This window comes from Rosa rugosa, chromosome 2 (assembly GCF_958449725.1).
Source record: "Rosa rugosa chromosome 2, drRosRugo1.1, whole genome shotgun sequence".
Classification (NCBI taxonomy): Eukaryota; Viridiplantae; Streptophyta; class Magnoliopsida; order Rosales; family Rosaceae; genus Rosa; species Rosa rugosa.
The window spans coordinates 46,874,603-46,934,221 of record NC_084821.1 but is presented as its reverse complement, the minus strand read 5'-3'; the positions used below and the strand labels follow the sequence as shown (position 1 = coordinate 46,934,221).

Below are 59,619 nucleotides of genomic sequence, written 5' to 3'. Positions count from 1 at the left end.
GTCCCATTACACAAATTCAATCAAACAAGACTTCCTCAAGCAATGTTTGATGCCATTCTAACGCCCTACGGCGAATCCCAAACCACGCTCATTCCCTCCCCACTAGGAGCCTTTGTCATCAACATGACATCAAAGGTAAAACAATGAATCACCTTTCTATCCTCACACAGAGCACAATCATCACCACTATGGTCTTCAAGATAATTCAAGCCAACAATCAATCAAATCAAGAAGAAAACAAGGCAATCACAATTCAAAACAAGCAAAACAATTCACAGTAACCCATGCATATAATTTAGTTCAGGAGGTCACATTAAGTCAAGCAATTCAAGTCAAAGTAGTCATCGTAATCCCACACTCTGACGTCTGTAGGTAGCCCCGACCATCACAGCAGTCTTCTCGATTATTGTTAACTTAATAACAATTCAGCTCCGCTACCGAGCTGTCATCCCACTGATCATCACACAGATTTCACCGATCATCACACAGATAGCCATCATCCTACTGATCATCACACTGATAGCGATCATCCAACTACTCATCACACAGATATCGCCAGTCATCACACAGATAGCGATCCTCACACATATTCATCACACAGATATCGCCGGTCATCACATAGATAGCGATCATCACATAGATTCATTGCTAGTCATCACACAGATAGCAATCATCACACAAATATTCCTACACAAGCTACACAGATATTTCTACACAAGCTTTACATGACAATCATCACAAAGATTCATCATATTGATGTCATCGATTCATCACACAGATATTCCTACACAAGCTACCATATCTTAAGTCTCATTTAAGACGGTCATACTAGACCCATGGTATCTCAACACATGATATCCTACAATCACAACTCAATACACAATTTCATCAGTCATCACCCAGGTAGCAATCATCCAACTCATCACACAGATACTCCTACACAAGCCTTACATGACAATCATCACAAAGATTCACCACAAAGCCACTAATACATGAATACATATGTATATATATATACCCCATAATATATACACACACACATAGTCATCCATTCAGAAATGCCACTAATACCATCTATAGTCACAGTTAATCCCATAACTCCAAGACAATATGGTAACTAGCTAGGCTCATAACACATATCGCGAGATTTACTCACCTTGAAACTCCCGCTGCGTCTTCAATACAGAACAAGAGGCAGCCAAACCACCCAAATTAGCTGTCCAAAGAATACCTCGTCACGTACCTAAGGAATTACAGCTCTGATTTAGTTAATGAATCACAAAAGATAACGTTCGAAACTCTAAATCGAACCAAAATTCCCAAAGTGACGCCAATTAAGGCGAAACCACATCCGAGACCACCCAATGTCTCCGGAATACTTCCACGATCGATATGTCCAAACCACAAGTCGATCGAACGCCCAGATCCTCACGGATCGAATAAATTCACCGATATGAAACGGTAAAAATCACAACAATTCCATTCGAACTCCAAAATTTGCATATTATATATCGAAACGCTCGTATCAACGAGTAGAACATATATAATACCAGAAACAGTCCCTTACATGGCAGGAACACCGCCGGAACACCGCCACAGGCGGTGGCTCACCGCCGCCGGCCAAAAACTCAATATTTCACAAAACTTCCAACATCAAAAAGGCTTCATCTAAGCATGCTTGTGAATTCTCATAACTAGCTCGAAGTCAGAAAACAAGCATAAGGGATCGAAAACTACCTCACAAGCCGTGGATTACTGTTCAATCCGAGTTGAACCAAGTTTCACGTGAATCGATCCAAACAACCACCAAGGATCGATCAAGGAGGCTGCTCTGAGCTCCCCAAGCTCGGCTTGAAGCCTCGCCGACGTCGGAACAAGGATTTCCGACCGGGTCCGAAATCCTCAACTGCACCGCCTTGCTGCACTTCCTCCACCGAAAATCGCCGCAAGAGGACACCACAGGGACGACCAGACGGAGGAGACGAACCAGCTGACCAAATTTCATGGCCAGAGATCGCCGGAGCTATCCGGAAAAGCCGGGTCGGGTCGGCCGGGTTCGGGTCGGGTCAGTCGAAAAACTTTGATACCGAGGGTATCAGTCGAGAGAGAAGAGAGAGAGAGGGGAGATGGCTTCCGGAAAAGGAATTAATGAAAATAGTAAGTTTCCAACTTGGGAAACTTCTATTTATACCAAAATGGAAATTCCTTCCAATGGCCATAACTTTCTCATACGAACTCCAATTCTCGCGTTCCACATGTCCACGAACTCGTATCGACGCGCTCTACAACTTTTTTGAAGGAAGTTTTCGGATAATCCCAACATATAAAAAGTCAACCCTTGCAACCCCCCTAAAACCATATTCTTTACTTAATTATTCGCCCGAAACACTTCCGCTCCATCCACGAGCCACGAAACCGTCCAATAACCACAATTTAAATTCCGGAAAATCCTCGGAAAATAAATACGAATTTCCGGGGCATCACACCCATACCTGGCAAAGGTTGTCAAAATACTGTGACGCCGTATATGAGGAAAGGAAAGGGAGTACTTAGAATTTACCCCAAATGGTACCTCAAGTATTACATTCTTACTATTTTTTTTTATCATAATATGAAATTCATTAATTAGAAGAAGTGTTACAAGTAGATTAAAACAATACAAACCGGAGCCATTATATGCTACTTATAATACAATTCAGGCCATCAGGCCTAAATATATCTTCCATTCATCTAACAAGAAGTTGCACCATCTCCAGTACACCACGAGGCTAGGAAAGATGGTTGTGTGACCATGGAGACCCCAAATACATATTGATAACAAATTTAAGATGAAAACTCCAAACATATGATACATACTAATTCAGTACATATTGATTGTAAACTAAACTACAGAACATATGATACATATTGATCATAGACACTTAAAACTCAAAACATATTTAGTAGGCCATTTTAACGAGAAAGCTAATGAAATACTATATTTAGTAACAATGTAATACTTGAGGTACCATTTGGAGTAAAAAAAAAAATTATAGGTACCAAAAAATACATTTTGCAATAGCTCGGGTACCATTTGATGTTTTTATGCAAAAAATACGTGCCACATAGGCGACTTTAACGGAAAAGTTAATGGAAATATTATATTTAGTAACGGCGCAATACTTCAGGTACCATTTAGGTTAAAAAAAAAGAAGAAGAAAAAAAAGGTACCAAAAAATACATTTTGCAATAATTTAGGTACCATTTGGAGTTTTTACCCTATACTATAAAAACCTAGCATTAATTTGAGTCAAAAAAACAGTAAATAAAAATTATAGCATCTTTTTCTCGCATTATGTATCTTCATTACATCCATATCTCATACATATCACATTACATCTTCTATTCCCTACACATTCCATCTCCCAAAATCCAAACTCAAACTGCTCCATCTCCTCCATCACCGCCACCACAACTAGCATCTTCTACCACCATAAACTCCATCACCACCACCACTACTGCCTCATCTACCACTCAACATTATTAAAAAAAGCATAGTCTTCAACTCTTCATCACTATTTTATTCATCATCATCAAGAAGTTCATCATCCATCCATTCAACCATGAAGGGTGTACATACCTCCAACAATATGGAGTATTTACTACATCACCAAGCATAAGTAACACCTTCTTTGGGACACCCACAAGCCATGGTGAGGCCCAACCGCTACTTGCATCTTGTAGCCCTATGTTCAAGCTACGCTACGGTATCCGGAAGTCGCAAATCCGTCGCCGGGAAGCCACCTTTCCGGCCTTGCCAAGTTGCCTCCACAATATGCATTTCTATACTAGAATAGTTGTTTGCTTGTCCCACATCGAAAACCATGTAAAGGAGATGGCTTCCTTCACCTATAAAAGGAATGCCTCCTCCCACTTAAACGAGATCCCATTACACACTTTGTAATCTTGTTAGGCCGCAAGGCTCGACACACACTAGTACACATTCAAGTGGACGTAGTCTCCCGCTAAGGCGGGAGGTGAACCACTATACTTCGCTTGTGTCGCTCTCTCTCTCTCTCTCTCTCTCTAAAGCTAACTAGAGATCCCACGGATCACTAACGTTAACAAAGGGGGATTCAATAGTATTGAAGAAGGAAAACCATGGAGGGCGTAATCATCAATTTTTCAAGATTCAACTAGTTCATTCTTTCCTTAACTCTTTAATCTACATTGATATATGTTATAGATTTTATGAAAATTTGTATGATTATGAGTGAGTAGTCACTTTTTGGGATTATGGTTGAAAGCCTAGCTAATCTTATATGGATTGATGCTATAATATGAAGTGATGCAATTTTTATTAACATGCCTACATTTTAGTTTAAGAATTAAATTCATATGCTTAGACTTTACCACTTTGAGTATGTGTTTGTCATTCATGGTATAGTGTTAAGAGATTGATAACCTTTAAATGTTAAATCCTGAAAGCACACCATGTGTGCATGTAGGGTTGTGAATTACAATAACAGAGAGATAAGCTTGGTTGGTTTGCATAATTTCTTCATCTACAATCTTTATGCACTTAGGGTAATGCATTAGATACATAACCAAATTTGAATGTATTACTTAAGTAGTTAGATACTACACACGAGAGAGATTGCTTGATATCACAAAAAAAGCATGTATGATTAGAAAGTGAAATGAACGCAAGGTGATTCAAACCTGGAGAGTAATTATTCAGTACCCCCGGACTATCACGTGGCAATTTTAGGTGGTGGTCTGAGACAATAAGATTACTCGATTTTCGTTGGACCCAATCTAGGGGTGAAAAAAAATATATCAAGAGACCAATAAAAAAACAAGCACTTTTCCTATAAATCAATCTCATTAGCCCAGACCACAATACATGTGGTGGACCAGAACTATAATAGTTTTCGAACCTAGAAAATTTCCAAAAACTACTCATAGCATTAACAACTAGACAACAACAAACAACTTGTATGAGTTTTTTAGAGCGATGCTCTCAAGAGATGTGTCTCCGCGGCGGTCGGGTTCGTCTGGTGGCACCTCTGCTTCTGCGACAGGGAAGGGGCTCTTTGCTCCTCTCTCTCGTCTACTCTGCGGTGGTGATGGTGGGTTTGCTCACCATTATTCCCTGAACATAGGCTTTTGCCTTTTTCTCCTTGCTATTGCTGTCGGTGATGGTAGGGTTAGATATGAGGCAGATCGGAATATGGATCGGAGGTTACTTGAGACGAGAGTGAGGGTTGCTATGCCTGGTAGCGGTGGCTGGACTGATGGAAACAATGGTCGGGCTAAGATCAGACTGTTCGACGGCTGTGATGGAGGTCGAGAGACTGGTTTCGGGCTGGTTTGGCCTCAGATCGAAGCTTCTCATGTGGGGAGGATGGGAGCGATCTCCCTTTCGTCTGGTATCATTGGGTTTGGTTGCAGTGGGTCACTGGTTCTGTGCACCGGCTCTGGAGGTGGTGACGGTGGTTTGGTTACCGATGGTTTTTGTGACGATGGAGGCAGTGCCGGTGTTGGCTGCGGCAGGTCGTTGGCGGCGTCAGAGATGGAGCTATTACGGCTTGCCCTAGGAGCCCTTGGTGGATCTGGGCTCAGTTGGATTTGGGTCGGGTCTGTTTCGGTTTCTCATTCCTGGGCTTGGTAGGCCTACTGGGCTTGTTTAATTTTAGAAGGGATGGAAGGTGACTTATCATCTTCCATTCCTAGCTTTTAGTTTTTTAATAGGTCGCAAAGTTCACATTCTCTGAGGGTTCATTTTACTTCTTGCTTCGGAGGATGTTGATCTTTGTTTGAAATAAAGGTGCGTTAATTTCCTTAAAAGGTGGGTGTACTCGGGGTGGCCTGGGGCTTGTTCTTGTCATAGAATAGGTGTTTAGGGTTCTCTAAGGAACGATTCTTTCTGTCGACCCCATAGGGGTGTTTCGTTTTTGTACTGCTTGCTGAATATATATAATGGGCTGACCTCTTTTCATCAAAAAAAAGACAACAACAACGAAATGTTATTTTGTTGGCAAAATTAAGATATAGAAAATGTTTTAAAAATTTCCCTGAGCAACCGCCTAGGCCCCACTTAAGCACTAGGAGGCGGCCAACTGCCTCGATTAGTATGTGCAACACCCAGGCATGTCGGGTTTCTTAAAAAAGATGTTCATAATTTTTTTTTTTTTTTTTGATACTTAAAAATAATTTTTTATCTTTACATATACTCATTATATGCTTAACTTTTTTCTCATGTTTTCAATCAATTACTAAGTATAGTTTTTAGTTTTAATTGAATGTTTATTTATATGTTTTATAATAAAATAAAATCCGCCTAGGCGCTTGCCTAATTCCCGCCTAAGCAATTAGGCGCTAAACTATTTCCCGTCGCCCGTCTACCACCTAAAGATTTTTAAAACATTGGATATAAGCTATCTAAGATTATAAATTTTATGAAAATCAAACTATCTTAAGCTCACTTGAGATTGGTGGCTAGAAACGGAAGTCTCAGGTTACACCCCTCAAGACCAACTTTGATTCTCTCAAGAAATGAAGTATTAATAAAAGAGTGTTCTTAATTTTGGGATTTATTTAATCCTTTCTTCCATTTTTTTTTCTTTTTCAAATAGGCATGTAGACATTGGTGTAAGGAGATTGAGAAGAGAAGAGGAGATTCGGATTTATGAGAAGAAAATAGATATTAGGGATGAGCATAGCCAAGTTACTATCTCTCTCACTGCCCCAATTCTATATTTCATATTTATCGCTTTGACGTGTTCAATCATACTCGTACGCTGTTAGGTATCCGTTTAGCTCTCGAAAAATATATTTTTTCCATTGTTCAAACTTGCAAAGCCACTTTCCTTTTGTCTCGTAAATATCTCTCAGAGATTGATCTTCCATATCTATCCTCAATGATAACATTAATCTCATTGATCTCTACGTTTTGAAAGTACATTGACTGACCAAACTAAACTTGGTTATTTGGACTTGGCCCAAGATGGTTAAGTAACTAAATGATGAAATGACACCCTAAACCAATCAATTTAGGGCTAGTTTGGGATTGCTGTGACTTTAAAAAAAAACTGCTGCTGCTGTGTTGTGATAATAATCAGCTGTGAATTAAAACAGTTTCGTGTTTGGTAAATAATATTTTTAAAAGTGCTGCCAGTACATAAAACAACTGCAGAGTGTGTTTTGATCCACAACAGCTTCTAAAAGCAACCTCTAGGCTGCTTCTAAAATCTGCTACCACCTATAACTTTCAACTAAAGCTGCTTTTTATTTATTTACTAAACACAATAAAATCTAAAATTTTGAACAAAAGCTGATTTTTTTAAAAGCGAAGCAATCCCAAACAGGGTCTTAGTTGGTGGCTCCGGATTTAAACTAAAACCGATCAAATTCAAACCATGCACACCTAAAGGGGATCAATACTCAAAAACATTGTACAATTCCGAAGAGTCAATTCCCTGCAAATTAAAAGATCATAGCAGCTGCTTGGCAATTGAGAGTGCAAAGTATGCAAATGATGAAAATTAAGACTTGCAATAGTAAGCGAAATGAATGATGGTCTGCTTCTCACTCTTTTTGTGATATCCTTCCTCATTAGAGCAAGTCCGCTGGGGGACTTGTTGCCATGGCACCACGTCATTTTGTTACTCAGGTCACCCAAAAATTCAAAGTCCAGCTTTCAGTTTTCCACCTGGCTTTTCTTACCCCAACAATGATTGTCCCAGGCCACTATCCAGGTCAGTAGTTTAACCTAGATCATGACCCAAAGAGACCAAGCTCTAGCGTAGCCAAAGATAAATTCATAGTGACGTCGAGGCCGTGTCCCACCAAAACACCAAATCTTTGATACTTAACCAAAATCAAAAACTAAGTATAGCAAGACGTAGAGCACGACGAGAGGATCATTTTTCATACTTCATTCACTATCGAATTCGGCCTAAGTCGCCGAAATTTGCAAGAAAAGCTGCCTAAAAAGTGAGAGTTTTCAGGCTCCATTTCATCACCTCTCGTCGCCGGATGAAGAAACCAAGACCACGACTTGCCCCACACCTCCAAACGGTTTAGAGGCCACCAGTCTGTCGACCTAAGAACAAGTTCACCCGTTGGGTCACCAGGTCACCCACTATTCACTACTTTTTAGTGTTAATTTCCACTCTCTGGGTCACGGGTACAATTTTCATGGTGACCTGGGTCACCAGGTCACTTTGCAGGTCACGATGGTGACCCAGAAAGTGACTCCGGGTGACCCAGGGCACGAAATACACTGTGCCCGTGACCCAGAGGGTGAAATTAACACTAAAAAGTAGTGAATAGTGGGTGACCTGGTGACCCAACGGGTGAACTTGCTAAGGTGGCTGAAGTCGGAAGCAAGGGTCGGGTCGGATCATGGCGTCGCCGGGTTGTGAAATCGAATCAGAGGTTTTGAATTGTATTGGAGATTATGTTCTAATCTTGGGTGTATATACCTTTTTTTTTTTTTTAATTTAACAATTGAGATCAAGCTATGAAGAAATGAAAGACCCAGATCACACAGCGTCATTTTTTTTTTTATAATAACTTTCTCTAATTCTGAAACTTCCAAAAATCGTAATGAATAGCTTGGGTGTCCGAAAAATTTCCCGAAAATTCTCACGGACTCGTCGCATGGCAAAGTTTATTATCGAGTCCTAAATTTGACAGAGGCCATGTGCACCCAAAACACCAATTTCACGAAATGTTCATCATTACTGTTTATTTACATCATATATTTCTCATTTACAATAAATAAATTAATAGAATATTGAATGAACAGTGTCATGGCCGAGTGACGCTGATCCGACAAGTGAAAACAAACATAAAAAGGCAGTGAACAGTGTTTTGACCTAGTGATCTCACGGGTGAATTTTCTCTTATCTTTGTTACCTACTTGTTTTTTCTATTCACAAATAATTAATAGGTGGGTGTAATATTAAAAAAAATAACTATTTAGTGCTGTTTGAAAAGGGTTTTCTTGAAGATCTACTTCTTTATCTCGTAGAAATGTAATAAAATTAATTTTTTAGCTTTTGAGCTTTTGACAAAATGGTGTTAGCTCAGTGGTTAGAGCACCCACTACTTAGGATCCATGTCCTGCATTCGAATCACCATGGGAGTATGAGTGAAATCCTTTGATCCTCTTAAAATTAGTATAGGTAAAAGATAAATAAATAAATAAATTAAAAAAAGAGGTTATCTCAAATAAAAAGTCACTAATAACATAACAAACCTTTTTTTTTGTTTTTGTTTTTGAGAATACCTCACTTCCTCATCCTGAAGATGACAAAATTGTAGAAACAAAGCGCAGGGATTCGAAACCTATAAAATCCGAGAAATTTCGTTAAGGTTAGACGCTACTTTCAGTGCCTTAGCCGGAAACTTATTGGGCCGCGTGTGTCAAGTCAGTTTAGCTGTAGGCCATCTGCTCTCTACTCAGGTCCCCTCCAGGAAACCTAATCATTAGTCTGAAGACCAGTACTGTCCTGCGTGAGATTTCCAATGGCGAAAGAGACGAGATGAAATCTCCAAGTACTTCTCTGTCGAAAATGATTTCAAAGAACTTTACAATATCCTCTGGACATTTAAGCTCATAATGGGCATCCTATGGTTACAGTATTGATCCTGTGAGCTAATAGTAATTCTTTTTTGGAAAGGATGATATATGCTTTGGAGTTTTGGTTGCTTATAGATTGAATGAGTAATTACTAAATAATAAATTGTACTTAATTTACTTGTGAATTTCTATGACAGATTGTGACTATATATATGTGTGAGTTGCAGGAATGGATGTCCATTTGGCTGAGCTGTTTGGACCACCTTTTAGTTGTACGTTTCTTGTAGTGATGTATTCCAATGATTCTTAGCAAATTTAATTAAACCATTTATATTTTACGTACATGATTAAGGCCGTCAGGCTAGACTAAACAAGCCACTAATTGAGGAAACTTGTCGTTGCCTTTGGCCCTTTTAGTTGGGCTCTCTGTCACAAAACTAACCAATTCATAAGAAACTGTTCAAAATTATTTGTTTTTCTCATTGTTTCTTTTTCAAATTATTCTTGTATTGTGGAAATGAATAATATACTCAACGACCGATTTTGACCTCATGATTAGAGTTTACCCAAAAAAGCCTAAACCAAGCTAGACAACCAAACTCTGGTGAGTAGCCCACTAAAACCACCACTAATTCTCATCGTATGCATGTTGGCCCAACTAGGCTCATTATACATGTACAGAGAAAAATAATTGAAAAATCCGTATAAGAGCGAGCATGCGTTGAGAAATAAGTAACTCATAACATCATCACAACATTTCTAAACAGAAGTACGGCCAAAAAAATATTTGTGACACGATACACAACCAAACAATAACACCAAAAGACCCTAGCACACCATCGGAAACCCTCATCGCTGGCGTTAACACCATAAAAACACCCTCAACTACCACCCCCGTCACAACCATGCATACGCCTATCGTGGATGCCTCCCTCAGTAAAGCCTCCACCATGAATCAATAACACCCTACTCTAGAATAACACCAACCACTATTATAAACCTAGTCCACATTCAAGGATCTATCACATGTTGGATCGACGAAAAGCGACCCAAGTCAACTCAACAGAACGTCCTTAAAGTTAACATCGACACTGAAATTGTTAATGCAAACTCATTGATCACTTCTTCAAACAATCTGTCCTAAATATACTCATCTTGATTCAAATCATATAAGTGATAAAGTAATCTAAGCTTCATAACCAAAATCAATTGACAACGATTTGAGTTGACTCAAATCCTTAGAAACCCATAAACAATGTTTTATTTTTTCAACGTGCGAGTTTTGTTTTTCTTTTCACATTCTCAACAATAATAAGGTCCGAAACATTGAAAGAAATCAACACATGATTGACATTACCTCCTATCGCAGAACCAACATATCTAAGCCATTAATTGAGCAAAACTACAAGTAAAAACCGACTAATCAGACGAGATCAACAACTAATGAAGCCACGTTATGCGTTAAACACATGTCACCTCCAAATAGACCACCACCCACTGTGATGATCAAACGACCCGTATACAAACAAGGAAATAATTGGAGAATTTCTCCAAATTATCTAACGAATGCACACGGAGGATGACAAGAACCCGGCCTAGTGGCCGTTTTCGTAGGAGGAAAGATGCTGACATAGCTCTAAAAATATCCAAGGACTGCACACATAATGGTTTTTGGTTACAGCTATTTTTGAGGTTGATTGTCCTAGGTGTATATTAATATATTGTAGGACTTGATAACAAAAAAAAGGAGATATTAAGAAGCTATATACAACAGCACAAAAAAAGGAGATATTAAGAAGCAATATACAACAGCAAGTAAACACCGAATGATTAGCAATAAACAATCCCCAGATCTGGTTAAGGTGCATTAGGTGCTACAGTACAAACTAATCAAATCTCTTTTTGCCCTTCCACCTAGTCACCAACCTAGGGCAACGTAGTAATTTCCCTGCACAATTCTCCTTAAGAAACAGTCTCTCAACTTTCCAACTCTCCCTTAAAAAAAGAGAGATAAAGATCACCACCATCATCGTCATCCCCCCCTTGAAAAACACAGACTCTCCAAATGCTCTCTCTCTAACTCACAGCCCACAACCATGTCCTTCTTCACACTACTCCTCTCATGGGCTCTCCTCACCATCCTTCTCTCTCTACCCCTTTCTCTCTCCTCTTCCTCCATCCACGACCTCCTCCGCTCGCAGGGCCTGCCAGCTGGTCTTCTCCCGAAGGAGGTCAAGTCCTACTCACTCTCCGACGACGGCTTCCTCCAAGTCTTCCTCGACGCTCCGTGCCTCACAAAATTCGAGAACCGGGTTTTCTTTGACAGCGTCGTTAGGGCCAACCTCAGCTACGGAAGTCTCATCGGAGTTGAGGGTTTGACTCAGGAAGAGCTCTTTCTGTGGCTGCCGGTGAAGGACATCATCGTTGATGATCCGGGATCAGGTCTCATACTTTTCGACATTGGAGTCGCTCATAAACAGCTTTCTCTGTCGCTCTTTGAAGATCCTCCTTCCTGTAAACCCTCAGGTTATTCTATCATGATATATCAGATCATCATTAGCTTAGTTGTTTAGTTTTCATTTTAGTATTGTTTTTCCCTTTTCTTTCTGGGCGTTTTGTTTTTGTAATATATGTTGCGGTTTGTATGGATGGTCATGTGGGTTTCTGTTATACTTTTGTGTGAGCTCAACAGTTTCTTTGGACTTTAATGTCTGCCATGTCTCTGATCATAACTTCAGAAAACTACTAACGCATTGGCTGGTGTTTCAATAACTGTTCTTAATTTGCTTGGTTTTATTCATAAAAGAAATTACGTATATATTTTTTATTTCCTTCCTACCCATTTTACCTGTTTTTCCCACATGATACATCAAAATTTCCAATAAAAAAAATTAAAAAATACAATACAGGAGAACTTTCCTATATAACAACAAATAAACCAAAAACATAGAGAAGCTCTGGATTGCTTGGCGACTCTTTTATCAAGTACTTGTTTGCACTTTGGCATCCTACAATCTACATTTCTTGGCTAATTTTTTTTGTTTTTTTTTGGTTACAAGAATTATGGAATTCGCTATTGCATATGCATGAATAGTATGTATGAGTACATATTATTCAATTACCACTAAAGATAATCCACTTCATTAGGTTCTATGTGAGTGTTTAAAAATGGTGAAAACCAAATTGTGGGTACATGAAGACATATTGGAAATGAAAATAACATCTGTTTAATTATACAATATTAATTTCTACATGAAGAAAACTAGGTAGCCAAAATTAGTGTGTGAATAGCGACATTTCTACTGTGTTGTGCATCTTCTTTTTGGTCCACAAAGCTTGCATGTAAAATGGGGTGTGGGTTTGGTTCTTGAGCCTAATTCATGTGACTATTGCAGGTGTATTGAAGAATCATGTGAAGATGCTGAAAAAACGGTTTGAAGCTCTGAGATAGGGAGATGCCTACTTGTTACAACTTTGTCCTTTTCTATAATGAAGCAAATTTAGTATAGATTAGTCTTCTAATTAATTAATGGTATAAGTAATATGTAATTAGGTGGAGGCTAGTTTGATGAGATTAATTAGGAGAGTATATTAAGAGGACAAGGAGGAGTATGCAAAGATGTTAACTCCAGGGAAGAATCTGATGCCCTCATCATATTAGCGGTTCTAATCTTCTAACCTTTGTTAATGCCTTTGATTCTCACCTGTTCCCTAATCTGTCTTATGTTTAAGCAAAGCAAGGGATCAAACTTCTTTTTATTATTCTCTACTATTAAATTTTCAAGTATGAATTGGCAAGGCAAGTATTTCAGAGTAGGTTTAGATAGTTCCAAATTTCATTTAAATATTTTGACTTTTCTTTATTAATAATTTCATTTTTAGCTCATAATCAACTTTAGATGGTCTTTCAGTTTAAAGAAATTATCTCTACACCGACTATTATTAGTATTGAAGTAAAGCCACTTCGAATTAAACGCAGAGTCTACATCCTAAATCTATATTTATATATGCGTGCCAGGTTCAAAGTTTTGGAGGGTATCAGGTTAATTAATAAAATATCATTTGCTAATGGTAATTGAGAAGAAATCTTATGGTCTATCGGATGATGATTAAGTTGATCGCAGAGCTCATTCCATCTTGCTGCTCTAGAAATAAAACAAAGGATTGGAATGTCGTAAGTTAAGGGAGAAAAAAGCACATGATTTCAGCTGAAGTCCTCGGGTTCATAAGTTAATGTCGTGGATGGAGGGGACTACTACTCCTCCCTACCAACCTATTTGATCATGATTAGAAGAGAATGTCTATTGTTTGCTAACTGATGATGCATGCTTCTTAATTATAATGTTGGTCATTGGTCATCATCAATATATAGGATTGGCACATGTTATTGAGCTTTGTAATTAGACGGATTAGTGTACTACTAGAGTACTAATAGAATAATATCCAACCTATTTAAAATTATTGAACTTGAAAATACTTAATAAGTCTTTATTATAAAGTAATCTTATAATACTTTTTTGTTTCGTAATGATCTTGATTTGATATTAGCTTGTACACTTTGTAGTCAGATTTTTTTTCATTTCGTTAGATTTATATTTCCAACTTCCTAGTCATTTACAAATAAAGTATTACATGCACGAAGGTTTGTATTGTTTTTCTGGATGCGTGCATGATCATTCGAATGATCTTTAATTAGCCACTAAGTTTGTTGATCTTCATGGTGTTTAAAGGGTTAGTCGTGTTTAGGGTTTATGGTCGATGATCAAGGAAAAAGCTCACGGACCAACTGGATTGTACCTCTTTGTTTTGTTATTTTGTCGTGTTTTAAACTAGACTTTTGTTTTTTTCCGGGTACAATTTTTCACTCTGACTCGTAATTCGTCTTCATATAGTTGAATGATGTTGAACCCGGACGTGAGATGTGGGCTCCAGGTTGTTATAGGGCCCAGACGCACTACCTTCTTGATGGAATGGGACACGCCATTCAACTAGTCGAGCCTTTAGGATATATATATAGGCCTTTTGGTCTTATTATCAACAAATGTCATGATGATCCAACGTTATATTTTTTATTTTATTTTATTTATTTATTTATTTTTATAATGATGTTGATCTAATGTGATGGGTACGATTATTTATGTAATTTTTCAACCACAGTTAATTGTTAGTAGATTCAAGCGATCATTTAAGATTATCAAAAGAAAAATTATAACAGAGCTGCTCTTGCTTAGTTGGGATGGAAGATCTTAACCCAGCCAGATAATTGATGGGTTCAACTAGTCACTAACAAATATCTTAAGCATGGTCATTTTCTTACTGTTCATAAGAAATCTTCTAATTCTTTGGCTTAGAAAGGTATTTTAGATGCTAGCTAGGGATATTCTTACAATGAATGAAATGGATAATTGGTGATGGACATTCTATTTTATTCTGGTCTTTTAATTAGATTATGCCTTTTCCTTTGCTTTCAATCATTCCAGAAGATCAAAGAAGCAATTTAGATTGGACTCTTACAGTTGATCATTTCATACATAATATGACTTAATATAAGGATGCCCTTTTATTCATTCTTCCACATGATATTGTTAATGAAATAATAGCAATTCCGCTACCTATTCATCCTACTCCAGATACTTTTGTTTGGGGTCCTTCAGGCTCGGGTAAGTTTTCTATTAAGAGTGCTTCTTGGCTGCAGATCCAGCAAGTTCCTGAACATTCTAGAACTTCACTCTTAACTAAGTTATGGAAGTTAAATATACCTCCTAAAGTTAAAATCTTCGCTTGGACTTCAATTAGGAATGGTCTTAAACCAAAAAATAGAGTTTCTTGGTACAATCATCATATATCTCTAGTTTGCTCCTTTTATTCATATGAAATAGAATATGAGGATCATTTATTCATGCATTATCCATTTGCCTTAAATGTGTGGTCTAGATCTCTCACTCCAACACCTTTTAACTGGAATAACTCTTTCATCTCTTGGATTGATCATATAGCTAATAACGATCACTCTAGAGTACATCTTCCTTCTATCTTAATACTTGCTTGGTCTATTTGGCACTCTTGAAATAAATTAATTTTCCAAAACTTAAGTTTATCTCCTCACCATTATTTTTGTTAGGCAATTGTGCGTTCGAATTATACTAAGGCAAATTTTAAGAATAGGATTCCAAAACTTTCTAAATATTTTCATATCAAGTGGCAGCATCCTAATACAGATCAAGTTAAATTAAACTTTGATGGTTCTGTTTGTAATTGCTTTGCTACTATTGGCTTTATTATTAGAAATGCAGATGGTAATCCTTTGTTTACTACTAATAAGAAGTTAGGAATCACTAATGCTCTTGTAGCAGAAGCAACTGCCTTAAGGGATGGTTTACATACGGCGTTACTTCATCAACATGCTAATGTTGTGGTCGAAGGTGACTCTAAGATGCTAATTGACAGTATTCAAGGAGGATGCGAGGTGCCATGGAGAATTCAAATTATGATGCAGGATATAAGACAATTGGCTCATCAGTTTAATTTCATTGTGTTTCGGCATATTTACTGGGAGGCCAATTTCATTGCGGATCAACTAGCTTCGCTGGCTCATAGATCTCAAAATAATTTTGTATGTTTTTTCCGTCCGTTTACCCCTTGTTGTGTCCCCAGCGTTCCATTTGGATCAGCTGGGAGTGGGAGTTAGTAGTGCTTTTGTTTTTTAGTTTCTTGTACTTTTTTCTATCATCGAAAAAAAAATTATATATAGAGGTTTTTCAGTAAGAGGAAATTTTTTTTTTCTTTGGCCATTTCAAGGGATTTCTTGTGGGGCACACTTTTCAATCATATAGCAAATTGATCGTTAGATTTTTAGGTTTACATGAGTAAATCATTTATGCAAATTTTTAGCTACATTGAAAATGATTAATGAACCGAACTTGATCAAATTAAAAGACAAACCAAATTAGTCCAACCTGAACGGTTCATGTTCATAATGGTAAATCATAATTATGAACATAAATTGTTTTTTTTTTTTTTTGAATAGAGTGAACATAAATTGTTAGGGTTGAACATATTTGCAGAAGTCATTCTAACAGTCGATTTGAAGAAGTCATTTAATGAGTTGTATAGTTTTTAAATATTTTAGGATTATTTTGGTGCATTTTTTTTTTGGCTAACAACCTCTTATCTCTCAAACTAATCTGCAATAACATGCTCTGCATGTGTACGAAAAATTTTAGTTAAAAAAAAAATGTGGGTAGTTATTACAGAAGAAATAGATTCACTGGTAGTTATTGCAGAGAGAAAATAGCAGGGGAGAAAAGTGAGGGTTGTGGAATTATTTCTTTTTAATTTTCTTAATAAAAATCTATTTTATAATTGTCATATTTATCCTTGTGATTTAATTTATTCTCAAAGTTTTTTAATATTTCAGGGTTAAATCTGTCAAAATATTTAATTTTGGTTAACAAAGCCTCTTCTCTTAATAATAGTATAGATATAGACTAGCATGCAACCACATGCTCTGAATGTGCAAGAAAATTTTCCTATTAGAAATAAAAATAGTAAAAATTATTTTTAAAAAAAAAAACAAAGAAAGAAGTTTTAAATGCATATTCATTACTACATAATACACAATACATGCTTAGTACACTACACAATTAATTTTTGGATTAATTTTTTTTAATCCATGTACTCTGACTCTGTCCTCGTTTTAGTCCCTGATATTCTTATTTAATCTGAAAATTCTCTAACGTCACAATTTCCGTCTGATCTGTACACTACGTCTAATTGCTCCGTTTGTAGGCTGAAGTGGCATTAAAGTCAACGTCAACTTAGCGCCACGTAAGCCTTTCCAATTGCGAAATGTCCATACTATCCATGCCCTCTATTACGGGTATTTAGGCCAAACCCTTCTTCGTCCATTTCTTGAGAAGCATCAGATCGAGCCCTCTCTCCACTTTCCGTGTTGCAACGACAGTGACCCAGATTGAGAAGCATGTTGCAACACAGATAGTGACCACTTTCTCCTTCTTTTATTGAATCTGAGAAGCATCAGATTGAACCCTTCTCCGTCAATTTTTTGAGAAGCACGAACCCATGTTGCAGTGACGGTGACCAGCCCTCTCTCTACTTTCTGGCTACCTCTCGACGTTGGACTTGTATCGTTCGACTCCTCTTGGCAGAGCAAATCGGACTCCCATCTTCCTTGCTCCGAACGAGCAGCGACTGAGGCCAAGCCAAGCCTGAAAGCTTCATGGGTTTCCACCGAGGTTTTCCGATTCCGGCCAAATCGTGGCGGCTCACCGGTGTTAGAAGCTTCCTCTCGTCCTCGCCGACTTATCCACGGTGTTGGTTTGTCCAGATGATAAGACATGAGAGAGAATTGAAGCCGGAAAACTTTGGTGCTTCGGCGAGTTTTCTGGCGACTCCGGTCACCGTTGACGGTAAGTGATGTATGAAACTTCATCAACTCTTTGAGGTCTACATTATTTATATACTTGGTTTTGATTTTAGTAAAGATTTGAGAAATTTGGAGTTTTGGGTGATTTCGGCCACCGTTAAAACCACCGTGTATGGCGTCGGTGCTGATATTCTCGGCTCATTCTGGATTTAGTTCTTGCTCAGGAACATGTATTAATTACTTGTTTATGCTTAAATTCAAGAACTGGAGGAATTAGATAATTGGAAGGTTAAACTGGTTGCTCGGGGAAGATAAGAAATAGCAGTTGTTTTCTTTGATTTCTGGTATTCATACTTGTTAAGTTGGTTAATATGATAATCGGAGCTGTGGAGCTTGAACCAGAAAGCAAAGCTAGAATTTGTGGGTGCTATGTGATTATGCACCGAGAGCTCAAATAATGGAGTTTTGAAACTTGAGAAGCTTGCTAGAGTTTCAATGTATATGTTTGGAAAAGTTGCTGCTGCAAGTGTGGGGTTTGGAGTGACAAATTCAAGCACTTTGGTGTTATTTTTTGGTCAAGAATAGGGGAAAAGGCAGGGGGTATATTGGACAATTTGCATATTACATGGCATGCAAACTGTTGAGTTGGTGTGCCTTTGAGTGCCACATCAGCAACTTAACAGCCCGATTTGACGAAATGTTAACGGTGAGAACCGATCGGATGTAAATTGTGACGTTAGAGAGTTTTTAGATTAAATGAGAATGTCAATGACTGAAACGAGAAAAGAATCAGAGTACAAGGACTAAACAAAATTTAATCCTTAATTTTTCATTATAATATTTTACTAAATACACAATCTAAAATGCCATTAATCTTAGAAATCATTAATTATTCTAGTGTTTTAACTATAAAAGAATAGGGAAATGATGGAAAAGGTCATATTAGAGTATGAAATGATAAAAAGATCACTTAGTTTCCCACTTGATAAAAAGGTCCATTATGAATTATTAGTAACATTAATTTAGTCCTTATTAATAATGAAGTGATGTTAAAAAAGGTCAGTTTTTAATTTTTTTGATTCCGTTTATGCCCTTAAAAACGTTTATACCTTTATACTAAAAAATATCAGAGATCAAATCTCCTATCCATTTTGATCAGAAATCCCAGAGCTTCGATTAGAAATCCAAAAGGTAGAAGACGAAGCTCAAACTTCACCTGGCGTCACGGCCCAAACCCAATCGGTCACCTACATGCCTAGACCCAACGACGGAGCTCCGAGTGCCCAAAACATAATCCCCGGCGACGGAATTGGATCGCTCGTAATGAACGCCGTCGAGCAGGTGATCGAGGTGATACACGCGCCGGTCTATTTTGAGAAGTACCTTGATTCCTCTGGTTCTTTTCTAATCGTGAAATCTCAATTTTGATTTTTATTTTTGTTTTCTGGTTTTGTAGTACCTCGATCTGTTTGGTTTTGATGCAATTTATCAATGGTTAGTTCGTCGTTATCTCAGTAGGTCTACCTGGTACAATTTGATTTTGCTCAATTCTATTTGTGATAGAAGCATCAAAATGATCTCTGTGGAAGCAATTGCATTGCTGGAGTTGTGTATATGCTTTGTATTGATCACGTTTTTAGTTTTTGTAGTATTGATTTTTAATTTCTTACTATTTCTAAGGTTAGGTTGAGGTTGAACTCTTTGATTTTCAATCACTATTTGTATTTGAGCTGAAATTGATGTGGTGCTTCGTTTTTGTGCTTTCTCTATTTGTGGAAACTTGTAGGCTATAGTGGTGCTAAATGTTAAACTACTAAAAGAATGTTTTTGTGGTCTCTCTATTTAGGGGTTGATGTTGCTATTGAACGTCTTGGAACTTTCTTTTTGTTACTGTATGGTGCTAGGTAGTATCTATAATGAGGATGATTAGTTTCTTATAACTAGACAATTGTTTATTGCCTGTTGCTTTTACCAGGCTTTAACTTATGATATGAGTTAGGTTAAACCAAGTCCTATTCCATTTGGTTCAAATCCAAATTTGCCCCATTAGATTTGGGTGGAGGGTGGCTTACCTGTGCCATCCGAACATCCATGAAATGATGAAAGAACGAATCTGTGGAACTCAGAGTAAAATTGAAGTGTTGAAAAGTTAAAGGAATTGCTCGAAGTAACATGCAATGTGTAATGGAATTGTGTTAGAGCTCTGTATGATGTTATTAGGTTTCTGCTATTCATTTTAGATATTTTTGTTAAGAACAGGATTTAATTTGATACTTATGCTACTTCACTAATTTTGCATGAAGGTTCGGGCTTGTCAAGGAGTTATATGGGAACCAGGTTAAAGAAATTCATTGTAGCCTGACCTAGCTACCACTTGATTTTGTTTGCATTGCTGATTTTGGCTAGTTGGTACATTTTCCTTTCTGCATTATACTTTTTTGTTTTGTTTTTTTTCCTGCTTTCGATATAGTATTTCATTAATTTTGATATACTAAACATGTTAGTAGTCGTCTATTAGGATTTTATTCTTTTGGTGCCATATATAAATTGCAGGTCACGTGGATTTTATATATTGAGTCATTTCCTTATGAAGGTTATATTTTGAGATTAGCAATTTGTTATTGTTGCTGATACGCAAATATCCTATGTTGCAGAATCATAAACTAGCCATTTCTATATATATTTCTTTGAGAGACATGGTACTACCTGTTGCTTTTGATATCCTTTGTCACGTGATAATAGATTGTTTTCTAAGTCATCAAAATAAATACACTGATTTTTGAATGTGGTAAGCATGAACAGATTCATCCTCTTGAGCAAAGATATTTATTATCATGCTGAAAAGTGTAATTTTCTCTTTTGCAGCAAGGTAATTGTTAAGCTTAAGTATGCAGATCTTGTTTCCATACTTCCAACCAATGTCAGTGTAGTAGTATGGCCCATTCAAATCTGGAGATTTAGTGTAAATATATCAACCATGAATACACTGGAAGGTCCAACTTGTCTACTCTATGCAGAGGATGCCTTACGAACTATGAGCTTACCTGAAGGTATACTTGTAAATTGTAATGTATAATGTTTTTCCTTGTTTAGTATTGTCAATAACAACTATCTTGATGATATGAACATGTGACCTTTGTATAGTTATAAGCAAAGATATCTAGATGAAAGAGTTTGTTTCACGAGGGCAAAACATTTTTCATGAACTTTTTTACTGTGATATTCAGGTTTATGCTTTATATGCATCTACTTTTTCTAATACAATTCTGATTTTGTGTTTTTGGCTCCTACTCCAGCATATACAGAGATTGTCTTGAATTTGCCATATAAGCTCTTCCGAAAATGCACAAAGAGTCCGCTTAATATCACACTTGTGAACGCAGCTGAATTTGTACAAAACCATAGCAAAAATTGGTTTCGGGAAAAGGATAGCTCTCTAATCTAGTTATAGGCTAAAATCAGTAAAAAAAAAATTTATCTCATTATTGTATATATTTGTATCAGGAGCGGTGTATCTAATTTGTCCATCACTATAATCCAGACTAGTTTATACTTGAATAAATTGATAGCAACTTGCATTCATTTACTTCACTGCCGTAAATTGAGAAACCTTCTATAAAGATCAATTACACTATTAAACAATGACATGGATATAACAGTGGCAAAAGTGACTTTGCCAGGACTTGGTAAGTGACATGCATGTGATTGACAATGACTTGGTCAGTGACTTCAGTTACATGATCAGTGACATAACCAGTGACTTGAGGTTAACAGTGACTTGCTTAGTGACCTCACTAATTAAGGACTTGGGCTGGCAAATGACTTCATTGGCCTGTGACATGGCCAGTGACTTGGTTAGTGACGTGTGCAATAGTCTTACATACATTGTAAGTTACATGGTCAGTTACATGATCAGTTACATGGTCAGTTACATGCATTGTAAGTGACATGGTCAGTTACATAATCTGTGACATGATCAGTTACATGGTCAGTTACATACATTGTAAGTGACATGGTCAGTTACATAATCTGTGACATGATCAATTACATGGTCAGTTACATACATTGTAAGTTACATGCTCAGTTACATACATTGTAAGTGACATGGTTAGTTACATAATCTGTGACATGAGGTTAACACACGTTGCTAGTTCATCATTAGTGACTTTGATAGTTACATGATCAGTGACATGAAGTTAACAGTTACCTGGCCAGTGACTTGAGGTTAGCAATGAAGATTATCAGTTACTTACTGACTTTGACAGTTACATAGTCAGTGACATGTTCATGATTGTAACATGGCCAAAGACTTTACAGTAATCACTTGAGGTTAACAGTTACTTGGTCAGTGACTTGGCTAGTTACTTGAGGTTAATAGTTACCTGGTCAGTGACTTGGCTAGTTACTTGAGGTTAACAGTTACCTGGTCAATGATTTGGCTAGTTACCAGCAAAGTCATTGTCAATCCCTGGCCAAGTCACTAGCAAAGTCACTAAACATAACAGTGACACCATAAAAAGATACAAAAAGCTAATTGATTTAGTAAGCTGGAGTTTACAATTGGCCAGTGACTTGCATCCTAACCCTAAACCGATTGCTAAAACTCTAAATTTACAGAAATCTAACTCTGCCTATGTTTCGCAAATGTCTTGATTATATGAGCTCTATATTGCAAATTATACTTCTTGTTGATTGTCTTCTGAATCCCCTCCTCTTTCGAAAGTTTCTTCATGTAGTACATCACAAAAATTCCACAATCCAATCTGTTGGCCATGAAAAAATTATAGTCAATGAATTTGAACAATATAACAATAAATTGACATTCTAAAGTGTTGTATACTTATAAGATTTCTTCTTGTGAAAATGAGAAAATCATCAGTAACTTTGACAATTACATAGTCAGTGACACAGTTACCATCTCCATAAACTGTGATCCCAAAACTATATCAGAATCAAATTAAGCAAAAACAACATAAGCATAACAATAAAAAGCTAAAAACTTCACATAGACATACCCAGGAGCAGCAGCTTTTGTCTACACATAGACCAATCCACTACAAATAACAAAATCAAATCAACAACAAAGATATTGACTAAGATATTGAGAGAATTAGCTTGAGTTGTGCTTCATAAATTACAGAGGCAAAGGGCCAAACAGATAACCATTGAAGAAGAACAAGTAACAAGGCCTCGATCTCCATATGCAGGCCAATATACCACACACATAATTTTCCTTTGTCTACCTGTAACTCCAAACAAACTCGTATAAATCCATTAAACTGAGCAATTCATCAGCAAGTTTGTCATCTCATACTAAACTGCTGGTCGATTATCAAGTTATCAACAATATCAATAAGAAATGATGATTAAAGCTATAGCCTACATCTTTTTTGGTGGAAAAATCAGGGATGCAGTTAGAGAGATACATGTGGCTTTGATGAAGAAGAAGACGAATCTCCGCAGTAGCGGCCAACGCGAAAAAAAAAAAGCTCCTCATGCAATTGATTCCTCAAACTCCATCAAATTCACGCTAGATCTCGAAAAGCTCAAAAACGAAACTGGACCTAAGGAACTCCCGAAGCAACTCCCGGAAATACGCCCCGCCGCTACCAAATCTCTCCAAATCCACAAAGCCGATTCAAAGCTCCCGCTCCGGCGAAGAACGCAGAAACAACATCGTAGGGGATCGGACGTACTGGACGCCATGGGAGAGAGAGAGAGAGAGAGAGAGAGAGAGAGAGAGAGAGAGAGAGAGAGAGAGAGAGAGAGAGAGAGAGAGAGAGAGAGAGAGAGAGAGAGAGAGAGAGATATTTTGGTAAGGGTCGAGTCCGAATGGATTCAGATGGGCTTGGGTAACGGCAAGGGAAGAGAGAGAGAGAGAGCTGCCAGTGGCAGCTTTTGTAATTAAACTTAACTTTAGTGGCAGGTTGTTAATATGTGACCTTAATTATCATGGGGACATTTGTGGTGACTGGATTATCATAAGGTACTTTAAAATGACCTCTTTTATCATTGTCCCAAAAAGAATTTTCTCAAAAAAAAAAAAAAAACTATAAAGGAAATGTTAAAAAAAAAAATTATTAAGACTAATACTTAGTATCTATTAGACATTAGTATTTTTTTTTTTTTTTTGAAAGGCAAAACACTTTCTTAATGCAGACCAATTAAAACATCATTTTAGAAATTCAAATCTAAATGTGCACAAACTATAATGACCTATATATAAGAAGATGATCACTTTGCCTAATATGTTATCAGTCACTCTCCATCAAAGAGCTCATTTTATAATGTAAAAATGGACTAATCAAAGATAATTAAGACCACAAAATGAGCATTGAACTAAGAAATTGTCTATTATATTTATAAAATGAAGTTTCTATTCATACCTCCAAAATTGGTATTTAGATCTCCCCACTTAATAGACCTCCAACTTACTTTTACAAATAACCAATATGCTATCTACACCTCCTTAATTTTCCCATAATACCCATCATCCAATAATATCAATAAAAACTTTTTTTTAGAGTGTTCCATTCATATACCTCCAAAATCGGTAATTAGACCTCCATCAGTTTTTGAACATTTCACAATATTATTTTACTCTTGATACAACTAAGCTTAAAAAAAAAAAAAAAAAAAAATTTCAATTGATAACTCTCTCTCCCCCCCTCCTCTTATTGTTGTAATTTGCTCGATGGGAACAATATGCTTCAATGGATGAGTATGATTTTAAGAGAAAGTGGTCTGTTGGTGTTTTGGTTAGAGAATATTGCATATCCGAAATTGACTTGAGGAACTGCAAAGTAAGGAACTGGTCTGTTGATTTCTCCGCTGCTTGGTAAGGATGAAGACCATAACAAAAACAAAAGGGAAAAAATGGCATGAGGATGACCATTTGTTGATTTCATACCTCTAAAAGGGAAAAGACTTTATTTAATTTTTTTTCTTTCTCTTTTGTGTCTTTATTAGTAATTTGATATGAGTTGACAAAGTCAACTATCACTTGAAAAAAGAAAGAGGTCCAAATGACAATTTTGGAGGTATGAATAGAAGCTTCCTTTATAAAATTCATTTCTATCTTAATGAGAAACAACATAAAAACACATACCTCAATTGAAAGTTGTTGATTGATGTCTTGAGAATTCATGTCAATGATTGAAATTGGGGTGATGAAGTGTGGAGAAGGAAAGATGTTTTGCAGTGTTTAAGTTTTTTTTTTTTTTTTTTTTGGGTACTATTCAAATTTATTGGTTTCAACGTAAACATGATTATAGAAAATTATCTCCATACATGACCTAGCCGCTCTGCTAGGGTTTACTCGTTGGCCTCTCATCTTTGACAAAATTCTCAAATCTATGGCCATTGCCACAAACTCCCCCTTCTCCCGCGTGTCATGCTTTGTTTTGGGCGCTGCCGATCGTTTGTCTTTGCTTTTCTTCTTCCTAGTGCTCGCAGTTTTCGAATTTGGTGGAGGACTGTTAGATCCAGGTTTGGCTCTGACTTTTAATCTAAATGGGTTGGGTGATGAAGGTATTGGGGATAACACAATCGATCCATAGAAGTGGAGGAAGTGTCTGCCCTCTAGTATTTGCATCGCTGGCGGCGTAACAACCTGGTTGTCAAGCCTAGAGCATTGTCGAGGGCTAGTCGCAGCTAGAGTTGATGGTGGCGATCTGGTGTTGGTGAAGGGCGGTCATCTGGCTCCATCAGGGAGTGGTCTGAGTTGGCTTGGTCATGGTGGCTTGTTGGTGGACCTGCACCGCTGCTCTGCGGCAGAGACGCGAGTCGGAGGTGGTGTTGTTGCAGGTGTCACCCACTGGGCTGCATTAGGCTGGAACTATAACCCTATCTTTTGGGCTTCTTGCTTTGGACTCATTGGGCTAGGGCTTCTTTGGGAGTGGGCTACCAGTATGCTGTGGGGCTACTGGAATGGGGTGTCTTGGGCCCAAAAGACACTTTTCTTTGGGTTTTCAGATGATGGAGTTGAGGGTGGATTTTCATCCTCTTCTCATAGTACTATTTAATTTTTTTCTTCAGGTCGCAAAGACCTTTGACTCTGTTGTCTCTTTAGTCCTTCGAAGTCCTTGGTTTTTGTTATAATAAATAAAAGGTGGGTGTACTTGGGATATACTAGTTTTTATTCTATTTTTAGAATAGGGTTTTATGGTACTCTGTAAACGACGTTTTATGACGATCCCGCAGGGATGATTCAAATTTTTTCTTCTTCTAGTAGATAAATGTTTGTTTTGATCATTTAATCTACTTATGAAATCTAAATTTAAAATGTAAATATATGTATTAAGTTAGAGGGGAGTATATAATTTCTCAAAAAAAAAAAAAAAAAAAAAGATAGAAAGTTATCTGTAGATAATGGGTAGAGATAGTTATCTACAGATAAGGTTTTTTATTATTTTTTTTTTCTGTTAGTTTGTTAATTACATTTATATCCCTCATTTATTAAACATTAATTTACTATAATCCATGGTATGAAGATATTTGAGTAGAGATAATATCATAATAGCTTTTTTTCACTCATGTGCGCATGATCTAATGAATCATTTAGTTTTTTTAAAACATAAAAATAACAACAACAGAGTGAGACAACAAGAGTAAAATTAGGAAAGATAAACTCACTATAATGATTTTCTTGGATAACCCTAAAAGTTGATTAGATCACAAACTCATAATAAGAAATGAAATAGTAATCAACATTGTACGGGGGTTTCAATGCACTGTGCTGCAATGCACAGTTGGAGCATTTCACATGCGCCGAAGGGGTTTATCTTGGGCCTAGGAAGCCTTTGGGTTCCCCTTGACAAAGTCAAAAAAAAAAAAAAAAACATTGTACGGGGAAGAGCTGCAAGTGTTAAAAAAAAATTAAAAATTAAAAAATTAAAAACAAAAAACAAAAACAAATTTATCCACCACGTGGCAGCACGAAGAGAATCACCTTTGGTGCACCACGGCCCCGCGTTAAAAGCAAATCCAATTCCCTCGCCGATGACGCCTCTTCTTCTCTTTTCCAGGCCACAATAAATACCACCACCCCTTCCCTTCTCTTCCCAAAAACACCAGAGTCTCCTCTACTCTAGGGTTTTCGATTTTCCGATGGGAGGCGGCGTGATGAGGACGGCGGCGAAGGTGGCCGGGATCGGCAGCGTCATGCACGGCGGGCTGCGCGGCTCGCCGGCGGCTCCGTCGTCCGGCAAGTCGGTGCGGACGGCCTCGGTCCCCGTCGCGGCGGGGATATCGGCGCAGAGCGGTAAGGGGGGTGATAGGTCGGCGATCGAGAAGCCGTTGCTGGAGGCGACGACGGCGGAGGACTGGCAAATGGTCGGCGAGGGGGAGTTGGTGATGTCGGCCGGCGAGCCGATGCCGAGGGTTGTGTTCGGCGCCGCTCCGAGCTTCCAGGAGGCCAAAGAGGCCACCGACGAGTTGAAAGATGCTCTGGATAAGTATATATTGCTCCTCCCATTAAGAAAAGAACTTTACTTTCTTCTTTTTTTGTTCTTTAGAATTGCGCACGGGAATCTGCATTTTCTTTTTTGTGCTAATTTTGATGGTGTGTTTTGTTTGCTTAATTTGAAATAGAAACTTTGAATAGCATCATTTCCTTGATCAGAATCAGCACCGTTTGTTGGTATATTATTTTTGTGAGTTTTGATCTGGATATAATCACATCCTAGTTTGTTGAATAGTTGGATGATGAAAAAATTGAAGATCAGATAGGGTTTGTATATGGTTTATATTTTTTAAGCTGATTCTATTAATCGTTAACTTTCAGGGCATACCTATCTTCACCCAAAATTACTGAGCTTGGGGAACTGACTGCTGCTGATAAGGTGTCGGGGCTGTCTCAGCTTTCAAACCCTGAGGCAGAGTCCCTTCTTATTACTAGGACTTCAGTGCCACAACATGCTTACCAGGCATTTGAACTGCTGAGTCGAAGTACTGAGGCTCAGGTAATGACTGAAACTCCACCTCCCAATCTGAAGTGTATCTCAGATTCTCAGTGTTTCAGCTCTAGCTACAAAAATAATGTGACTGACTGACTAGAGAATTTATTAGGGGAATTATTAATTGCTTGGTTTTATTCCCAGAATGTTGTTGCTTCGATTGCAAGTGACCCAAATATCTGGAATGCTATGATGGAAAATTCTGCGGTCAAACAATTCATGGAGTCTCAACAAAACATAAATTATGCTCGGTATGAATCTGAAGCTTCAGATTCGGAGGTTTTCAATCCGGTATCATCTAAGGAGATCGTAGAGGAACATGATTCAAGCCAATCTTTTGACCTGGAACGTCTGTTCAATGGTTTTGTGGATAAAGTCAAGCTTACTGTCAATACCATTGTTAGCAATTTGTCGACATACATTCAAAGCATTTTTGGACCCCCTGCAGATGACAATGGGCCTACCAGAACTGCAATAACATCTGGGTTCATGGGACTGGCAGTTATGGTTGTAATGGTGGTTTTGCTGAAGCGTGCCTAGAGCATTATCGGTCTGCCTAAATTATCAGAAACTGCAAATCCAAAATGGGTTCTCGCTGCATGAATGTTTAATAAATAGATTAAATTTTCCTTCTTGTTATCCTTTAGCAATACTTCTAGAGATGATTTTGCTAATGGTTGTGTATGACATGTCTGTACAGTTTATTGCTCAGACATAATTTGGGCAATCATAATTCGATAATTACATAGATGCTGCTTTGCTTTCTTTTGTGTTTCAACTTTCAACAGAACCTGTCCTTACATCCTCACTGATTGCAAACGCATTTGGCACACCCAAAAATTTGAAGTTGCCAAATTTAGATGTTGAATTTAATCATTTACATGATTTTGGTTTGTTTTTGGTCGTAGTTGATATGCTGGTAGGAATGTCAACTTCATTTTCTATACAACCGGGGGAGAATTTCCTTGCTGGTGGATGCCAAAGGAAGAAATTTCCCGAGAGTTCCCATTTGCTATTTTTCAACACAATATAATAGAACAGTAGATTTCTTAGTAATTTCAAAAGGCTTCAGTGCTTCACACTTAGAAAATGTATGACATGTAAATACATTTTCTTAGTTTCTATGAAGAACGTCAGTGTTCAAATACCCATAACTCGGAACTATTTTTATTCATTGTTGAATCAATCACTCAACAACCAGGCTGATATAATTCCAGTTACCAACGTACCATAACTGTAACTTCCTCGACAGTTAGTGAGTAAATTACAAATCTCTTTTTCTTTGGTCTTTGGAGATGGGTACACAGCCTCATCCAATACTGGAGAGAAACCACTGGACATGAGCTCAGTGTAGTCGAATACATAACTAGGATTGGAGCAAAATCTACAAAATTTCTTGGAGCAAGTAGTAGAACAGCCTAGCAGTCAGCTCTTCCCTCTCCCATTTGGCCAAGCAGGGTTTCTTGTGCTGCAAAGGCATTGTTCTTCTGTGCTATGAAAATGGAACTTTGAAACATGATCGGTGTACGATATACTAATGTTCAATGTTCAATATGTCCTCTTTTGATATATGCATCTTCCCTTTATCTCTTCTACTATTTGTTTGAGTTCGATCAGGTTGGCCCCGCTGAAAATAACACAGGTTCATTGTTACATGCATATAAGAATGGTGACAGCAACAAAAATTAGAATTATATTGGTTGTTTTGCACCAATGTGCACTTACCTTCCTCAAGACAAATGACAAGTACAAATAGGCTACTTCCCATTCATCTTGTGATAGTGTACCTGGATATCACAAAGCAAGAACAAAAAATGTATCAATACCGAAACTGATCTCAGATATCATGATAGTGATAGATGTTAAGGGCCAAAACTTTAAAGAACATACTCTGATCTTGGTTACCGTCACCTAATGCACCAAGCCTCCGCATTAACTCGACGTACTCTGGTCTTTTCATATACTCGTGCACAAATTCATGAGAGTTCTTCACAAAAATTAACTCCATATCGTACTGCAAGAGGTCAATACATTTTTAAGACTAAGAGAGCACAACACCTAAAGTATCAACAACATCAAATTTGAACTATAACTGACTTAAAAAGTTAAAATTAAAAGTTTAAAAGCATGTCAAAATAGCTGAATGCACTTCAATCTTCATTTAAGTGTTGAGCAGCATAACGGTCATTTTCCTATGAGAAACATCGAAACCATTTCAAAAGAAGTTATACCTCTTCTACCAATGATTTGAATACATGAAAGGGGACGATCCATTCAGGGCAATCAACAGCATCCTGCAAAGCAAAGAAGTCAAACATAATGATCTAGAATAACATTTTAGGTACAACCAATATTAGCAAAAGAGAATGTAAAGAAACAAGTTAGATACCTCCAGATGAAACTTGTACTTGATACCAAAGGGGCTTGAAGACTTAAATTTCTGAGCCACACATTATACTTCCGTCAAATTAGAAGGAAAACAAAATTTTAATCTATCATGTCTCAGCTTGGAGAAGAACTAAATATTGGAAATCAAAGAGCGTATAATTGCAACATTAGTTTAGATACCTTTTCAGAAAATTCTTCATCAAATCGTATCCAGTACACACTATTTCCAAAGAATAAGCCTTCAGCTGAACAATCAAAAACAAAATAGCATCACCAATCAATAATGACCAAAAGGGGAAAATGTACAAATTATTTTGTATGATACTCAAAAATGTTATGCACAAATACTAGGGAGAAAATACTCTCATGAGCTTCATCAGGTGATCATACATACTATTTTTCCTGTAAGACATAACTAAACAGAAGTATACAGAACATAACAGGAAAAGAAAATAGTCGGATACAATATCTTAGGATTTGTTAGAACAATCATTCAGTCACAACCAGGTCTTTCCTTGTGCCTCCCTGCCCTCCCTCTTGTCCTTTCAACTAAATGTCTGGACACATGCATTTCTTTCTAAAGAACCGTACAGTGGGAAGAAGCAGAGAACATTGCTCATTGCAAAGTGGTCTAAAGCGATGCTAGTTATTTATTCATTTTATACTCAGAAATCCCCTAAAACCACTTCACAGACCCAGGCTAGAAAATGGGAACAACCCCTCCATCATGTGGTTGGCATAAAACTGAGTACTCAGCAAGGAAGGATCCTCACTGAGGGGCTACCATTTAGTGGAGTCCAACATTGACAGAATTGTTAAGGTTGATTAAGGCCTTGATCTTTCTAGACAGAATCAGGGAAGTTGTGTATAACTCCACTGGTTTCATTCACAAGTACTATAACATCTCCCAAAAGGGGATTATCATGCCGACAAAGATCCCATACTCTACAACTTCCATTTAAGGCTCCTTTCACCCATATCCTAATGAACTCCTCTTTCCACTGAAGCCAAAAACAATCAAACTTCTTATCAGCTTATGTGAGGATTTACTCGACAAAGAGCATGATTTCTTTTTCTATGGATTCAACATTTCTTTCTTTAGCATCACTCTAAAACAGAAGCTCTAAGGTGTAAAATAACCTTCTCTCAGCTTTTTGATAATCACATTAGCGTCTGGCATTGTTCCAATGAAAGTTCCGCCTGGGCGAAGTAAGGCTGAAACATTAGCCAAGGCTCTCCGTGCTCGTGCTTCAGTGGACCAGGAATAATGCAAGGCAAACTGCAAGATAAAATATGATTTGGCTTATGATGGTTTGGTTTCAAAGGCTATCCTCACTTCCTATTTTAATTAGTTACAATATAAATGTATCCTATAGTTGCATGAAGGATTACCTGGCAACTACAAATATCAAAGGGTGCATCATCGGCTAGGGCTTTATCCAGTCGAACCTGAAAACATGAACACGACATTAATAATTATAGGGCAAAGAACTACTCTTAGGATTCATGTCCACACACGTTGCTTAATAGCTGATGGTTGACTAAGTGAAGCACAGGCAAGCTGACTAGGTAAAAATTAATGGTTTAGCTAGCAGCCATTACCTCATAGCAGTCTCCACAGATAAGGCGTGCAGGAAATGTAAACTTTTTACGGCGTTGATGATGATCAGCATCACCATTGTAACGGGTACGACAATCTTCTATCTGAAAACAGTTTAAGAGATGATAATAAGATCGTTAATGACAAACATTTAAAAATAAAAGACTTTAAAAAATAAAATAAAAAGGCTTCAGCATGTCTTGATGAGGACTTTTGCGCCGAGGTGTCATTACTTTATTGGTTTGTCCTCAGGAAATCAAAATGCCATACTTGGAAACAAGAAATTGGGAAGGGTGGTACTGAGAAGAATTAAAATCATTTACTGCTACAAAGAGGTTTGCGATGAATCGCCACATTATGAGTTGTCCAGAAGTTTTTTTTTTTTCCTTCTTCTTTAAAATAAAAGACAAACATGAAAACAAGTGAATAACAAACAAGCAAACAGAATTAGCAAAGTTCAGAAAATATACCCTCCATGGGGGGAAGATCAAATTCTAATATTAAACAATAAGGATCTGTTAACACCTCTCTGAACTTCTCAACTCAGGACTCCAGAAATCATTTGAATATCATCCTAATGACTAGGATTTTCTGCAAGTTATAGTTCTCCCAACCCCATTCCTTATTTCACAAGAAAAAGACTTTCAAACCGCACCAAACCAGAAACTAATAAGCACTTTACAACATTGACCAAGGACACAAACTAGAGAACTGAATACAAGACACTCATAATAGCTATAACTTATGCCAACTAGAAATCTACAAGCATTAATACAAATATACACCTTCTGAGAAAAAGGCCAGCAATGCCGTGACAAAACAATGAAAAATGATTCTAGAATCAAATTCTGGACTCCAACAAAAAGACAAACTATGATGAAGAGCACAGACGTGCAATGAAAAATAATTCCATTACTGTAAACATTATCTATAAAAAAAAAATGTCAACCAAAGAGTTAATTATAATTTATAATAAGATTTCAGCACTTACAGAGCCTTCAGCAATATCAATGCCAACATAGTACCCAATTTTGGCCTTGTCCCATTTGATGAGATCACCTCCCTACCAAAATAAGATATTAGAAATTATTTAGTGAAACAAAAGGGGAGGGGGAGATAAATGGACAACCAATTAATACCTTTCCGCATGCAAGATCAAGAACAGCATCTCCTCGGCGAGCATAGAGCTGAATTAGTACACTCTTAATCTGTTCGATAAGAGAAGGAACCATATCAACAACAAAAGTATAGAGTGCGATCATACCATTCAAGTACACAGAGGATTAAAAGACCAACCCAGTTGTTTAGCTTTTTTAAATGGATGATCGGACTAGCTTCTCGTTCTTCCAGAGTTTGATTTGTCCTTGCACTATAATGATCGGCCACTTTACGTGCAAATATCTTTGTGCTTTCATCCTCCAAGAAATTTGAATCCTCTGAGAGCACAATGTATGACACTAATTAAGACAAAATCCTAACAAAATGCTTGCATTCACCATATTGCATGCGTTGTAGGAAATACAAATGAAGCTTTCAAATTCAGATTCTTCATCATTTGTCTATTAACATATCCTTTTTCTTTTGCTTTGTTCTAGTAAATAAGACACTGTAGTTGATTCAGAAAAGGGGTAACAATAAAGAATACCAATTGGACAATTAAGCAAGCAACAATGCAAGGTACCAAACTAAGAACCCAGCTCGAATTTATCAGCATAATAATGCTACACCTATAAAATACTAATCGAAAACATGAACAGAAAAACACTTGAAAGCTTTCATCTTTCTCCATTTCCCTCACTTTCCCAGCAACCCAATAAAGAGCAGACTACAAAACTACAAGACCCAGATCCAAAACCCCTCAAACTAACCAAAAAGATCAAAACTTTACCACATGAAACTACAAATCCCAGCCAAAGAGCAAAATGGTATGTAAATATTACCTTCTGGGTTGGCTTTGAACCTCGATTGAGGAGGCCCAACAGAGGTGGAGGACGATTCTGAGTAGCCTCGTTTCATGGCCAAGGATCAAAATGGCACTCTTACACAATTTGGGTTCTGCAGGAGAGAATCGAGTGCGGCTCAAAATCTCAGAGCTTTGCTATCGAAAAGCAAAGAAACAAAAATGGTATTATATTGATTGTGGTTTTATTGAGAGAGAGACAAAGGCTTAAAGGGGCTTTGGGTTTGAGTAGTGCATCGATTTTGTGCTTGCTGGAATGTGTGGACCTAATTGATGGGTGTATTTTGTTTATTGCGGTCCGCTGCCAAAGTAAACAAACAAAAAAAAAAAAAATGGAAATCTAATAACAACGGGCGTTAATGCCAAGTAAAAAACAAAAAAAATGGCATCTCAACTGTTTCTTTGATCAAAAGACAGAGACAACAGTACCAACCTATTCAGTTCAGATATTCCAGCCAGAATCTTTGTCTTCCGCCTCCGTGGCAAACTCCCGGGTAGGACCTTAATCACCACGCTCTTTAGTTTGCAGCCTTTCACCGATGTGATTTGGCTTGCTGCAATATTCTCTGTTCATTCTGTAATCTTGGTCCAGCCGTTCACCTTAATCAAAATTGCTTATGATATCTATGTAATCTTCGGCTGTCCCAATGAGTATTGCACTTCATGGGCTACACTTTTCGATTTATAACCCACCTGTTAGAAGTGCAAATTTATAGGTCTCTCTTTATAAGACATGTTTGGGTATATTTCTAATTAGATAAGAACATTCCTAAATTGGATCCGTGGCGCAATGGTAGCGCGTCTGACTCCAGATCAGAAGGTTGCGTGTTCGATTCACGTCGGGTTCAATGATGTTTTTGGTATTCTTCTGTGTGTTTGGTTCTGCATCATTAACTTATGTTTTTTCTTTTTCCTTTTTATCTTTTTACTTAAATGATTTTTAATTAGTTTGAATACAGAGATGAGAAGGATTGAACTTTCTTGAGCTCCATTTATTTGTTTTTTTCCCTTTGTTAACTTTTCATTTGAAATAATCCATGCATTTTACATGTGCTAAAGTGTTTGGTTCTGCATCACTCTATGATTTTTTTTCCCTTTTTTCTTTACTGGAATGATTTTTAGTTTGATAGTGGGGAATACAGAGATGAAAAGGATTGGACTTTTTAGTGCTCCATTGAATTTTTTTTTTTCGTTCACTTTTGATTTGAAATAATCAAATAATCAATGCATTTTACATGTGCTTTGTCTGCACAAAACTCTGATGATTGTTAACTTGGAGAAATCTTGTAAACCATTGAACAGAAGATTTAGGAATCCTCGTAAGGTTCTTCTTGTAATCGACATAGTAGAGCCCAAATCTGACAGTGTAGCCCATGTTCCATTCCCAGTTGTCAAGTAATGACCACACAAAATAACCACGAACATCACATTTGTCTTCCCTGTATTGATTCAGTTTTCTGTTAAGTAGCATTTACAATGTTAAATCAGGAAACAAAGGATTTCAAACTTTCCATTATTACCTTATAGCAGCTGATAGGTTTGAGAGATAGTCCCTGTGAAATCGTATCCTCTTCTCATCATTTAAAGCCTTTTCCATAGATATGAAAGGTTTATTTGGATCATCCATACCTGATTTCACAATTGAAAGTGTTTGTTATTTCAAGAAAGTTTGATGGATGAAACTTGAACCTGAACCTACTCACCATTTTCTGTTATCATCACTGGGGGGTTCCCGTACTTATCTTTGATGTATCTTGCCAACTTTCGGATGCCCCATGGGACTATGCGTAACCAGCGAGAAGCTGCCTGGAGGAGGAAGAAGTGATGAGCTCTCTTAAAAATTAAACCAAGGTTTATTCAGGGCTATATCAAGTGGTTGAGACGTACTTTTTCTCCAATCGCCACTCCTCCTTTGTATTCTACAATCAAAATCAGGTATAACAGTTATCAGTTGAAATCCCGAATTCTTTTTGGTTCTATAACTTGTACTTTAAGCCTTTTAGGTAGTGCTTAGTTCACTAGAATGAACCTTGGAATGGAATAAGCATTCTTATTAAATGCTCACTTTCTTGTTTGGAATGGACGATACCAATTGCACGTACATCTGACCAATTTTCACTACAGTCACCTTTAATTGTTTCCCTATTCATTCTTATTTGGATATCTTTCCATCCCACTCCTATGTTCATTCCAGCAGCCAAACACTACCAAGTGGCAGAAGATTGTTCTGTGGTGTCTTACGTGTTGTAATGACTGCAGCATCAGATGTAGCATCCTGCAATATAAATTTTCGAATCCGTGTCCTGTCATTCCGAGCATATAATGTGGTGTAGTGGTTTATGCCGATAAAGTCCACAGATCCCACCAAGAATTTTGATGCTTCCTGCGAAATCTCAGGTAATCGCTTACCCACAAGCTTCTTCATTGAGAGAGGATAGTCGCCAAAAAATAGTGGATCAAGGAACCTGATTCACTTTTTCTGTGTTATATATGTACTGTAACTTCTGTTTATACACAATTTTCCTTACTACTCCTAAATGGTAGGAATAAATAACATATTTACAAAGAAGTTACCATCCCAATGTGAATTCATTCGCTCTATGTGCTGCATCTATGTCCTCATCACTTTCCGATAGAGGTTCATGCCATTTTGCATCCAGTGCAATTCCAACCTGACCTACTTGTTTCTCCTAGGTGTCCCAACAGAAGATAAAAAGTAAAAACAAAGAATGATTACTAAAAGATTTTGGAGGTATTACATATAGAAGTCAGGGTACCTTGAAAAATTTCTGGTACATATGATAAGTTGCAGCATGAGACAGGAGGATGTTGTGAGCAACAATGTATGGTTCAACGGATGAATTTCCTTTCTTACAAAACAAGTGACCGAGAATAGAACATCGCCCGGGAGCTTGTATTCCCAAGTCATAACTTTGGAGTGCATAACCATGAGGCTCGTTGATGGTGATCCAGTGCTTAACTCTGTCTCCAAACGCTTGGAAGCAGGTGAAGGCATAATGTTCAAAGTCTTTTCTGCAAGTGATTGAGGTAAATATAATGCTTAGTTAAATCAGTACTCTTATAACATGTTCTGTACGGTATTATAAAACACTTACACTATCTGTGTGCTCAACCATCCTTCATATCTGTCTTCAAGCATCTGCGGAAGATCCCAATGATATAGAGTTACAAAAGGCTGGATCCCTGATTGGAAAGAATTGTTTGACCTTTCAATAATGAATGTACTTCAAAAAAGAATTATATTCCTAATAAAAGGTCTCATTGATGGTAACCTTTTGCAAGCAAAGAATCTATAAGGCTGTTGTAGTAGCTTATTCCTTCTGAGTTGGGTGCTCCTGTTCCATCTGTTTAGGGATAGTTTCGAAAGCACTTAGTAGCTACAGGACAACTAGTAGCGAAGAAGATAATCTGAACAAAATCACATCTTACTTGGAAAAATTCTTGGCCACGATATTGAGAATCTGTATGCATTTACTCCCATATCCTTCATCAAGTCTACATCACTCTGTAAATTTTGAATGCTTAATCGCTATATGGCTAATAATTTATTTTGTTTTGCCAACAAGGATGATAATGCATCATTGTCATCGATCATCATAATCTGAAATTCTGAATATTCTTACTTTTGAATTTTATACTAGTATCATTATTGTTGCAAGATTCCTCAATATGATGTTCAAGAAATTACCCTTCTACCATTGAATGTGACAGGTTTTGTGCTCATTCGGTAAGATAACTCTTTGTCTAAATTAGAAAAAACTTGGATGAAATGTAAACAAAGTGAGTTGGAAGTAATGAGCTTGCTTGTTAGCTTAAAACTCTTCAAAATGAAAATACTGAGTCAACAAATGTCCTATTCACTTCACCTGAAATCTGTGATATTGATCTACCGCTGTGTCTGCATTGCTGAAATCTAAAATCTTCCCTGTTAAGCATATTAAAGAAGGAAATTAAGCAATTGCAAATCTGCTTCTCAGATGATGAATTCTGTGAATTTTTGTGCTTCAATTAAACCTGCTAGTGAATATGAATTCTACCTGGTTTTTTTGTGAAAGTATCCCATACACTATCTCCCTTGTTTCCTTCATTTACAGCTCCCTCGAACTACCAAATACAAACCTCATAATTGTTAAACTGCTTTTAATATGCAGGCCAGCTCCTAAATGTTGTTAAAACAAAAACACAGAAGTACCTGGTATGCCGAAGAAGCTGTTCCGAAAACAAACCCTTCTGGGAAATCAGCCCTGCTAAGAGATTGAGAGTTTGTAAAGAGTCTGGTTATCAGAAACAGGACGATGCATAGTCTCATGATGAAGTAGTCTTCAGTTTCCGAGCTGGAAATTCTTCTGGTGTTCCAGGTGAGTTTCCAGCCTCATTGAAGAACAAAAGGATTGCTTTCCGGGGATTCTAAATTTATAGAGGGCGTTTAAGCTGCCTTGACTGTAAAGTGAAGAATATATGGAAGAAGAAATGGGCAAAAACTGCCGCGTAGAAAGAAGGTGACATGTGTGATATTTTCTATTTGAAAGAATAGATATTTTCTTTCTTTTTCCTTGTTAAGTTGGTTGATACATACTTAGACACGTGACCAAGGTGTCCAGTGCTGAACAAATTGAAACTTTTAAGTTAATACGTGTAAAAAATAAAAAGTTCAACTGAATTGTTCCGTCGCTCAACACTGTCACATGGAACAACAATCTCGCCTAAATTTTTCTCGTCGGCGGAAGAAGAGGTGTGATTGAGAGGAATGATAAGCATTAAGCAAGAGTCCAAATGACGGGTAAACTTAAACCTTGAGCAATGATACCATCCACATCAACCCGAGTTCTGGGTTGGTCAGAAGAGGACTAATATATACCACCCTCCATTGCCGCCCTTTCTTTTGTTTATAGGACTAGATATTTTTAGCCGTTCCTATCTGCATACATCACAATTCACAAACGTTGTCGTCTTATTACAATGATGATTAGCTGAGAAACGTTGCCTTTTCCTCCTCAAACAAGAAAGAAAGAAAAATGGTATTTCTAGACCTAGATATTATACAACATGGATTTCTAAAGTAAAGGGATAGAGAACTTGGCGTGCAATTGCGTGGAACGCACGAACGTATCCTTCAAACCGGGAGACATGACAGATCTATACAACAAAAATCAAGCTTTTTGGCTCTACTTGTTTTTTTATAGAATAGACTCTACTTGTCTTATGCAAACACAGTTCTAAATATAGCAAATTACCACTAATTACACTTTTAGTCCAGTATTTACCATTAACAGGCCTGTTTTTTATATTTCCCTTGCGGTACTGTTTCTGACCCATGCGCAAGGCCCAAACCCCGTGCGGCCTATTTCCTGACGAAAATGTCCCTAAACATATTAATAGAGGAAGATAATCAATAAAGAGACAGATAAAGATAGAGATGGAGATGGAGATGGAGATGGAGAGGGAGAGGGAGAGGGAGAGGGAGAGGGAGAGGGAGAGGGAGAGGGAGAGGGAGAGAGAGAGAGAGAGAGAGAGAGAGAGAGAGAGAGAGAGAGAGAGAGAGAGAGAGAGAGAGAGAGAGAGAGAGAGAGAGAGAGAGAGAGAGAGAGAGAGATAACAGATCTAGATTGAGATCGAGATCGAAATCGAAATCAATCAAGACGATGAATTTGAAATTTTCATTCAAACTGGAATTTTGAATAGTAAATGAGAGAGGGGGGGGAGAAGAGATCTAGATCGATATCTAGATTCGCATAGAGATCGGAGAAGCGACGCGGTGAAGCTGGGCAAAGAAGCGAGGCATCGATGAGATCGGAGAAGCAAGGTGGCGAAGTGAGATGGTGAAGCTAGGCGGCGAAGCTAGACGGAGAACCTATTTTTTGGTCTTGGCCTGCAAATCTACCGGCAAGGAACACTGCTAAGCTAGGGTTTGTTCTCAGCCTGCAAATCCACCGAAGAGCGAGGTCAGTAACAATTAAGATGAGTTGCTAAGCAGGGAAACTTGATGTTATGTGACTGATGATGAATTACATGAGCTTATTGAGACTCATTACCATTAAAATGCTTGCAATATGTGCAATCTATGATTATTGAGAGTCAATAGCACTAAAATGCTGCAGTATGTGCAATCTATGATTTTATGGACCTTCTAAAGATCATTAACTTTAGTTTCTGAGGGTCAGTAGCTTTCTGAGATTTGTTTGTTCTTATGGAAAATGATGAGTTTTGTGACTCAATAGTACAAAAGAAATTGTATGAGCTTTAGTTTCTGAGGGTTAGTAGCCTTAGCTTCATGATTTCACTAACACTATGTTTATTGTCCTCAAACTTGTGTTAGGAGAATAACTATTGGTTCTGGTTTTCGTAATTGAGTGTTTCGAATTAGTATGATGATGTTGCTGGAGCTTTGTAGAAAGAGAGGCTGATTCATTCTATTTTTTTGTGATCTTCATAATTGACATGCTCTGTTGGAGAATGTTGTTGTAAGTCAGTATGGTGTTACTTAGACATGTCTTAAAATGTTTGGATACAAAATGGTGCCGAATTGTATCGAGTTTATGTTCCATAATGATTACTTCATTAACATGTCAAGATCATTCTTTGAGTGACATCTTTAAGTTTCTAATATGCAATGATGGCATATGTGCCTTTCTGTATGTGATGGTTGATTTAAGAGGTTTGAGATTGTGAATGGTATAACTGAAGTTAGAGAACCATGTGTATTGAGGGTCAGTATGCTATTGAGGGTCATTAACCCTATGTGTATTGCAACCTCATTTGATGTTTATATATGAGGATCAATAGCTTTAGCTTCATGAGTACATTCGCTTGATTGCATGAGGTATTCAACTCAAATCTATTATCGGTTCAGTTGAGCTTGCGATTTTGGACAGATTTGTTAGCTTTACTTTATGGAAGGATCATTGAAATTATGTCTACCTATAGGCTCTATGGATGTTTGATCTTATTACTGTTGTTAGTCTTTTTTTTTTTTTTTTTTTGCTTGAAATTCTGGTCATTGATCTGCTGCAACTGTGAGGATCTTTTGATTAGGTCTTTTGTATTCTTATAAGCTACAGTGGTTTTTTAATCAAATTGAGGGTTAGTACACTATTGAGGGTCAGTACTCATATATTTGCATTTATCATATACACAGATTAATCGCAAATGGCAAAGAGGAAAGCTGCTACAATAGACAAAAAGGATGTACCGATTGAAGAACATGAGAAGAACCATGGTGGAGAGATTTCTTCACCTTGACAAGAGCTGGTATTCGAAAGTAGGTGATAATTGAAGGCAAGCAAAGACCATGGGTTGGATCGGATTAGGATTAGGATTTACATTTGATCATTTTGAATCGTTTTGTTTTGTTAAGTGAGATTAATAGTAAAATGTTGATCTTTTGCGGATATGGATTTGTGTTTATGAGTTGATAGGATTTTGATGAAAGTAAATCGACAGAGATGCAGGCTTTTTGAAGTCTTCTTTATTGGTTAATGTTAATGGATCGATTTTATTACTAAGTTTCAAACAAAAAAAATGGTGCAAGGTCACATAACTTTTGCTCTTTTATGTGTATACAAACAATTCAATCGGTTAATCATTTAGAATTTCCTCTAGAAACTGGAAAGAACTGCAAGTCGTGTATGTCAGAATGATACTAAAGCTCAGTACATTAAATCTGCAATTCCTTAGAATGATACTGAAGCCCAGTACATTAAGTCTATAGAGGTTATTTTGGTCATTTGGGTTCAGCTACAGTACCGCAAAGGAATTAGAAAAAAAACAGGCTTGCTATTGGTAATAAATGGGCTGAGATTGTAGTTATTGGTAATTTGCTATTCTAAATAAAGATCTTTAACACACATTATATATAAGAGAACTCTTCTGATGAAAACCACTAAAATGAGAACTAGTTAATGACTTTTTTGTGAGAATCACTTTTCGATCACATTTTCGCTGTTATAGAGTCCTGTTATTCAGTTAATTCTCTGTCCAGTGCTTTTTTATTCTACTTGTCCTATTTTTAGAATAGATTCTACTTATCTTATGCAAATACAATTCTACATAAAGATGAGTCTTTTACACACATTATATATGTGATAGAGACTTGTTATTTAGTTAATTATTCTTTACTCAATACTTCCATTGAATATATATGACAAGGTGGAGAATAATATTATAATTAGAATTTATTTATTTTTCTCTTTATTCTCTGCATTTGGATTTAAATCCAATGACATTTGAGTACAACTAAGCAGGAACTTGACCGAGTAAAGAAATAAGATTGATATGTCATACACCTAATGAGGAATATAACAAAAGAAACAACTAAAAATGTCCCATTTCGGTTAAAAATAATCAAGCCTCTATAGGTTTTATTTAAGGTTCGAAAAATCGCTAGGCGCTAGTCGGGCGGTGGCTAGGTGACTAGCGCCCAGGCGGTTTTATATATTTTAGTCTTTATTTTATTTTTATAACATTTAATTATATAACTAATGATACATAAAACATATTCAAGCATATTGCATTATTATTTTACTTCTTTATAAAACTCCATTACCCAATTTATTTAATTCTAGCTTAAACCGAGGTAATTATATATACTGGTTGATTATATATTGAATTAATTGATGACTGTTGGGGATAACTCTAGCTTTAAGTTGAATAAATGGCAGTTTCATAAAATAAACCATTCAATGGATAACTCTTTTTTTGAGTTGAAAAGGTCATACTATTATGAAGTTCAGCAAGCAGTACAATAACGGCTTGCCCATAGGGCCGTCAGAAAAAGCCATTACATAGCGTACACCAAACAAGCACACCTGGAACCAAGCATACCTCAAAGTATACCCCTAGTACACCTACCTTTTTGGAATTAGCACAGAAACAAGAAACTAAATAACTCCGAAATAAAATAAAAAGCCTACGAAGCTACTAGTAACTTGCTGATCTTTTCCACTCAAGCAAAAATTGAAACAGTCTCAACACCCTCAGTTGAGGTAATCACCTCCTCAACCGGATGCAGACCCTATGTAGATGAAACCGAAGCCACGTCCTGCTCCTCCATCTCGTTCCCAACATTCTGTCCCTTCACAGGTAACTCTGAATTAACCATTGCAGACATCACCTCTTCAATAGTTTCAGCAGGTTCCTTCTCTGTAGGAACATGAGACACCTCCACCTCATCCTCCAGCCTTTTAAGGAAACGTTTCCTTCCCTTGATCTTAACACGGGGACTCAGGACATCATCCACACTACCAACCAATTTGGCTTTGTTTTTGGATCCTTTGGGACGACCCGCCTTCTTCTTTTTCTGGGGAGAAATTATCAATCTGTCATCCATTTGTGGAAGAGAGAGAGATAATTCTGCAACCCCAGCCAGATTCGGTGCAGGCAATGCCAGCAACTTCTTCCCTGGACGCATCATGATCTCAGCTGGCCTCTTCAGTCCACTCAGAGCCCCTGGGACACTACCCAAACCAGGAGCAATAGCACCCCCATTCTTGCATGCCTGAATAAATAAAGCACCAGGAGAGAAGAAGTAACCTGATTGCTCTCCAGACCATTCTTAGGCTGCACAGATAAAGGAATCGGCTTGACTATCTTCTTCAACAAGCCAGCTGCCTGTAGCCCGGAGTTAAGATGAGTAGAAAAGAATGCAGCTTGGTTTTCTTGATGTGTAGCCCTAACTGCAGCCTCCCCTTGAAGAAACCCCACACTAGAAGAAACCCTAGGTTCATTCAACCCATTCCTAGGGTTTGACAAAACCCTACCCTTTCCAGACTGAGCCCGAGCACTTCTTACCGAGCCATTAGCTCCACCACCAGCTGCAAAGAGTGATAGACCCGCCATAGCATGTACCGGCAGAGCTGAATGCAGTTCCGCCCTTTCATTGGCAATCAACCTGTCACAGCCATCTGTGGAATGCATGAACAGCCCACAATCTCTACACAATCCTCTAGTTTTTTCATAGACGATCGAGAGATTCACATCGACTACTGCAGAAAAGGAGAAGCTACGGAAGATCCTAAAGCGCCGATGAATATCGACGACCAACCGGATCCTCTACTCTTCATCCTTCCTATTCAGCGCCACTGGATCGAAACGGAGAACCCGTCCAATTGCGGAACCAATCAAGGACAAAGATAGTTTGTTACGTAGGCCAAAAGGCAACCCTCTGACAGTAATCCAGAGTTCCAGAGAATGAATTGGGATACCTTCCACATCAGATATACCATCATATGGCGCTAACAAGAGCATAGTATTACGATAAAACCATGGACCCCCATGCAGAATCCGATTCCTGTCAATTTCATTATCAAACTCAAAAACAAATCGATCCCCAACTGCTCTGATGGATAAGCCTTCCCTCATCCTCCAGATCGTTGGCATAGTACCAAGAAAACCTGTAGTATTTAGTCGCCGCGTCAACAACCGTCCCACCATGTAGTGATGGGGATCTTGCAGCGCCGCCTCCCCAGCAAAGCCAAGGTCGACGTGTGCGTCATCAGAGAGGGCAAAGGCAGCAGCAAGGCTGGCAATGGGGTCCGACATGGTAGAAGGACAAGGTATTTTCGAAGAGGAGCGACGAAAAAAAACCCTAGCTAAGCGAGAGCGGCTAGGTCATTCAGTGGATAACTCTAGCTTAAGTCGTTTCCAACCACCAACCATTTTTATTTTACTCTTTGTTAATACCAAACGCTAGCTTTCACTGCTTCTCAAAAAAAAAAAAAATACCATTTGCTTCTCAAATGCCAGCTAGCTATCACTGACCACTTTAACGAAAAAAGAAGAAGAAGCAAACGACTTTCCCAAGTTCAAGTCTTTCAAGCAGGAGTTCAAGTTTATGAGCGTCATCATTGGAAAACCCAGATCGAGTTCCAGTTATCGTAGAACTTTCTATGGAAACTACCCAGATCGAGTTCCAAGTTAGTTATCATTGAACAACAGTGAATTATACCCAGATCGAGTTGCCAAAATCCACTACCCAGATCGAGTCTCGATCAATTTCAGATCACAAATCCTCTCTAGCTCTCTCTTTCCCTATCAATCTTACAATCGATTTAGCCTCATCGATCTCTTTTCTCAATCCATCAATCTCTATATGATTTCCAGATCATCTTGATCTCTTCCTCCCGCTGATCTGAGAAAGGCAGAAACCCGCCTAGATAGGCCGCCTAACGCCGAATCACCGAACCGCCCAGCAACTAATCGGTCGCCTAGGCCGCTTAGCCGGCCGCCCAACCCCGCCGATTTGGCATTACTCGAGTCGGAGAGCTGCCGCCCAGCGCCTAGGCGCCGCCCCCGAGTTTGAGAACACTGGTTTTATTATTAGGGACTCTCAAGGGAATCCGTTTGTAGCAGCTTGTAGAAATATTGGATCAACTAATGCTTTGGTTGCAGAGGCTACAGCTCTTCGTGAAGGCTTACACACAGCTCAGCTGCAGAATTTATCGAAAGTTATTGTTGAAGGTGATTCCAAGTTGTTGATAGATTGTCTTTCTGGAAACGATGCTGTTTGGAGAATTCAAGTGTTGGTCAGAGACATCAAAATGTTGGCCTTTACTTTTCAGTCTATTATCTTTAGGCATATTTACTGAGAAACGAACTTTGTTGCAAATCATCTAGCCTCTTTGGCATATAATCATGTACATCCTAAGGTTTAGTTTTCTTGTATTCTCCTTTCTGTGTCTCCAGCGTTCCATTTGGATCAGCTGAGAGGGGGTGTCTCTCGTGGTTTTGTTCTGTAAACTTTTTTCTGTCATAAAAAAAAATAAAAAATAAAAAAAAAAAAACTAAAAATGTCCCATTTTACGGACAATAAACCTAATGATTTGATCATCACCAAAAATATCGAAAGGACTTGCAAGGCTTTGGTAATAGTTTTTCAATAAAACGGAGGAAGATCTTGTACCTCAAAATGTTGGGCAAACCTTCATATGTCAGGTTTGCTTGGGCCTCATTCCACTGGTGACATGGAGGAGGATGGTCTCCCCTCGGCCCTCCACGGTTTCCACGGACCGAATGAGAAGACCCGTATCCACCATGTTCGAACGAGAATGGTGCATTAGTGTGACGACTCGACTGAGCTCTAGATTCCATTTCCAAAAAAAAAAAACACGAAACAAAGACGTTTTATTTATTTTGCCTACTGCTCTCTTTGGGGTGTATACAGAAGTTTTGATCCTGGGTATGGAAAAAGCCCAAGTTGTCCAAGCAAAAGACCAACTTAATTTTCCTATCTCTAAAATGCCCACAATCATTTGCATTTCCACCTTCTTTTTAGGGGCATTTATGTAATTTAACAAGCACTTCAACAATTTAGAGGCCCATTTGGTTAATTCCTCTCTCGCTCTCTCTAGAAAAACCAGGGAAAGAACGAAGGGTTTTAGCATAAACCCTTTGGGAACCGAATAGCTAATGCCTTTGACTATGAGAGCGGCGGCGGCAGCGGCGGCGGGGCCCACTCGCGGCTTGAGACGGCTGTTCTCGACTGGCTTCGTTCCTCCGATGAACTCTCCGCCGCCTAATCCTCGAGTAGAGGCCGAACCGAGCACCAACCTCTTCGTCTCCGGTACTCTTTCCCCTTTCTGCCCCTGACTTTCTTCAAATTTACCTCTGTTTCGTATTGGGTTATCGCCGTTTTGGTCTGTTCCTCTGTAAAACTGGGAAAAGCTCGTACCTTTATGTTGGTTTATTCAATGTTTCTTGACTTGATGAATGTGAGCCTGCGCTGGAAACGAAAATGAGGACAGAAAACTATTTATATGTATGTGTTAATACTTTGGCTACCTAGAACTTGAAAACCCATCACAGAACTTGAACACCCATCAGAGTGATGGGGTTTTCGAAACATCAATGGGGCTGACATTGATTTTGTATATATTGTAATATCAATTTCTAGTGTTATCGTTCTTTGACATTTGACATTAGCTCCAAGTATCTATATTTCATTTGTGGAAAAAGAATTTGTCAATACTACCATTTTTAAGTGGAAGAAGAGAGTTCCAGGAACCCATGATTGTATGTTATTTTCTTGCTGCTAACAGTACACAGGTGATCTTAACAAAATGAATTTAAAATCACTTTCCTTTTAATGGTCTTTACAGAGCAATGGCAGTCCGTCAGATGTACTTCATTTGTTATGTCCTAACCATGTTAGGTCGATTTAAAAAGACCGATTCCAACTCTAGCTGTTTTGTTAATATGCAAATGCTTGTTTTAGCCTATTACAATCCGTTTATGTCAAGAATCAAACTAGAAGGAGACAATAGAATTTCAAATGTCTCCCTTCCATATGATTATTACAAATCCATTGCATATACTGCCTCTAGTCGTAATAAATACATTCTATGCAACGTCATTTAGTCCTTTTTAACAAATTCTTGTCTGAAATCATTTCATCCAAATGAATGATTGTTTCTGTTTCTTTTGTTATTAAGTGATGGAAGGGAGTGATCTGTTTTTGTTTTAATAAAACTTAGATCATGTGGTGTTTTATGGATAACCTTGTACATATATGATCTTGCAGCCATTTCTTTCCATATGTGGTGTTTGTGAATACTTCAGTAGTCTAGATTTTATCACACTTGAGTTCCGTTTTGATGTACTTTGATTTGTATTGGATTAATTATCTGTTTGTTTGCAGGGCTTAACAAGCGTACTACCTCAGAAGGACTACATAAAGCCTTTTCTGCGTTTGGTGAAGTAGTTCAAGGTGTTCTTCTGTGAAATTGTTGGCTTTTTTTTTTTAATATTTAAATTCTTAGAACATTATCTAATTATTCTCTATTGTATACAGCTCGAGTGGTGACTGATCGGGTATCAGGATTCTCCAAGGGATTTGGTTTTGTAAGGTATTCAACCTTAGAAGATGCTGCCAAAGGCAAACAAGGCATGGATGGACAGGTCAGTTGGCAGTATTCTCGATACTGTTAAAATATGTTTGACTTTATACATTAATCTCTTAAAAAAATAGTTTTGAAAAAGCCAAATTAGATTTTAGTAATTTTGATGTCGCCTCCTCCACCCAACAAAAGGGGTCTGTTTTACTTTTACTATTAGGGTGATCATTGGGCACATATTGGCATGTAAATGCTAAAACAGTTAAAATAGTGAACTTTACTGAAACTCTTTCTTAGTGAAAGCATAAGCCCATGTCCCTAAGAGAAGACGGAACTTACTGATTATTTTTCCCAAACAAAAAATAAAAATAAAAATAAAAATAAATTAAACTGAAAACACCATCATTATTAGCTCCTTTTGAAAAATATATCTTTTTTTTCTCTTCCTTGTTCCTTGTTTGATGGAAAATACATGCTCATGGGATGAGAATCTAAGATAAACATAAATACCAGCATGGCTAAGAAAAACCTACTGTTGCCAGGTACCGCTGAAGCAGTGACTTAGGAGATTCAATTGTTTTGTAACATCTATTTGAAATGTTAATCCTCTCCCTATAGCCAAGAAATCAACCCTTCAACCAAAAAGTCGAACTAATAGTTAAGTTTTCTTGTTTCTATCCACCAAAAAAAAATAATTGTGATATATATACAGGACTGCACCTTTCTTCTATATCATCTTAAATCTCTCTTTTCTGTCGTCTTACTTTGGGTTGTGGGACTTAATCTGCAATTGAATATGACAGACTAGTAGTAACCCCTGGTGGACATCTATATAATTTCTCTGTGGAAGTCCATGGTTAGATAATCTCAAAATTGTAAACATGATCATGTTCTCAACAAGTACGTTGTATGTGCATTCCCTCTCCCGCCAAACCAAATGTTCTGTTGTTCAAGAGTTTCTAAGTTGTACACCTCTACGTGAGTATCCTCACAAAGCTAGCCCTTTTACATTGTCAACCCCACACAAATGCAGAAAGCATATAGGAATTGGAAATTTATGTATCATAATACTGAATATATTAAGGAACATTTATCTTTTTTCATTTGTGCTTGTCTATGTCGAAACTGTAACTTTGTTTTTGTTTGTGTAGTTTCTGGATGGTTGGGTTATATTTGCTGAATATGCAAGGCCCAGAACAACTACACCACCTCCTGAGAACAATTCGACTCAGTATGGCCGTTACTAACTCCAGTATTCAAAACGACAAGGTTATTCATTAATATATTTGTCAGGTGGACTCTTTGGTCCTGTTTCATAATTTGGTCTGAGGGTCGGTGCTCTTGATTCCTTGATTCTTAAAATGGAGGAGATGATCCTAATCTGAGAACCAATAAGGTTGGAAATCATATGTATTAAGATTGTCTGTGTTTAAGACAACGTGAAAGAACCCTTTCATTTAGTGGTGGAACATGTAGAACTTGTACTGATCTATTCTTAATTTATTCCAACTTTCCCATGATTTTGTTTCTGTTATCTTTAAAAAAAAATTAGGTAATTGCATTGTTATGGCACAGGATATGAAATTAAAATCTTACCTTCCTTGTCATTTGGGTCTAATCTTTGTGAATAGTTTTGATTGGAAACTTATATTACCGATGAATGGATACTTTCAAGAGTCATTCTCTAAATATCCTTCAGTTCATGTTGATAATTTGGATTTCTTCTCAGTTAATATAGCTCATTACACACTATCTGAAGCTATATAACTTGTGTTGCCTCCAGATGATCTTTGAGTTTGATTTCTAGTCTGCATAGCTCGTCTTTAGTCAATTTACACTCGCTTCCTATAGTGTAAGACTGAATAGGCATGCTCTAGTTCAGGAGTCTTAGGCAAAAATAATTTGATTTGGGTGCAACTGCTCCATAAGACAGAAGGCTGTTACTTGTTAGTTTTGTTTTTCCCTTTCTGCGTAGCAATGTTCAATACCGACCCCTGTAAATGTACAATCGAACCTTAACCTTCGAATTGTAGTAGTTGGTTCAGCAAAACACACCGAGCTCTCAATTTAATCGATAGTTTCTGTCTGCCTACATCTTAGATTGGATTGGTTCGGTTTCTAGTATCATTGGGACTTTTATGACGATTAATAAAAAGAGGCAGGAGAAAAATCCTCAGAGATGAAGGAAAAGAAACTAGAGGTGTGGAGGAGAAAGAAAAACAAGGAGTTGAGAGGAGGTCAAGTCGTGAACACCCTATGCGGGATGAAGTTGACACGTGAACTAGAATCAAGAACCTAGCTTGTAAGGAAAAGTTACCCAAATGCCTTTGAACCAACCCATCAATCCACCTTGCTTGGGTTGATTGCAGATGCTTGGCGTTGCGTTAGACTCCCGGTACGGGTGGTGAGATGGGAAGCTTTTGGGATCCATGCCATTCGGTGATGTCCTTTCAACGCCAAATTTGTTTGGATCTCACTGTTTCTCTAGTAAGATCGGGTTAGGTCCATTGTCGAGCTCCTCTCGGCAGATTTTCTAAGGCCTTGATCTTTGGGGCTTGTAGATTTGGATCCGCTTCTCTTGCTTTGTTGTTAAAGTGGGTTTTGATGCATTGAAAGGGCCACAACGAGGTTGCATCCTCCAGACATTAGCGACGGGTACGGTGAAGGTTAGAACTTGATGTTAGCTTGTGATGCATTTGATATAAAAAAAAAGTGAGATGCGTGTGATACTCAAAAATGTTGTTTACTTAGTATTACTCTACAAAAATAATGCTACTGATATTTACTAGAAAAAATTACTGTTTTTTAAAAGCTACTATCCCTAACTGAAAGCTATTAAAACGTTATTGTTATTCTCTAGAAAAATTATTGTTATTCTCAAGAAAAGTTATTGTCATCTTTTAAAAAATTATTGCCTTGAACCAAAAAGCTATTTTAGGTAACAGAAAAGTTATTGCCCTGACTCAAAAGCTATCGACCATTTTCAAGCCAAACCCCCCTAGGTTGGCCTAGGTTGGATCTCCGCCATTCGACCACCTTTTGATGGCGGAGGCGGAGTGGCGGACCAGTGTAGATGTGTTTCTCTCATCAGCGCGAGTCCACCCATGCCCATGGATTGCTCATCTGATCAATGATGACAATAAATTAAGCTTCGGAAGTTCATGATTTCACTAATGAATTTTCGTTGTTATCTGGAGTTTTTATCTAAAATTCATTATATTTTTTATGTGAGACTTTTTAGATTAGGTGGGATATGTGCACACAAGCCCACACGTCTTTACTCTTTAGAAAACAAAAAATTAGGGCAACAGATGGACAAAATCGAGCAACAATAAAAACTAAAGGCCAGGTAACATGTGGATGTTGACATTACCGTTCACCTTGGAGCAAAGCTTTACTAATCAATTTCAATCACATAACCAAGGGTTGCACCAACTAGAGAATGAATTCTTTCGGGACACGAGATACAGTGCAATACCCTAGATCTGCATCCAAACCCGCAATACATTCAACCCATCTCAATATCTATAGATAATGGTTCAATTTATATAAAGTCTTGTAGTTTTTTTATGTCTTCATTCACTTTTGCATTTTTATTTTCGAAAATACGGTTAACTCAAAGTAAGCAGTAATTTGAATAACAATTTAAAAGCCGGCAACAAGAATTCAAACTGGTGCATTCCAGCCGGCAACAAGAAAGGGGGGTGCTGGAGTTGTGATCCGAGATGCTAATGGTGATTTTCAAGTTGGTGCTGCTAGACCTCTCCCTTTAGTAACGTCACCTTTCCATGCAGAATTGATGGCGTTAAAGGAATGGATCAATTTGGCAGTGGCATTACAGCATGAGCAGGTACTGTTTGAATCTGATTGCTCTTTATTGGTTCAAGCTTTGCATTCAATTGAACCAGATTTATCTACAATGAGTATGTTGCTTGATGAGATCAGACTAGTGCTACAAAATCATGGTGGGTATAGAATTAATTATGTACCAAGGGAAGCAAATACAGTAGCTCATGGATTTGCTTCTCATGCTTTAAGAAATAGTGATAGTCAAACTTGGTTTGTCATAGCTCCCGAATTTATAAGGGATGCCATTCGAAACGATTGTAATCGCTAATTGATTCAATGAAATTTATTTAAAAAAAAAAAAAAAAACAATTTAAAAGCTCTATCTAGTTTCCGATTATTAGACAACCAGTCAGGCATGCATGTGTGGGGGATTTTTCAGTTGTCTGTTATAAGTTAACCGAGTAAATTTCGGTCCCTGACCTAAGCACGGTAGAGTAAACAAAGTGTACGTGTGTGTGTGTGTGTTTTTTTGTTTTTTAGCATGCCCCATTTGCAGTTCTTTTCAAGGCTAATTCTTGCTCGGAGTACCATCATAAATACATGATTCGACACTTATTTGATTCCTTCTGCTTGACCATGGCGTCTAGATGAAGATGAATTCAGCCCACAACATTACAAACTCACATTCTCATAGCCTCTGTGCATTAATAACAATAGATTACGTACAGGTGGTGGCATAAACCAACCGATAGCTTCTGTGCCACAGGGCAGTGCCTTGTGATTGAAGCAACTCAAGAAAAAATTATAACCCTGAGGCCTGAAAGTTACGAAACATTGGATATTTTGAAATCCATCGACTTGTCATCCTATGGGGACAAACAAATCGTTTTTAGTTAGATGGAAAATAGTTGGTTGGAATTAAAGGAAGGCGATATAGCATGCATCGTCGTTTCTCAGCAACCATCATTTCAGTCCTTGGTGACAGCTGGGCCTCTGAAACTCAGTGAGTCATAGAGGTCTCTGGAATCTGGATTGTTGCTTTCTGATAGAGAGTTTGCATTTAAGTGAAAGAGTCACCAATAGGGTATGAATAGTGGGCTTTAGAAGATTCTACTTTTGCTATTCTGGAAGACTAGAATTAGAATTGTGGTGGAGATGAATTTGAATAGCTGAGGAAGGTAGAGAAATAAATGGCCTATATGTTGAGGTGTCCAGACAATTCTTTGACAGACAGTTTGAATTCTCTAAGTTTGTTTGTCATCTGTTGATTTCTGATAGACGACTTTGGTGTTTACAAGTTCCATAGGGAAATATATGGAAAGTTTTCAGATCCGTAATCCTTCTCTTCTCCTATATTAGTAACTCAGCTTATTACACGTATTAATATGCAAAAGAGGAGAATACTAATGGATAATGTTTCCGTTCACGTCCTGATATGACTTAATTTCTTTGCGGATCCAATTTGCCGGAGACATAATATTAATGCATCAGTATCTCATGATTTCACTTCTATGAAATGACAAATTCTCGATGTGAAAGTGAGCTGATAGTCGACTCTTTTTAACCAAAATAGTCACTTAACCAAAATACATCTTTATCAAAATTTTGAGATTTGATTTCTACCAAAAGTTTGTTATGAAAGAAAATGTTCCATCGTGTTATGAAAGCTTTTACTTTTAATATTGCGAAGTTGACATAGAAGTAACCAAATCTCAACAACATTGTATGAAAGGTTTTACATGCCCTAAACCAAATCTCAACGACTCAAGTGATGCATGTCAACATCATTATAACCGATAAAGATAAAATAAAACGAATAAACATGAAATATATGGAGAACGACTAAAGTAGATGAAAGGGCACTTCACTTGAAAATCTCACAAAAAATAGACCAAATTCATAACTATTTGGTCACTCAAAATTGTGTAAACAAATGTAGTCCGTTAGATAAAATTAAAACGAACATTGTGTTAATCAAATGGTTAAACATTTTCCGATTTGGCTAATATTTTGTAGGATTCATATGTGTGTACGTAACATGAGAATGAATGGTTTGGATTATTAAATTACATGCTAAAAATAAAAACATCCTTTAAGGAGGTCCTCTCTTGATCCTCTCTCTATATATGTAATGAACCGTTACAAACACTACAAAAGAATAACGGTGCAAGCTAGAAGCAATGTGAGAAAATAACTTTAAGAGTCTTATGGTGTTAATTTTGGTATGGATGATCGATCGCTATCCATGCTTAGTGGACGCAAAATATCCTTTATCTTCTTATTCAACTAAAGGAGAGGATACTCCATCCACCTCTCTTTCATGTTCACTTCCCTCTCATCTCCTGTCACCCTCTTCAGTTGATGAATTTTTACGGAAGATATGCAATACTCCCACATTTATGTTACACGTACACATGGAATATATATCAAGAACGTATGGGAAATTGTATATATCTCAAATCAAAGAAGAAAGCACAAAGGAATATGAATACTAATGTCAAGGATTGTTGCAAAAAACGTGGAGTTCGATTACTTTCCAGGATTCAGAATTTACTGTACCTGCATGCTTTGGCAATACATAGTCGATGCATGACGAGTGAGATATTTTAGATTTGGTATGAATATGATCTTTTACTTCAATATTTTTTATATATATTATTATAAGACTACATATAAAATCCTATCTTTACTATCTTTTGCCCTGGCAATTATTTTATATATATATATATATATATATATTTCTTTATCTGAGTACCAAACGAAATGGAGCTTGATAGTTAATAGTTGTTTCATAAACGATTTACATGCTGATAAGTATTCAATGATTGATTAATAGAACTGCTTGATTGCCTTGTCTGTGCATTATAAATCATTTTGACCTAGTTTAATGGATTGTATGAACCATCATCAAAGAGAACAAGAAAACGTATGGGTCCGACGGCAAAGTAATCGTCCTACAGTCTTTTATATAAAACCAGTATTGGTGCAATTTACGTGTGAATAGTACCAGTTTTATGATTTAACTAGTTCCACTAACCTCCAGGTTGCTCGATCTCTATCAAATTAAGTTATTGCAAATTCTGAGTCACGAGATTATGATTATCTAGTTCCAGAATTTCATGAGACTCGCTCGAGGCTCGACGACTATATATTTGGTGTCAATTACACGTCATTTTAACTTTTTCTAATTGTTTTCTTTCGATCGCGTACTTCGTGTAGTTTGATTAATAGAAATGGCTCCTCGTATAAATAGTTTCTACATGCATTTCAAGTCTTCTGAAGTTGTCACTGTCGTCTGTACTCTGTGAGGAGATCCTACTGAACCGGCCGGCTGGCGGCTGCGGTACGATTAAATTTCTTTTTTCTATTTCTCCTTGTTAATTTATTTTATTTTGTGTACAAAGAAATTTAGGGACGAAGGAAGAGATGCAAATGGAGAAGCATTTGCCAGAGAAGGCCAAGAGAGAAGATCGACTAGGGTTTGGGGGAAGGAGGCAAAACATCAGAACTCATAAGTAGTTAGGGTTTCACCCTCACATGGGGACCAGTAGTTATCTTTTCTCTTAAATTGGAGACATTTTCTCATATGGAGAATAGTAATGTAATTCTAATACTGAAGAATAAATTTATTACATTTTCCTTCATCTGATATTGACCAGACCTTTGGTTGGAATCCCATCAGAGACAAGCTCAGAAAGAAAAATAGCTTACGGATTTTTTCAAGGATAGTGGCAAAGGGACTGAGGGAGTGAAAATGACAGGGAAAAGTTGTGCCATGGCAAGGGACTTTGTAGGCGGAATAGGTGTCAATTAGGTCGTGGTATTTGGGTGTGGTAGGTCGTGGTATTTGGGTGTGGTATTCAGGATTACAGAGACATTTTGAAGTTTCTAACCTTACGGTACTATAAATAGAAATAAACTAACAATATCATTAAAATTAGAGTAAAATGATCAGATATTTCTATTATACAAGGATATATCTCGTAATAACTCATTGATTACTTGGCCGGTTATTACTTAAACAAGAACAATATTGAAGACATGTGTACCTCAACAGTGACTTCTTCTTTTTTGCGTTACAATATAGACAAATCCATGAGTTGTCGTTGGGATAAAAATGACCTAAAAAACCAACTTGTATATACTAGGCTTAGTATTTTCAAACCTGCACTCTATAATAATCTCGCTAAAAAGTAATATATATACCTCACTGCATTACAAAAGAGATTCAGTGTCCGAGCTGTCCACCCTATCAACCAGGACGGGGGAGACTGCCGCCAGGTAGATCCATCGTCCAACCAAAACAGGCCGGGGGCACCTTGTAATAACCCCACAATGCAAAGGGCAGTTTTTCCCGTAGTTCAGATAAATCCAGATCTCACGTTATAAAAGCCACACCTCTCCTAACAAACCCAGAAAATTAAGTCACGTACAAAGTCCACTCGCTTGTGGTTTTCTGGCTGAAGCCAAAAACCTTGAACCATCAAATGAAGGAAGAGCCAGAGCCTAATTAAGCTCGATTCCTGGAGGCCCGCTTTTTCAACGCCGTCCCGTTCTCAGAATCCCAGGTCCAAAATCCATCGCAGTTACGTGACTTCCTGCGCACGTAACTGCGGGTCGTACGTACATGAGCATGAAGTTCTTCTTGATTTCATGTTGCGGAGTCACGTTGACCGCGCGCGCGACGCGACCCGGTTCTTCTCCTTCTATGTCGCCTTCCGCTCCCGGAAAGAAGATATCCCCCTCGCGCGGAGGAGTGTCGTCTTCGTCTCCCGCACGCGGAAACGCCCGCGGGAAAGTGTCGTCTTCATCCCCCTCGCGCAGAGGGATGTCGTCTACATCTTCCCGGCGGCGGGGGCCTGCAGGGCACGGATTTTCTAATCCGCGCGTTGTTGCTGTCAGACAGACGAGGTCGGAACTTGGGTTGGCACCGACAGCACAGCGGCTGCCGCGGCGGAAGAGCGGGAGGCCGGTGGGGTCGGCGGCTTCGGCCTTGCCTTATGCCGAGTGGACGCCGTCGCTGTGCACGATCGCCGAGGACAACGTCGTTGTCGTGAGGAGATCCGTTGGGGATCGGACGCCCAGCATTGAGCGAGCGGTTAACGGAAAGAGTGGTAGAGAAATGTCGCGAGTTCAAAGCCGCAGCCACACCGATGATTACGGGTAAGTAAATAAATAGAAAAACAAACTGTAAAACCTTCAATTTTTTTTTTTCCCTTCTTGAATTTGGATTTTGTTGCCATTTTTGTTTATTATCTAGTTGTGAAAATGATTGGTCAAACTTTATTTGCAGGCGAGCTTCAGTCACAGTTATTCCGGCGTTTACTCCAACGCCGTTCTTGTTTTGAAGGGAATGGACTTTTTGGCTATTTTTTCAATCGTTCAATTATGGTGCGAGGGATAGGAATTTACTTGTATTGACATTCAGTGATATTGGTGCTCTAAATCGGGTTCGGGTCGAAACTGTGAATACGAAGGAAGGAAGTTAGTGAAATAAGAAAGTTTCTTATACCTGCTTGCTCCAAAAAAAAAGGAAAAAAAAAATAAACAAAGAAATGTAAAGCCTCTTGTACCCTTACTCGAATAGTGCAATTTAATATATATATTAAACTATCATTTAGTGTTCCTTTTTCTGTCTTTTATTGTTTTTTTTTTTTAATCCAAGGAGGTCAGATATATTAATGTTCAGCAAGCAGTACCAGAAACGACACACCCATAGGGGCCGACAGAAAGAGCCGTCCTGTAAGACATACAAAGGACCTATACTAACATAGAACTTACGCACTCCCGGGTACACCCACCTTTTAAGGACTAATAAGCACCTTTATTCTTACAAAAACTAGGAGCTCAGAAGCATGGAAATATAAAAGTTAACAACCGAGCTAACTAGATTCTGCGACCTATGAAAATTTAAACATGACTAGTTGAGGATGAAGCTCCAACATCCCCACAAATGCCATGCACCATCAGTCGGCAGCTGCTCCATATATTCAGAGGTACTGCTTATCTCTTTTTCCTCCAGCACTTGACCAGGGCAATCATTGTCCCTAAGCTTCCACTTCTTAGACTTCCTACCCTGGAACTCATTCTCCAGAACCTTTGCACACTTCGGTTTGTTCTTACTTCCCTTTGGTCTACCCAATTTCTTCTTCCTTGGCGAGACAATCAATTGACCATTTTTGTGTTGCAGGACAAGCTGCATCCCATCGTCAACTTGGATTAAAGGTTCAGTGTAAGACACACCTCTCTTCCCCAAACGATCGAGTCCCTCCACAGCTTTACGCTTAGTTCCTGAAGCAGGATAGCTCTGATGGGAAACAGCCATCACCTCTGTACCCTTACCCTTATCCATCCCCAGGGACTCGATCAACTCCATCGGGGATTTCTTCCCCACTTTACCCAGAGGAGTATGGCCAGCCTGCTTTGTCCAAGTTGCCAAGAACTCAGCTAGGTTAAAATCCCCGAACAGCGAAGGAAAAAGCTGAAAGTTACTAGCCAGCGAGGTATGATGTGGTGGATCAGTTCCTACTAACACCGGCCCCTCTACCACCGATTCCGACGCAATCACCATCGCCCTCTGAACCTGCATCTCTTCTCCCTCAGTCCGGGGCCCACGTTCCCCTGCAGTCAATGACAGTCTAGCCATAGCCGTGGCTTGGATCTGAGCCATGATCTCATCTCTCTCCTTAGTCAACCAGGCATCACATCCTGTATCACCATGCATAAAGAGGCCATAGCTCCGACAGAAGCCTCTGACCTTTTCAAAGTTAAACGACAGTTCAGGCGCCACTGTCGGTGAAAACTTGAAAAGCATCCAAACCCTAAGTCGCCGTCGAACATCAAAAACCAATTGGATCCTTTGCTCTGCTTCCTTCCGATATAGGGCATTCTGGTCTAAACGGATCACACGCCCCAGGGCTGATCCCACCAAGTTCAGCGCAGCCTTATTTCGAAGACCCACCGGAAGGCCCTTAACTGCAACCCATGCTTCCACCAGATGCAGTGGAACCTCGTGCACCGGACCGTTACCGTCATAACCTCCTAGCACCACCATCGTATTTCTATAAAACCAAGGTCCTCCATGTAGGATCTTGTTTCTTTCAGCCTCACGTTCAAATTGAAACACAAAACGCTCTCCCACTTCATGGATCGTCAATCCAGATTTGATACGCCATATCGTAGCTATAGTCCCTATGAAACCCGGAAACTTGCTCTTCGGGCCAAGCAGGCGACCCACCAGATACCACCGGTCAACCTGCAAAGCCGCAAGCCCCGCCGAACCCAAAGAAACTCGCGCCGTGTCCGCCAGAGAAAGATCACTCTCCATCGGGTGAGCCATGCCGCCGAAGACTCTTGGAGTTTTGCTCGTGAAAAAACGAGTAACCCTAGCAGACGGCTAGGTCAAAAAACATAGCGGCTTTTTTCCTGTCTTTTATTGTTAAAGCTTAGGATATTAGAAGAAAAATCATTACGGTTTGTAGTTTCTCTTATATAATTTATCTTCGCCGTCGTTAGAAGGGTTTTGCCGATCCTATGTGGGTCCGAAGTGAGCCAAATTCCTCGATCGACAGCCTTGTCCGTGTCGGGGAGTTTTCGGTGGCTGTTTGCGGGGTGAGGAAGGGGGGAAATTTCGGTGTCTGTTGGGCGTTGGTCTGTTCATCGCTGGCAATTTGCATTTCCCTAGATTCCTATGTTGAGGCTGAGGCTTGGAGTCTTCTTTTGGGCCTACCCTAATTTCAACAGTTCACTACTTTCATGAACAACCTTCACCTCATTTTGACATTATCAGTTGCTAAGTATTATAGTTCTTGTTTGCAACTTGTGTATATAATTTTTTTTTGATACAGGGTTAGCTATTAAATTGGCGATGAAAGGATATTTCTTTTATTCAACAACACAACATTACAAAAAATTAGATTGCAGACAGAGACCCAAAACAGGTCAAAAAAAAAAAGCAGCAATAAAGCAAACAAAAAGCCCATCAGGCTTAACAAGCCTCAGCCCAGGTGCAAATTCAGCAGGGAGTTGCGTTGGCGTCGCCGTCTCACCCCGAAATTGATCGTGACACAGACGTCAAGGGCATTTTATTTCATTTAGTTAATGGTATTTTGGTACATCGATA

At 38.2% G+C, this 59,619-nt stretch overlaps 8 protein-coding genes and 1 non-coding gene across 14 annotated transcripts in view; 6 read left to right on the top strand and 3 right to left on the bottom strand.

Annotated features, from left to right (window-relative positions):
* Positions 1–11,559: 11,559 nt before the first annotated feature.
* LOC133734737 (uncharacterized) lies at positions 11,560–13,355 on the top strand. Of its 2 annotated transcripts, none has more exons than XM_062162356.1 (2): positions 11,560–12,085; positions 12,967–13,355. In XM_062162356.1, exons 1-2 carry the CDS (start codon positions 11,668–11,670, stop codon positions 13,020–13,022), a joined length of 474 nt encoding a protein of 157 aa, XP_062018340.1. In that variant the 5' UTR covers positions 11,560–11,667; the 3' UTR covers positions 13,023–13,355. The 2 variants fall into 2 exon arrangements, with proteins under 2 accessions (XP_062018340.1, XP_062018339.1); XM_062162355.1 differs by having other exon boundaries at positions 11,562–12,097.
* Positions 13,356–19,120: 5,765 nt separating this feature from the next.
* Positions 19,121–21,402, top strand: LOC133730870 (uncharacterized). The gene is made up of 4 exons (XM_062158380.1): positions 19,121–19,307; positions 19,414–19,451; positions 20,823–21,007; positions 21,254–21,402. The coding sequence occupies exons 1-4, from the start codon at positions 19,209–19,211 to the stop codon at positions 21,400–21,402; spliced, it is 471 nt and encodes a 156-aa protein (XP_062014364.1). The 5' UTR covers positions 19,121–19,208.
* Positions 21,403–26,949: 5,547 nt separating this feature from the next.
* LOC133734735 (uncharacterized) lies at positions 26,950–28,678 on the top strand. Its single transcript, XM_062162353.1, has 3 exons — positions 26,950–27,412; positions 27,742–27,919; positions 28,058–28,678. Exons 1-3 carry the CDS (start codon positions 27,066–27,068, stop codon positions 28,451–28,453), a joined length of 921 nt encoding a protein of 306 aa, XP_062018337.1. The 5' UTR covers positions 26,950–27,065; the 3' UTR covers positions 28,454–28,678.
* Positions 28,679–29,052: 374 nt separating this feature from the next.
* On the bottom strand, positions 29,053–34,564 carry LOC133734734 (mRNA cap guanine-N7 methyltransferase 1-like). 3 transcript variants are annotated; one of them, XM_062162350.1, is made up of 14 exons: positions 34,295–34,564; positions 33,842–33,956; positions 33,198–33,337; positions 33,041–33,109; positions 32,893–32,964; positions 31,904–32,005; positions 31,694–31,750; positions 31,442–31,580; positions 30,482–30,546; positions 30,303–30,353; positions 30,145–30,207; positions 29,804–29,927; positions 29,639–29,700; positions 29,053–29,540 (listed from the first exon to the last, which is right to left on the bottom strand). In XM_062162350.1, the coding sequence occupies exons 2-14, from the start codon at positions 33,915–33,917 to the stop codon at positions 29,448–29,450; spliced, it is 1,113 nt and encodes a 370-aa protein (XP_062018334.1). In that variant the 5' UTR covers positions 33,918–33,956; positions 34,295–34,564; the 3' UTR covers positions 29,053–29,447. The 3 variants fall into 3 exon arrangements, with proteins under 3 accessions (XP_062018334.1, XP_062018333.1, XP_062018335.1); XM_062162349.1 differs by having other exon boundaries at positions 33,842–34,162; positions 34,295–34,563; XM_062162351.1 differs by having other exon boundaries at positions 33,842–33,999; positions 34,295–34,563.
* A 73-nt stretch (positions 34,565–34,637) lies between these two features.
* TRNAW-CCA (transfer RNA tryptophan (anticodon CCA)) lies at positions 34,638–34,709 on the top strand. The gene has a single exon. It is a non-coding gene; the product is annotated as a tRNA-Trp (tRNA).
* Positions 34,710–35,006: 297 nt separating this feature from the next.
* LOC133734732 (putative beta-glucosidase 41) lies at positions 35,007–38,371 on the bottom strand. Of its 3 annotated transcripts, XM_062162346.1 has the most exons (13): positions 38,075–38,369; positions 37,920–37,986; positions 37,749–37,807; positions 37,312–37,387; positions 37,155–37,226; positions 36,978–37,065; positions 36,639–36,894; positions 36,436–36,551; positions 36,103–36,326; positions 35,749–35,780; positions 35,565–35,667; positions 35,382–35,490; positions 35,007–35,300 (listed from the first exon to the last, which is right to left on the bottom strand). In XM_062162346.1, the coding sequence occupies exons 1-13, from the start codon at positions 38,189–38,191 to the stop codon at positions 35,093–35,095; spliced, it is 1,527 nt and encodes a 508-aa protein (XP_062018330.1). In that variant the 5' UTR covers positions 38,192–38,369; the 3' UTR covers positions 35,007–35,092. The 3 variants fall into 3 exon arrangements, with proteins under 3 accessions (XP_062018330.1, XP_062018332.1, XP_062018331.1); XM_062162348.1 differs by lacking the exon at positions 37,312–37,387 and having other exon boundaries at positions 38,075–38,371; XM_062162347.1 differs by lacking the exons at positions 37,155–37,226; positions 37,312–37,387 and having other exon boundaries at positions 36,978–37,021; positions 38,075–38,371.
* A 7,846-nt stretch (positions 38,372–46,217) lies between these two features.
* LOC133734736 (organelle RRM domain-containing protein 2, mitochondrial) lies at positions 46,218–49,228 on the top strand. Its single transcript, XM_062162354.1, has 4 exons — positions 46,218–46,438; positions 47,513–47,581; positions 47,666–47,772; positions 48,860–49,228. Exons 1-4 carry the CDS (start codon positions 46,285–46,287, stop codon positions 48,953–48,955), a joined length of 426 nt encoding a protein of 141 aa, XP_062018338.1. The 5' UTR covers positions 46,218–46,284; the 3' UTR covers positions 48,956–49,228.
* A 6,486-nt stretch (positions 49,229–55,714) lies between these two features.
* On the top strand, positions 55,715–57,124 carry LOC133734731 (uncharacterized). The gene is made up of 2 exons (XM_062162345.1): positions 55,715–56,660; positions 56,791–57,124. Exons 1-2 carry the CDS (start codon positions 56,125–56,127, stop codon positions 56,843–56,845), a joined length of 591 nt encoding a protein of 196 aa, XP_062018329.1. The 5' UTR covers positions 55,715–56,124; the 3' UTR covers positions 56,846–57,124.
* Positions 57,125–59,358: 2,234 nt separating this feature from the next.
* LOC133734730 ((-)-alpha-pinene synthase-like) overlaps positions 59,359–59,619 on the bottom strand; it is a 2,900-nt gene continuing 2,639 nt past the window's right edge. The window contains exon 7 of the mRNA XM_062162344.1: positions 59,359–59,619. This exon is cut by the window's right edge and continues 344 nt beyond it. The gene's annotated coding sequence lies outside the window, so the exon portion shown is untranslated.

Coding starts and splice junctions, on each gene's coding strand:
- LOC133734734 (XM_062162350.1), bottom strand. CDS start 33,917: ATGAAACGAGGCTACTCAGAATCGTCCTCCACCTCTGTTGGGCCTCCT. Junction 31,581..31,693: donor TTGATATTTGTAGTTGCCAG/GTAATCCTTCAT, acceptor TTTATCTTGCAG/TTTGCCTTGCATTATTCCTG. Junction 30,208..30,302: donor AGTACAAGTTTCATCTGGAG/GTATCTAACTTG, acceptor TTTGCTTTGCAG/GATGCTGTTGATTGCCCTGA.
- LOC133734736 (XM_062162354.1), top strand. CDS start 46,285: ATGCCTTTGACTATGAGAGCGGCGGCGGCAGCGGCGGCGGGGCCCACT. Junction 47,582..47,665: donor GTTTGGTGAAGTAGTTCAAG/GTGTTCTTCTGT, acceptor TATTGTATACAG/CTCGAGTGGTGACTGATCGG. Junction 47,773..48,859: donor AACAAGGCATGGATGGACAG/GTCAGTTGGCAG, acceptor TTGTTTGTGTAG/TTTCTGGATGGTTGGGTTAT.
- LOC133734732 (XM_062162346.1), bottom strand. CDS start 38,191: ATGAGACTATGCATCGTCCTGTTTCTGATAACCAGACTCTTTACAAAC. Junction 36,895..36,977: donor TGGTTGAGCACACAGATAGT/GTAAGTGTTTTA, acceptor AATCACTTGCAG/AAAAGACTTTGAACATTATG. Junction 35,301..35,381: donor AACCTATCAGCTGCTATAAG/GTAATAATGGAA, acceptor GAATCAATACAG/GGAAGACAAATGTGATGTTC.
- LOC133730870 (XM_062158380.1), top strand. CDS start 19,209: ATGCCTAGACCCAACGACGGAGCTCCGAGTGCCCAAAACATAATCCCC. Junction 19,308..19,413: donor CCGTCGAGCAGGTGATCGAG/GTGATACACGCG, acceptor CTGGTTTTGTAG/TACCTCGATCTGTTTGGTTT. Junction 19,452..20,822: donor TTTGATGCAATTTATCAATG/GTTAGTTCGTCG, acceptor TCTCTTTTGCAG/CAAGGTAATTGTTAAGCTTA.
- LOC133734731 (XM_062162345.1), top strand. CDS start 56,125: ATGAGCATGAAGTTCTTCTTGATTTCATGTTGCGGAGTCACGTTGACC. Junction 56,661..56,790: donor AGCCACACCGATGATTACGG/GTAAGTAAATAA, acceptor CTTTATTTGCAG/GCGAGCTTCAGTCACAGTTA.
- LOC133734737 (XM_062162355.1), top strand. CDS start 11,668: ATGTCCTTCTTCACACTACTCCTCTCATGGGCTCTCCTCACCATCCTT. Junction 12,098..12,966: donor TCCTTCCTGTAAACCCTCAG/GTTATTCTATCA, acceptor TGACTATTGCAG/GTGTATTGAAGAATCATGTG.
- LOC133734735 (XM_062162353.1), top strand. CDS start 27,066: ATGGGAGGCGGCGTGATGAGGACGGCGGCGAAGGTGGCCGGGATCGGC. Junction 27,413..27,741: donor TTGAAAGATGCTCTGGATAA/GTATATATTGCT, acceptor GTTAACTTTCAG/GGCATACCTATCTTCACCCA. Junction 27,920..28,057: donor GTCGAAGTACTGAGGCTCAG/GTAATGACTGAA, acceptor TTTTATTCCCAG/AATGTTGTTGCTTCGATTGC.